This window comes from Symsagittifera roscoffensis, chromosome 2, assembly GCF_963678635.1.
Source record: "Symsagittifera roscoffensis chromosome 2, txSymRosc1.1, whole genome shotgun sequence".
Lineage (NCBI taxonomy): Eukaryota > Metazoa > Xenacoelomorpha > Acoela > Convolutidae > Symsagittifera > Symsagittifera roscoffensis.
In genome coordinates this window covers 35,529,967-35,602,055 of record NC_087063.1, presented here as the reverse complement: position 1 = coordinate 35,602,055, position 72,089 = coordinate 35,529,967, and the positions used below count along the sequence as shown (strand labels likewise).

The 72,089-nt window shown below is 36.3% G+C and overlaps 3 protein-coding genes across 3 annotated transcripts in view; all 3 read left to right on the top strand.

The window, feature by feature from the left end:
- Positions 1-1,181, top strand: part of LOC134839418 (denticleless protein homolog) — a 5,396-nt gene extending 4,215 nt beyond the window's left edge. The window contains exons 2-3 of the mRNA XM_063854958.1: positions 1-479; positions 626-1,181. The exon at positions 1-479 is cut by the window's left edge and continues 237 nt beyond it. Of these exons, the coding sequence (XP_063711028.1) occupies positions 1-479; positions 626-1,169 (1,023 nt within the window). The 3' untranslated portion in view covers positions 1,170-1,181. The remainder of the gene's footprint in view (positions 480-625) is intronic.
- A 6,697-nt stretch (positions 1,182-7,878) lies between these two features.
- LOC134839130 (protein misato homolog 1-like) lies at positions 7,879-14,636 on the top strand. Its single transcript, XM_063854574.1, has 3 exons — positions 7,879-7,977; positions 12,519-13,733; positions 13,934-14,636. The coding sequence occupies exons 2-3, from the start codon at positions 12,536-12,538 to the stop codon at positions 14,437-14,439; spliced, it is 1,704 nt and encodes a 567-aa protein (XP_063710644.1). The 5' UTR covers positions 7,879-7,977; positions 12,519-12,535; the 3' UTR covers positions 14,440-14,636.
- Positions 14,637-33,793: 19,157 nt separating this feature from the next.
- LOC134838872 (uncharacterized) lies at positions 33,794-55,724 on the top strand. Its single transcript, XM_063854166.1, has 3 exons — positions 33,794-34,248; positions 52,044-52,942; positions 53,057-55,724. The coding sequence occupies exons 1-3, from the start codon at positions 34,239-34,241 to the stop codon at positions 54,803-54,805; spliced, it is 2,658 nt and encodes an 885-aa protein (XP_063710236.1). The 5' UTR covers positions 33,794-34,238; the 3' UTR covers positions 54,806-55,724.
- The last annotated feature ends 16,365 nt before the right edge of the window (positions 55,725-72,089 follow it).

Sequence of the window (72,089 nt, the reverse complement as noted above, 5' to 3'; positions counted from 1 at the left end):
GTCTCATGTACCGACTCGAAACTGTACGAGTACAGACTTCTTGGACCTAGGGAGTCAGAGAAGCAATGTAGTATTTACAACAATCCTTCAGGTTGTAGCTATTTCACAAAAACAGACTTGGATCCCTTCGGAAGTTACATAATAGCTGGTTCTTGTGACAAAAAAGCATTTATTTGGCAGCGCGGGCTAAGTGAACCTCTAGCCGAACTGAAGAGCTCCTCGCATCATGAAGAAATGACATGTGTCGCTTGGAATAAGTTCGACAGTCATTGTATATCGACTGCATGTGAGGGAGGTTTGATGTCATTATGGACCAAAGATTTCATGTTGAGCAGTCACTTAACTGAAGGCGAGGTACAGACGGGTGAAATTCAAATATTCAATAATTTTCCAAAGTCTTTGAAAGGCCATCGGACGGATAGTGTTTCAAAATCCCTCTACAGTAGGAAGTTTGGCAAAGTTCAGACTTATAAGAACAGGTTAGTACCTGACTAGTTTTAATATAGCGCCGTTTTTCCAATGGTCTCTAGGTTTATTTTGATGAAATTTTGGTTTATTGAACTAAAGCCATGTTTTGCTCTAGCAGCGTTTATTGTTTACTTTTTGAAGTGAAAAATCTGTTTAGGACAGAAAATTACAAAGTCAATCAGATTTCTGTTTCCCCCTTGAAAAGTTCAAAGACTCTTGATCCTTTCTCGACACCTGCAAAGCCTCAGCCATGCCTTGGTCTTCGGAACTTACCGGACTACGTAAAGTATACGCCGAGAACATCATCGTTATCAATCTTGAAAACTCCATCAACTTGCCCCGTGGTTTCAAGTCGTTCGAACATGGGCTTGACTCCAAGTCCAAGAAAACAGTTCCTGTCCAATTTCAGATCAGCTTTCAAAACTAGTCCTTACTCTTCGCCGATTTCGAGGAGAAGAAAGAAAAATATATCGCCTTCTCCACGAAACATGAAAAGTGCCTTGGCAATTGGATCTAATGGGACAAATTCGGTTTTTGATTTTACGCCGTTGAAGACCAACCTGGCCTTGGCAAATTATCTGTCTCCTATTCCAGAATCTGTTAAGATACAATCAAAAGTTGCTACTGCTAGCATGCAACAAAGTAACTCCACTTCTGCGAAAGAAAATTTGCAAGTTAAAAGAAAACTTGACCAATTTTGATTTAAGTGAGTTTGTGCAATTGTTTGTTAGTGTTATATTGAATTAGAAATCTGAAATTAATTTAATTGAAAATATCGTTCAAAGTATTTCGAAATAACAGAAGCAGATATAGATCATTTTATTGACCTAGCTAGCTACATGGATCATTTTATTACTGTCAATTTAATCGAAAGGTTTCTCACAGTTGCAGCCTTATTTCTAAACGTTTTGTCGAAATATCTGCGCCAGTATACAAAAAAAAGAAAAAAGAGCTGAAAGTTTGGGGTATGATTGATGAGAGTTTAAAAAAATCTAGCCAGCTAAAATCCTGAAAGTTTGATTTAATGTTAGAATAGTTTTTCGTTGTCATTTTCGTATAACATGGTCATGCTCGAATAACTTGGTGTTTAATAGCTCATAGGCAACATAGATTTTGAAATTATCTGACGCAATGTGTCTTGCATATGAGTAACTTTCTGAATTGCAAATCCTATTGTTTTTGTTCCTAATATTTTTTGAAGAAAATGACGGAATGTTTGTGCTCGGGTTGGTTTCTTTCTCCAGTCACCTTTCGACTTTTTAATTAGTACCTTTTGACATTTTTTTGTATATCATTCGAAAGCTATTGTTGTCATGAGCTCAAACTTAAAACGATATTTCACCTGTGATCTTTTTTCGTTATGTAATATGTTTTAAAATTGACAATTTGGGACACTTATCGTGTGGTATATTTCATGCTCGCGTCCAGTCAATTCAGTCGATATGAAATTCAGCCAAAAATACACCGACAAGGCAGCCTCGGACAATTCAGCCGATATGGCAAAAGGTAGAATTTCTTCAATTATTTATTAGTGACCGCTGAAGTCTCGTCAACACTCACCGGCGAGCTTAAACCGATAATTAACTCCAGTTCCGATTTTTTTTTAAATCTAACTGTTTTGATAAACTGGCTTAATTGTCTGCGATTGAATTGTCTTTGTTTTTTTTACTGAATTTCAAATTAATTAAATTGTCTTAAGTCGAGTTTTCTGTGCTCCTTCGTGCTATTAACGCCTAAGCGGAGGATTAATCCGTTTTAAAAATAGTTCCAAATTGAATTGATGCGAGCTATTTAGTCTATTTAAAACATCGCTATAGGCGAAATACATCACTTTGAACTATTTTTTGCCCGTTTGTCAATTACTAATTATAAGCAACTTTAAACGCTGTGCATGTGGCTGGTCTTTACATTGAGCCAATCATATGTGTTGTTGAGTTTAGGTTGAGTTTTATGCAGCTAGTGATTTTTTTTAAAATCGTCGATAACGCTTAGTTAAAATAATCTATCTAAGCACCTATGCATTTTTGAATTGGCGTTTCACATGACACATGTTTAGGAAGTCCCTATGTTGACATAATTAAGCTTTTTCAACGTGTTATTTTTTGCATGTTTAACGAAAGCAATTTTTCACGTTTATGCTATATCGAATATTGTAATGCTTAAAAAAATTCACTTGACTTGTTTACTTAAAACTTATTTAAATAAATTTAAAATTCTCAACCCCATAAGGGGGTGTTGTCAGGATACACTCGAGGGTTGCTTATCTTGCGTCCAAGTATGACTGCTCAAATTTTGTTTGGTTTTTTTTAGAGATATTTCTTTTTTCTATGATTTTTTAAAATTTGTTTTTCAAAAAAACTCAGATATGCAAAAACTAGCCGGAGTTGAAATTCTCAACCGTATAGTTGACTCCTGTCAGGGTACGTTGAGATTTTGCAAATCTGGCGTCCAAGTATGACTTCTCAATTTGCTTGGTTTCCGCGATATGGCGTTTATTATGATTTGTTTCAATTGTTTTTCAGTAGGGTGCTGTCAGAGTATACTCAGATTTTGCAAATATGGCGTCCAAATATGACTGCTCGAATTATTTTGGTTTTCGAGACATGGCGTTTTTATGATTTTTTATTGTTTTTCCGAAAAACTTAGATACAAAAATTAATACAAAAAACTAACCAAACTTGAAATTCTCAGCCCTATGGTGGGTACCTGTCAAGGTTCCCCGCAGTAGTTGCAAATCTGGTGTCCAAGTTTGACCGCTCAAATTTTTTAGGTTTTTGAGATATGGCGTTTTATGTTTTAATTTTTTTCAAAAATATTTAAATATAAAAAAAACTAATGAACTTGAAATTCTCAACTCTATGGTGGGATACTCTGAGGGTTGATTGTCTTCCCTCCAAATATAAATGCTCAAATCTTTCTGGTTTCCGAGTTCTGACGATTTTTATTTTTCAATTTTTTTCTTCAAAAAAGTAGATATAAAAAATAGCCAAGAGAACTTGAAATTCTCAACCCTAAGTCTGGATCTTGCCAGGTATACATCGGCGTTGCAATTCTGGATTTTAAATATGACTGCTCAAATCCTTTTGATTGACGAGATCTGACTATTTTTATGATTTCCCATTTTTTTTTAACTAACCGATCTTGAAAATCTCAATCCTAATGCTGGCGTCCTGTCAGGGTTTATTCAGGTGGCACTGTCAGGGTACAAATATGTTTTCTAAATTTCACTGCTCAGCTTTTTTTCCGCGATGTGGCGTGTTTCTCGTTATTTTTCATAATTTTTACAGAAAAAAACTTAGGTTTAATAACTATTAATAAAAATTGAAATTCTCAACTTTTAGGGTAGCAAATCTGCCCTTTACATTTAAGTGATCAAATCATTGTGGTATTCGAGATATGGCGTTTGTAAGAAATAGAAACCCTTGATGAATGAGTCCAGTTAATCTTCACTTTTGCAATAAATATCGCTGTTTTGGTACATGTCCTGCGCTAGTTGTACTAAAGGAATGAAAAACTTTTATATGGTTAGTTTTTGCTTGTTAACTCAAGCAAATCCTTTTTTTTTATCACCAAAGTTAATTTTTTACCTCGTAATACATATTACTGATCAACAAATTTAGCATAGCACATCAGCTTTTTAGTATAGGCAGTTTAATAGTTTTTTATCAGCTTCATTTGTAAAGACAGCAAGTATGAATGTCGGAAGTGTGAAATCATGAAGCTCTAACCCGAGAGGTCGGTTAATCGAATCCTGAGGAGTGGTTTTTTGAAACTTCGAAGCTCAAACCAATTTTTTTTTCCATTTTAAAGCTCCGTTTTGCCATTCTTTGCTTGTTTGTGAACTGGAGCTTCACTTTTTAGTGTTTTTAAAATCTGCTTCACTTAGCAAAGTTGAATTGTTAGAAAAATGTTGTTCAGCCGGTTGCGGGTGTTCCAAAAGAATGTTAATTTTACTTTTTAATTTGCAAATTTGTTTTTCAACTGAGTTAAACTGGGTAAAAAAAAACATTTACTTTATAATTTGATCGACAAAAAAAGAAATTAATAGATTTTGGCGCTTTTTTTAGGTTTTGGTTTTCGTTTCATAACTATGCCATTATCGAACTTGTCAAAGAGATTCTAATTTTTTGCAGTCAAGTTTCCAATATCAAATTTTCAGTTAAAATTTTTAAGTGTCTCGTATATCATTTAAATAATTTATTTTTCTTTTTTAAGGCAAATTCACTTTATATTCGTTTACGGAATGGATGGCGAACGCTCTCAATTATCATAAGTGCAGGTGGTGCAAAAATAATTCGCAGAGGAACAGAAAAAGACATTGCTCAAGGTGTTGCAAATAGGCATCTATCATCATGTTCTTGAAATTCCAAGCGTCTTAGGTCATATTTAGAATTTAAAATCACCAGCTTTTTTGCTGCGTTGAATCTTTCAACACTTACTGTCTGCTGACTAAGTTAACATTTTTTGATCTAGGACTCCAGGAAGTGTTAGTATAATTTGAAATATTTTCAAATAATCATTGGATTGAAAGTTTCATAGTGTTGCTGATAATGGTTTCAAATTTCATTTGTAATGAAGAATTAGTTGATTATTTTTGCGATTAGCAATGGTAATGTAATCTGGTGCGAGACTTTTTTTCAGAAAAGAAATTTTGCAAACAGAATTCGCTTGTGAGATGTTACGTGCATCATAATATAATCAAATCCAATCGCAGTGTTTGGCGTTTTGCCTAGAGGTAACGCTCATACTTGGGACGACGAAGTTGCTGGGTTCATTTCCGGCTCGTAGCCGATTTTTTAAATTGAAAACTTGCCCGCTTGTCAAAGTTTGATTACCGGTCTATCGTTTATCTGCTCATTTACTGGCTTTCGTTTCAAAGCATAAAGTCGTATATTCATTTAGGCAGTTTTAACACTTTCGAAGCGAGTATATTAGTACGAACCTTCTTTTTTTCGAACATAAGTTCCAAATATTGGTGCCACTTTTGTTGGATACCTTACAGCTTTTTCATAGCATGTCATGTGCTTTGACATTCGAATATTAATTAGCTAACGCAGTTGATCCATTTTTAATTCATCAAATGAACCGAAAAAAGTGATTTGTTTCAAACAATATAACAATAATGAAAACTGGATTTCAGAAATTCTCTAACTCAATATATCTCGCAATTTTTGAAATGCAAAATTTTTGCATAATGTGGCTTTATGCTTTGCGATTGTTTTAATGCCTTCAGTTTGTTATATTCCAAATTATTACTTGCAAAATTGAGTCTTTATATTTCGTGCCACTTTAGCTGAATCGCATTGACAATATATTAGCGTATGTAGCTGCTTTTTTCGTGAATAGTGTTTCTCTTTTGTTAAGCTTGCGTGGCTGAGTGGATAGTGCTGGAGAATCAAAATCTCTTTATTGTAGTAGGTCGCAAATTCGAATTCTACATACACGTAGCTGAGTTTTAGCTAATCCGAGGCTTATTTCTATTTTTTCGTATTTCACTTGTAGAGCTGCTTTTTGGTCGTGTTCTCGCAAGTGTTTCTGAAGCGCAGCTTCGCTTCTGTGTAAATATATACGAAGATCATATTGATTTGTTCCTGTAAACTCTAAATTTACCACCCCTGAGTTAATAATTTTTTTTGTATTTTCCGTTTTTTGTCGCTTTTACGATTTTTTCATCTTTTTTGGTTCGATCACGGGGCGTAATAGATGCGTCAAAACTTTTTATAGCTCGAAGTTTTCGGCTCAAAACGTGTCGCTTAACATACTCCAATCAATTTCAAAAAAGTGTCGCTCGCAATTTTCTTAATTTTTTCAGGTATTGGAAGTGAAAGCTTGTTTAGTGAGATCTTTTATATCGAGTCCACTTACTCACAAGTTATAGGTATTGGCAGCTGATGGTATACTTAATTTTCGCGGTTTGATTTTTGATTTCATTTAGTTCATTTCCTGTGTTAAGCGGAAGGCAAACTCCACTATCGAACAGTGAAAGTGTAAATGTCACGAAAAACGTGATCGATTTCTAATTTCGAAAATGAATTTCATCTATCAGATTTCACAGCCACATAAAAAAATCATCTATTGGTCCAGTTTTGTCGAATGGGCTTAAATTTATCCAAAAAATGTTAATTTTAAATTGTTTTAAAAATTCAATGAGCTTTACGGCTATCTAATTTTGATTTGAATTTCGATGTTAGAGGTTTTTCAAAAAAAAACATCAGTGTTTTTTCGTTCACTTGTTTTTTTTTGTGTCTGCGTTTATTGACTCTTTTCCAACTGCCCGTTTGCTATGTAAGAGGCTGCTGAACAGTGTTTTGCTAATTGGTCTACCCATGCTTCCCATCAGTGTTCTGATCTTAATGTGGCGTGAAATTTTGTGTTCACGTGTTTAGGCTTGCAATTAGCAAGGTATATCAAATTGGAAGATTGACTTTTTCACGTTAACAGCTTGCCTAATAGAATCAACGAAAAATTAGCGCTGATATGCTCATTTTTTGGACAATTTAAATTTAACTATTTGATACTGTTAGTGGTTAAAACTACTAAACGAATGAATGGTTATCGTGATAGCGTACTCTTGATATTGAAGCGCTCTTTGGAACTTAACTTTGAAATTGTTTCTTGAAACGTTCAATTGTCGGTCTGTTGATTGTCTGTTATTGTTTTTCGGCTAGATTTCTACAGCATGGTCATTTCTTCTGGTATATACAAGTTTTACTATAATTGAAAAACGTTTTCATTTGTGCCTCTAGTTGAGCGGTTAATTGAGTTCCAATGATTTTTCTTTTTTGTCAACGTTTCTCTATTTTTTCTTTTAAAAATACAAATTTTTGAAATTTTTTAGGTTTTTTTTTCGAGTCACAAAAAAATCAAAGGAGCCGTACGTCCCAAACTATCTGAACTAATGATCATATCCGATAAAAAATGTTGAGAAAAAGATCGGATTTTCCCACGTTTTCAGAAATGATTTTAAATAAAATAAAGACAGAAATGATTTTGAATAAAATAAAGTTTTGAGCTTTCATGATTTCAAATTGTGATAGAGAAAACATTGATCGTGGTTAGTCTTCAAATGATCGAAGCTTTCGTCAAAAAATATTTATATGTACCTCTTGGCGTAAATTTTTAACCGCAGATGGTTCGAAGCTTCAATTTATTTTTGTCGACTTTAACTTTCACAAGCTATGAATGCAAATCAGAACCTACACGGAATCGTTTGTCTTGGAATTATCCAATGAGCAATTTGCTGATAATCTTTCAAACTAATTGTCTATTTTGCAATGTATTTACAAATTATTTCTCCTTAATTTAGGAACAAATAAGACCAGATATGTCGTTTTGCTGAGAATTTCTGCTAAGTTTATGAAATTTAAAATTAATCGTTTTTTTGGACTTTTTATGACTACTAGGTCATTTTTAGATTGAGGTAATGACACTGAGCAGGAGCGGATCTAGGATTCTCTCGAGGGAGCGGATTTCCAAAGTTTTTCAAAAACTTTGTCGACTGTTTTTCAGGTTGACAAAATCAATTTTCCAAAGCAGTAAAAAAATCCCTGTTGTGGCAAATTTTTCTGAAAAAGTACGGCAAAATTAAAAAAAAACAGGCAAAAAAGGTGTTTTGAAGCTTTTTTTTGGAAAATGTTGACCAAAATAATCGCGTTCTTTCGGCGCGCGCTTCACCCTCAAATTAGTCATTGTTGGCGCCCAAGGGGCCTTTGGAAAAAATTAAGGGTCCGTCAGCCAAAAATGAATATCTCAAAATAGTACAATGACGGGGACCCTGTGGGTCGGCAGGGGTCGAATCCGTGAGGGGGAGGGACGTCCGCCTCCTCTAATCCCGCTTCTGACTGTAAGTAAATTAAAACAAAGATCAATAAATGGGATGTGACTCCTCCCACCTTCTCATCAACTGTAAAATCAGACCAGTTTTGCTCGACCGCCAATTTCGTGAAAATAATTTTTAAAATCTAAATCACGACTGAAAATATTTTAGAATGGAGCATCACAGGATCTCGTACCAGACCATTGCGTGAAAAAATTCCCTGGGCGTAGTTTCTTCCCAGCCCTATGTTTGCCGAATGAATGACGACTAACAGGGCTTTAATATGATACTACGCTAAATCCCATGCGACAACTTTCTTTGAATCACTGAAATTGCGTGTTCTTGGAAAAATTGGTCTGAACAATAGGCTTGACTGTCTGACCGATAATTTAATCAAGTATATTTGACACACCCTTGTGTGCAGCCGTCAGGCACATTTTGACAGAGACTCAACTTGGTCAAAACTAGGTAGTGCTTGCGGCAATAGGATTACCCAAATTTGGTCTCATTTTGTTACTAAACAATTTTTAATACGTATTGTTCCGATTTTTGAAGAAAGTGATAGAATATTTGTGCTCGGGGTGGTTTTTTCCTGACAACCTTTTAACTAGCAGTTTTTTTACAGAATTCGAAATATTGTTGTACTAAGCTCAAATTAAAGATATTTCAGCTGTGATTATTTTTGTAAAGTTATGGGGATTTGAAGATTGCCAATTTAGGACAATTAACTCGTGATATCTTGCTATCTTGATACGAGCAATCTTGTTTTAGATAAGTGCAAAAAAAATGCAAAATTAATTACTTTACATAGCGTGTAGGGGATGGTTTCCGAAAAAAACCAATATCTAAAAAAGTTTTTGAAATTTTATCGTTTTTTTTTTGTAATTTTCATCATTTATTTTATTTTAAATTACTCCATAGAATTTGAAATGCAGTCTGAATATTCAGGGTTTTGCCCTGATAAAAGCAGTCTTTTTAGAATTTTGAAATCAATGGTTATTATTTTGACCACCGAAGGAGGGAATTTTAGATGCGGCTGCTTTGTTTGACGCGAATCAAGTTAACACAAATTAAGCCAAATGGGATTGAGTGATCAATTGTATTGAAATTCTTTCAGTCAAGATTTGGACTGTGAATAATTTGATCAATTTAAGGCAAATAGTCACTAGCAGTTACTTCACGACTTCTTTGCTAAAACAAATTTTGTTTGAAAATCTGATTAACACAAAAAAATGACAATGAGTGCAATGTCAATGAATGCTTACGAATTGTCCAATTTTGAAATTGCTTCATATTTATTGACCTTGCTATAACAAAGGGTATTGCTATCGGGCACTAGGCTTTTTTCCCGTAAATAACTTTGTTCCCAGGACTCATCTCCTGGGCTCATTCATAGACTGGGCATTTTAAATATCCGGCCTTATTGCGCAAGCAATTAGCAAGCATTAGCAATTATAGACTTTTATGTTCCGGAATATAGACTTTTTTCGGGCTAACAACTTGTTTAACAGAATCACTCGAATCACTTTTGTCTTCGTTCATAATGAAACCAATTTTCTATGCGTTCCCAGCCAATTTAGACTGCAGGTAACGAATATGCCTGGACGGCAAAATTCGTGGGTTCGAATCACATTAGGTCATGTTTTTTTTTCAAACAACGGAAATTAATAAATTTATCGGCCAATTATTTGTGTGCTAGTTGTAGGCTCAGTTGTCACTGTCACATCTTGGAAGAGTTTTTTTTGCTGCGGGCATTTTTTTAATGTTGCTTTTATGGCCTAACTTTGGGTCGTTTCAAGGGAAACACAGTTTTTACACTCCTCTCCGCACTTTTCAAGTTGGTTCTGTAATAACCAATCGGTATGTTGAAACTTATGTTTTTTTTTTCATTATGGAAAGATATTTCCAAGTCCAAGGAAATTTTTTTAGTTTCTCTCAAACTTCTGATGGTTTTCAAAAAAGCTGCATCAATTGAAAGACCGCCTTCTCCCCTGTGTGCTTGCTGACTCTCCTAGAGGCTCTTTTTACTTGACCCCTCTGACTACAGCCTTCGAAAAAATCTGTGGGTGAATATTTGACCCATATTTTTGATTTTTTTGTTCTCTCGAAAACCACCTCTCAAATCTGAGTTTTTGGTTTCAATGAATAGAACGGTTATTAAAAGATTCCTGTATAAGCGGCTGCGCATAAAATTTTCAACATCAAGTTATGCCCCTCGGAATAGTCAAATTTTTTTATTTTGACCGTTTTTTGAATCTTTTTGACTTTTCTCGAAAACTTAACTCTCAAATCTGATATTGTCGGTTCAATGGAGTTAACAGGCAGTGGTTAGCTCCTCTGTATTAGCGGCTACTCACGAAGTTTTTTTACAGAAGAAAGGTATCGGTAAAGTTTTTGACTGTTTTTTAAACTTATTGAAAACTCTCGAAAACTACCCTGCGATGTGTGAGATTTTGGGTCCAATTCAAAGAACAAGTTGTGGGAAGCGCGTTTGCTTATGTGACTTTTATAAAAATTTTCTGAAACTAAGCTTTGATTTTTAGACCGTTTTTTAGACCGATTTTTCTCGAGAACTACCATAACAAATCTGAGATTTTGCGTTCAATCGAAATAACGGGTTGCGTGAATGCCTTCTTCATCAGCGGCTACGCCCTGTTTTTTGCCCAAAAAGCTATGATTTTTTTCAATATCAAAAAATTGTTGACCGTTTTTTGTTTTTTTTTCCTCGCTAACTATCCTGCCAACTGATATCTTAGTTTGGTTCGACTCAACAGATTGTTGGAAGCTTATTTTTTCAATTTGCTTACCCCTGATTCTTTAAGAACCAAGTTATGGCCTTCAAAAAAGTGGAAGTTGTGAAACTTTGAACGTTTTTGGATATTTTTCAACTTTACTGGCATTTTTCGTGCCGCATCTGTATAACAAATTTATTCAATACCTAACACGTAGCTTCAGCCGGGCCCCTGGTTGTTTTTATCCAGACTTACGAAATTTTTGGTTCACCTAGTTTTTTTTTAAATTTTAAAAAAAATTGTCGACCTAGATTTTTTTATGTTTGTTTTGTATGGCAAGTGGTGCAAAGGTCCGCTTTGCCTCTGTGTCGAAACTTGCGTTTTATGTTGGTTGTACTTTTACCAACTCGATTTCTTTAAATCTCATTTTTGTTTAGTTTTTTTTACTTCTTTCCTTTTAGTATGTTTTGGTTTATTTTATATCGACTTAGTGGCCTCTGTTTGCGTCATTTGGTGACCGAAAAAGTTTTTTGTGTGCGTTCGTGTGTTCTGAGGGGAAGGGGGTTGGGACTAGCGGAATCCGTAGGAGATAAAGTACTGGATAGCGATGGCAACTAAGAAAGAGAACAAAACGAAGCTACCCCACAAAATCCCGCAGACGATGGCGTGGGGCGTAGCTGCTACAAAAGCAGCTGGGGATGGGGGACATGAAATTTTTAAATAATCTTAGTTTTTTGAAATTTTTTCTACAAGAAGGGTTTTGCTCAGGTACTTTCAGCTTTGTTACCGATTGGTAATTATATATTCAAAAAACCATCTGGCGTAGGGGTAGAACAACTGCTTGTTATGGCAAAGGTTTGTCCTTCGAATCTGGTCGGGACCTTTTTTTCTGCAACTAAACAAGTTTTTGTGCTTTTTCGGACTATCGCCCATATGTTTGTTTTTGCCAGCTTTGTTACCTTGGTTCGGCTGTTTTTGAAGGTTGAGCTTTCTTCCAAGTTGCTGTAATGACAATGTTTGAGTACAAAGCTCGGGATTTCGGTTGCAGTCGAGACCTGATTTTTTGCAATTTGAAATTTTTCGACTAGCTTAAGTTATCGTCTGTCTGCTGATTTTTTTTTTCGGCTTAGTTCCGCAGAATGGACTTGGTAAAATGGCTTCTTTCTGGTTCCTTGTTTTGTTTCTAATGATGCAGGTAACTTTCTTCCAGATATTTTGGTCTTCTGTTGCATTTTTCATAATTTTTTTTCAATTAAAAAAAAATTATTTGATTTTCATCATAATCATTCATTTTTGTGACGCAAGTGGTCTAAAGCTCAGCTTTGCCTTTGTGTCGAAGTTTGGCCTGCGTTTTTGAGTAGTTTTCTGAATGCGTTTTTGCCGCTGTTATTAATTAAACTTACTATTTGTGACCTGTGAAAAGTCAATAATGAACTCGAATTCAGTCTAGATAGTATCTATAAGCATAGCTATTGGAAATTAAATGTTTTTTTTTGTTCTAGATTGAGTTGGCTCAATCATGACGGGAAGAGAAATTATAACTCTGCAAGTTGGCTCCTTTGCGAACCACATCGGAACGCACTGGTGGAATCTACACGAGTCTAACTGCTATAGTGAAGATGCTCCAAGAGGAATTTTCAACTACGACATTCTTTTTCAACGGGGTGAAAACTGGAAACGGGAGGTCACTTTCACCCCTCGTTTGTTGCTCATAGATGGCAAGGGGGCGCTAGGACCGACTGGTGCAGATTATTTTGAAAATCTCTACAACAATGAGACTTCAAGTGGATTATCTGTGGAAAAACTTAGACGCAGTCTGAACTGGGATGGACCCGTTGACGTGGTCTCGCAATATGGCGATGTTCAGGTGAATCAAAGAAATGATTTTCTGAAGGCTTTGAATGAAGAGGAAGACGAATTTGAAACTGAAAATAGCGAAGACATAGACGTTTCTTGTGTTGCGTCATCATCTAAATCTCCTCGGGTCGAAGTATTGGGCAATTCTAAATCGAAAAAAGGAAAAGAAATGCCTTCAAAATCTTTTAGAGAACAATATTTTGATCTTGATGATAAGATAACGAATTGGACTGATTACTTAAAGCCAATTTTGCATCCGAAAAGTCTAACAACAGTTAAAGAACATACAAACCAACAAAGCATTTTGAACTGCAATGATGCTGCGCAGAATAAAACGCCAGGATTTGAGAGTGGGTCGGAAATATTTTCATCATATTGGGAAGACTTAGAGCAGAATTTGTTCTACTTGCTTGAAAAATGTGACAGTGTACAAGGGTTCCAAGTGCTGTCAGATGTCTATGACGGTACTTTCGGTGGGATTTCTTCAAGTTTAATTGAGAGTTTTCGAGATGAAATGCCGAAGAAGTCAATCTTCACCATTGCATGTTGTGAGCAACCGACTGATGATTCTGCAGTAAAAGAGTGTTTCAAGTCGAACAGAGGAACTCATATTGTGAATTGTGTGTCTGCGATTTCTTCTTTCCTCGCGAATTCTGCTTGTGTTCTTCCATTGTCTCTGCAATATGATTGGTTCCCGAAGAACCTCGGAGTAGCGAAACGCGAGTTCAGATGTTTTGACATAAAAGGGAAATGTTTCCACCAGAGCGCAGTGCTATCTGGTAGTTTGCATGCCGCTTTGGCGCCTTCTTATTGTTTTGGTGATCGATTTGTGCCGCTGTCCGATTACTGCAATTTATTAGGCGAGTATTTGATGATATCAATGCAGTTTAGAGAAGTGATTTTTTTCGCGATCACAGCTAAGATATTTGGAATTTTTCTAGTTATTTCGTTTTATTGTATCGATTAGCAAAAAACGGTTCAAGTTAAATATAGTATAGTGAAGTGTTTCGCTTTCGTGTATTTTGTTCAACCTAAACTTAGTAGGATTTTTTCGTTTTAGCCTTTAATGGAAGAAAGACTATAGTCCAGAACATCGACGTCGGATACCCAAATCAACTCAATTCCTTGAAGTTTGACTCACTTTCACCCATCGGAAAAAAATTGGTTCCAGACAATCCGGGTGACCTCGGCCTGGTATCGACCTTCTGTGGACGTTTTCGAAATGGTACCAGCTTGGAATCAATTAAAGAACAATTAAAACTGTGCTTTAAACCCTACTCTTGCCAAGCATTCCACGTTAATTCCCCGATTTTAATTGAGTCTCCCTTTCCATCGAAAATATTCGACTCAGAAGACAATAAAACCACAGGAAGGAGAAATATTGAAATGTTTACTAATTTGGCTAACGGATCGAACGCAAGAGACATGCTAGCAAGTTTAGTGGACGAGAAAGAAGTTTTGAAATCGTTGCAAGTAAGAAGTGCATTGAAGAATTTGCAAATGGACTCTGATCTTTTCAAAGAGAGAGTTGAAGATATCCTTACGGAAGTGGACAGATACAGTTGAAGTATTGCAGAAATTAGGGAAGTACTGGGCGAAGTGAGTCGATCTGTTTCGAATGTATCCACTAGACACATCTCTGGAGCGCGAGTTAGTGTATTGTGGAAACTTCCGATGGAAGCGGTCTCTGAAATTTTGGTGCCAAGTCATTCATTGAGTTGCTCGGATATTTTGACATCAATTAAAACTTTTCAAAATGCTTGTTTCATTTTGATGTTTCCAGCAACAGAATGCATCTAATTCTATTTCAGGCGAATACTGAGAGAGCAATATACCTTAAAGGTTAAAGTTCTGGTCACCTTAAAATGTGTCCATCAATTTAAAACTTAGATTTAGTATTTCAACTATAGATTGGGCGCTGGACAAGTGTTTCAGTTAAATAAAATTGTAAAATAATCAGACAACGCTGAAACACCGATGTTTTCAAATAGTTTCACAACAGTTTTGGAAACACCGATGTTTTTAAATAGTTTTACAACAGTTTTGGAAACACTGATGTTTTTAAATAGTTTCACAACAGTTTTGGAAACACCGATGTTTTTAAATAGTTTCACAACAGATTTGGAAACACCGATGTTTTTAAATAGTTTCACAACAGTTTTGGAAACACCGGTGTTTTTCTGTAAGAGAACAAAGAGATTGAAGGAAATGGCTAGTTAAGAGAGCCAGTTGTGCTCTCAACATGTACCCGCTAGCTGAGGGAATAACAAATAGGATTCCAGACATCAAGACTACGGGACTTCAGGTCGAGTTGTAAAAAAGAGACTTCAGACAGAAAAATATAATTAATAATTGAAAGCGAGACCATAGACTTAAAACTTATTTTATGGGTCTAGGACAAGACAACAGGTTGATGGCACTTCATGTTAAGGGTTCGGTTACTATTTCTTATTACACTTGCGAGATTAAGTGTCTTGTAATTGGTTTCTAAACTTTTCCCCCGTAGACAAATGTTATGTATGAAAATGAAACAAAAACTAACCGGGAAAAATAAATCACCGTACTTTCCTTTGTCGGGTTATCTTTTTTTTCGGCTTACTTGCCAAATTGGGGAATCAGCTTGTGCTGCTGCCATTTTTCATCGTAGATGCAAGTGTTTTTGTTTCATTACTGTAATTTGTAAAATTAATAGCCCTGACATTGTATCTTTTCCTTGGGTTTTTCTCGCTTAAAATATTATTTGTCCCCAATGGTTTCGCCTTACTTTTTATCGGCTTAGTTACTTAGTTTTTGTAGCTTCAAAGGCAAAAGTGATTTCAAAATTTAAAAAAATTTAATTGTTTGCATAATATATGTTTTTTATGACCACAATTTTCTATGGTATTTTTTTGTTTTCAGCTCAACGGGCGTGTGTCCACTTTTTGTGGACTTAGTGGTCGTTCGGTAAATACTAAAAGCTTATTTAATACTTGGTTGTTTTTTTTCGACAGTTTTTCTGAGATTTTTTTCACTTTTCACAAAAAAAAAGAATTCGATTTTGTTGTTACTGTCTCATTTGCTATTCACTAGCTTGCAATGCTGCGCTTGCGTTGTATTGCAAGTGATACGAAGCTCGGCGTTGTCTCTGTTTAGTTTTTTGTGCTGATTACAAAATGTATTGTGTTTAACTATTTGTCGATCACTAAAATTTGACTGAAAGTTTTTCTTAGCTCTCTAAATGAATCAGTTTTTGAATTGAATAAATTATAAACCTACTCCTGCTAAATTTAAAATCCTAATTTCAAACGTACTACAACATTTTTTTTCTCAAATTTGGGCAAATTGATAATTATATTTGCGAGAATAACTGTCTTGTAATCGGGAGCTAGACTTTTTCCCGTAAACAACATTTCTTGCGTATTATTAAAGAAATAGCGCGGAGAGTTGCTTTATTAGTTAGCCTCATTAACTTGGAGACTTTTTCCCGCTTGTGCCGCGGTTGCCTTTGTGTCTTAAGAACGGGTTCGAGTTGCGGTAGAAATGCGTTTTTTTTTTCACTATGATTTAAATTGATTTTTTTCCGGGAAAAATTGAACTATCGGATTTTCGTTTGTCTGCTTATATTTTGTCCTCTTAGTTGTCAGATCGGGGGATTTAATCGTGTTTTCAGTAATTTTCATCGTAGAGGCGAGTGTTCTTGATTTACTTCTACAATTTGCAAAATTAATGGCCCTGACGCTGTATGTTTTCTTTTGTTTTCCTTTTCAGTTTTTTTTTCGCTAAAAATTGCTTTATCGTCTTAACTGGTTCTGGGTTATGTTTTATGGACTTAGTCATCTGAATTTGTGTTGCTTCATGAGCAATAAATGGTTGACTATATGTTTACTGAGAAATAAAGGAAGTTTGTTTTTTAAGATTTCAAAGTTTAAAACCTAATTCTTCAGTTTTTTGTGACAAGTTTCTGATGGCTTTTTTTGTTTTCGGCTCAATGGGCGTCTCATCACTTATTGTCGGGTTAGTGGCTGTTTGATAATTATGGTGCTCGTTTTTTCTGCTGTTTCACTGAAATAATTTCATTTTCCAATTTTTTTGTTTTTCGATTTGGTTATTTCTGTCTCATTCTTCTTTGCCAGCTTGCAATTCTGCGCTTGGTTTTTATCGCTTGCTTCGCCTCTGCGTACGAATGTGATTTATGTTTGAAATCTATCAGTTTTTTGTTTAAATCGGGGACTACAAAATCATTCCAAATTGAATCGATGCAAGCTAATTGTTTTTTTTTAAATTCATAATTTGAACAGCCTAACATTTGTATTTTGTCAATATTTTATATAGCAAAAACAGTTCGAGACCAATTAATTGGCAGTCGGAACATTCAGGGTTTTGCCCTGATACGAGCAGTCTTGTTTTATTTTGATACGGTTGAACTGTTTAGGTATACCTCAGGGAAAACCGATAAAGATAGAAAGGGTAAAAATATTCAATGTGTTTTTCTTGCCCGGGATCTTGAAAGTTTCCAGGTAATATTCCATGCAACGTCGCCAATGATAATCACTAGTCTAAATGCAAATTGTTAGCTAATTTTAAACCAGGTGCAATATGAATTTGAACAAACATTGAAACAGTCTGGTAGCATCCGAACTATTTTCAACATCAGATATCTGATTAATATTTTTCTGATATCTGTAACTATTTCTCCTTCTTTTGCAATGGGGATAATCATTTGTTACTATTCGTATATGTTTTGTAAAAAGTTTGTATATGCTTAACCGTTATGTGCCATATGAGAGGGATGCAAACTCTGATAGCTATACCAAATGAAAAAGACTCACGTATTTAATTAAAACAAGTTCAAGAAACGATTACAATAGATGTTCCAATAAAAATGATTGAATTAAAAAAATAAAAAACGGGATAAATTTGAAAAAAAAATTTTTTTCTTTTTCTCGCTCCCACTTTTCTTCTTGTTCCAATTTTCCGGGTTTTATTCAGACTAATTTTAGAAAAATTGACTAGGTATTGACATCAATCCGGAAATCTTGTGATTGCCAATCAAATATTCTTGCACTTGATTAAAGTGCGGCTTTTACTGCTGGAATAATACTTAAATAGCTTGTTTCGATACTAGATTTATTTATACGTGGCAATTTATTTGTGCTCATAATTGTTGCAAAATGAATTGAACCAAGCTAAGTGGTCTTAATACTTCTATAAACGACTCAAATTTTAAATTGATACTATCAGCCTAAATTTCATCGTGTGTCAATATTTCAGTTACCAAATACTATCCTAGACCATTTGAAGGGCAGTCTAAACATTCAGGGTTTTGCCTTGTTACGAGACGTTTTTGTTCTCAGTTTCACCATTTTTAGGGAAATAAGGGATGTTGAAAAATGTTTTTGGGAATCGGGAATTAGACTTTTTTCTCCCGTAAAAATGTTTTCTCACAAATCTTTTTTGCTTTCTTATTGGAGGTTCGTTCCCAATTGGCCTAAAAGTAACACCATCGCCCTTATACCATAGGGTCAGGGGTTCGAGTCGCGGTCGCATCATGTGTATGAAACTGAAACTCTTCTTCGGTGAAAATTGAATCGTCAGACTTTCGTTCATCTGCTCAAGTTTTGTCAGCTTAGTTGCCATATCACGTGTTTTGCTTGTGCTGTGAACAACTTTTATTTCTGTTGTAAATGTCTGTTTTGTTCTGTAGTTTCAGGGTTTTCCCGGCTCAAATCTGTTTTTTTTTTCCAGCTCAAATGGTGTCTGCTCAATGATTTTCGGCTTTGTTGCCACTTGACTGATTTTGCTTGTGCTGTAAGCAATTTTCATTGTAGTTTAAAGTGCAGGTTTTGTTCATTGTAGTTTCAGGGGGGCATGAAAAAATTTTATACATTTTTTTTGCCCTAACTTGTGTCTGCTCAAATTTTGCCAGCTTAGTTGCCTTATCACGGATTTTTCTTGTAATGTAAGCAAATTTTATTGAAGTTGCAAATGCAAGTCTTTTTCAATGTAGTTTCAGGGCAGAGTAGCAGCTTTTTATTCGTATTATTAAATTATTATTTTTTGTTATTATTTTTATTTGTGTTATTAAATTTTTTATTCGTTTTATTGAATTATTCTTTTATCACTATTTTTTACTTATTAATTTTTTTCTTGAATTTCTTAAATTATTTTTTTTCGGCTCCACTTTTGTCTGCTCAAAGATTGTCAGGTTTGATTCCTCTTCGTAAGTTTGTGTTGTTGCTAATTTACTATTCAAATGTCTGGCATGTTTGCCTAAAATTAACTTCTGTTGAGACTTACCAAAATTTATCTTGGTAGACCTTGTTTTTTTTCAACATTTTTCTAGTTATGTTTTGATGTTTGTGTTATATCGCAAGTGATGCGAAGCTCCGCTTCGCCTGTTTTAAACTTACGATTTTCTATGTAGCAAAGTTCAGTAAATAATTTGTTCATTTCAAAAACCGATTTGTTCGAACAACTAAAAGAATCTTTAGTGAACTTTTAGTGACAGACAAATTTAAGTACACGAAATTTTTCTTAATAACCCAAAAAGATAATATTTTATTGATTTTAACCCTTAAGCTTGAGGTACTATCAGCATTTTCTTAGACCCAACAAATAGACCTGAGTCCACAAAATAGTGGTATCAGCCTTCACTGCATCCGTTATGTTCTCTCTCTAGTAACCGTTTTACAGCTAGTGCTGAGAGCTCAGGAAATAAGGCGGGCGACTCTTTATCTATATAATGTACTTCGAAATTTAATTGATAGTTGTTTGGTTACCCAAAAAATTTAAAGACGATCAAAATGCAAATAGATTGCTGAAGTTTTAAATTGTTGGACTACTTACTTCTAACTGATATATGCGCGCGTTGTCTTTTTTTTATTTACCTCGGCCCCCTGGTGCGCAACTGACGATAGAATCTTACTTCTTTCAGCGAGGTAAAGGTCTTAAACAATCCGACTCGAATTAATTATTTTTTGCGGTTTTTGTGGTTTTTAGCCCCGAAAGCGCGCGTCCGACATGCTCAAACCAAGCCTCAGAAACGTCACAACTTTGGTCGGACGAAGCCTCAAGTCTTTTGGGGTTAAAAGAGTGGTGTTCTGGGAAAAGTTAAAAAGATGAGGAGTGGCAGGGGAAGGACAGTATGAGCAATGAGCAGTTTGGGGAGACGTTGGGGTCAATTCGATTGAGGTACGTATTCAAGAAAGGGCTGTGCCGGGATCCCAACTGAGAAAGGGTTCTCTTAGTGAAACGAGGGAGGGATTCTTCGGCAGTGGACATATCAGGTGGTTTGAGGGGCAGAATGTGTGCATCTGATATGGCCTGGCTAACTCTGTAGGTGTGTATTTGGTTGTGAAGCAATTTGAAATTATTGAAGATGAAAGACTTTCCTTCACAGAATTTTTGAAAGGCGTAAGAGTAATAAGTTTGAATGTGATAGTGTCAATTGCAATTCATTTTAGTCAAGCAACGAAAGTCAGATATTCCGTGCGGTTTTGGGATGATGGAGATGAAAAATAGCGGATGTGATGGAACGAAGATTTTGAGGGCAAACTGCGACGCCAGTAGATAGTGGTAGTGGTTCATGTTCAAAAGCTTGATTTAAGATGTTCAGAAGCTTATTAAGATCTAGCGGAGAGCAGCATTTTGAATTGTTCGCAGTTTGTTAAAAGATGTTTTACTGACAGCGTGGGAGCAGACAGGGCTCGCTTAATCTTTGGTCTTATCAAAGCTATAAAGTAACCAGTAAAGTTTCATTGGACTCGCCAAAAGAAGTTTCGGATAGAGCCTTCAAGATCGATATCCTGCGCGCGGTTTTTTGCGGCTTTTGGCTCGCAGTGTTCTGCGAAATTTAGGGACGGGTCGAAGAAGACAGCAAGCAATTTGGGGTGCTTCTCGAGAGTCAATGTAGCGTTATTCATTTCCGCATTCGGGTCAGTGTTAAAGTATTTGTTAAAAAAGAAAAGGCCGGCCGAAGCTCAAAATGAAAAATTACGGGACCTTTAGTTAAAAAATTTTGTGGACTCAAATAGATAACCGAATAAGATTGATGATGCCGTTAAAATTTTGCTGGACTGGGCCAAATTTTTTGAGCCTTCGAGGCTTAGCTTAAAGGATTTTCTCTTAGTTGCTCGCTGAGCTTTATCACTAGTGTGGGTTTTCAAATTTGTAAACTGAAAGCGTTTGCAATGTCAACCGGCCGAGAAAATTTTTTATCATTCAAATTGATTGGGTGGGTTCCTATCAGCCTTGCTGCCATTTAATGACTGGACCACTTTCCAGATCTTACTGGACGACATATGGCATATGAAAGTCTAGAGAAATTCTGGCCATTTATTTTCTTGTTTTTTTTAGAAGTTTTGGCGATGATCTTTTTGCTTAAAACATGGAAAAAGTGTCAGATGGAGGGTCGGATGGATAAAAAATCTTATCTAATTTGATCTCTTTGTTGAGCAAGTTTCTTTGTTTCTTTTTCAAGGTTTGGAATAAAGAAACGATGCCAGCCAGCGGGATTATAGCGATATGCTGCAGCAAGTATCTTGACACGAAATGTCCGTTTCGCGGCGTTTACATTGTGCTGCAATGATGTCTTTGCAAGGACCTGAATTTCATTGGTAAAACTTTCCCGGTCTGCCTTTTGAAATTAATCTAAGGTTTATGGCGAGTGAATGGTATATATCATGCACTTGGAAAGATAATAAAATTGGGAGATTGTCTGAGCCTAGCTTTAAAAGAGCTTGCCATGAAAGATCTGATAAGGAGATATATCCCAGGGAAATATCTGGGGATGATGCTGAGGTGTTACTGTCGTATGGGATTCTAGTCTGATGATGCTCGTTTAGTGGAGTAAAGATAGATTCACATATTTGGCTCCTAGTCTGGTCCTTTCACGTTTGTCTTTCGGGATATTGGAGTACCAAAGAGAGGAGTTGGCTTTTGCGTCACCAATAACGATACTGTTTTCATCAGATAAGAAAGCTATAAAGTATGTGAGGCAGCTAGAGCGGGCAGGGATGTAGAAATTTGTGATTCGAAGATTTAGTTTCTGGTCTACTTGTACGCATTGCGCCTCCAACATTCGTTCTTCCACCATTTCTGCTTCCTCGTATTAGGGGAATTTTGAATGGTAGCAAGGAGTTCTCTTTAAGACTATTTGATTTCCTTAAAGTTCAATTCAATTTGTTATGCTATATGGAAGTAAAAAATGTTCTCCAATCGCGAAAATTTAAATGGCTTAAGAAACGCAAATTACTTCTAGTTTCAAAATTGGACTTAAATTTTTAGATTTCACTGATTTCGCAGGGGATTAAAAAATCATGCCATTTTTTTATTATTTGTTATTTTAATGAAAAATGTATCAATCTTAAACGGTGTGTAAAAAGATAAGGGTTGTAGTCTGATATATTATTTCTGCGAAATTCGAAAATTGAACAATCTATAAAATGGTCAATCCTTTTTTTTCGGTAGTACTTGAGTTAATTGGCATTTTTCCACCAACTCTTATTCAGAGGAGCTGATATCTTCTCTTTTTAAACACTGCGACCATGACATGTAAACTTTGTTCAACGAAAATTTGATTGTAGATCATGCGTTTTCTCCCGCTTTTTTCGAAATTATAATATTTCGGATTTGGAGTTCAGAGGGAGCGACGCCTTGAACCGCCTATTGGAGCCAATGGCAGTTCAAACACACTTCGTTGGCCCTTTGATGTGTCGGCGGATGGAGCAAGCAAAGAGTATGATCTATAAAAGGGACCAAAAAGAGGAAGTAGATGTCTTTTTTGGGAAGGCAACAACTGCACAGGAGACGCGGAATGACGAATTTTTTTACTGGCGTCCCGTTTGTACTTGTACTTCTATCTCTGGTCTTCAAACATTAACTTATTATCGCCAAAATATTCAATACCACAACCGCCGCTTTGAATTTTTTTCCTGCTCTGTTCAATTCTGTTTGTTCATTGGCTCAGTTCAATGTTAGTCCTCCTGTAGTAGTGATATCCTGAAAACATATTCTTTTCTCGGATTTCGCTTTTGTTCAAATAAGATCAGAAGGAAAGAACAGACGATTTGATATCAAAAGCGGCGGAGAAGAAAGCGCTTTAGAAGTATGAGAGTAGACTTGAGAGAGCGAGAGAGAGCAAAGGGGGTAGAGAACAGAGCAAAATGAGAGAGAGAAGAGAAGAGAGGGAAGGCAGGCAGACAAGGACGGCGACTGATGCTATTACTGCTTTTAAAGCACCGTGACCACATTAGATCTATTCCGGCTATCCAGATTAGATCTATCTATATCCCCATCAGTGGAAACACAGAGAGGGGAGGGGGTACATGTGGGGGATGAAGTGTATGGGAACAAAGCGGAAGGGAATAAAGAACAAACACCACTAATAATTCATGCGCTGCTGCTTGTCTCTCTTTCTTGCCAGAAGAGACTGCCTCCTCTCTCATTCCCTTTGTTGTTCATACCTGCCCTCCCCACTTCCCCTCACCTAGCAACTTAGCCGATGAACGGAACAGCATAAAACCATTTCAGTGTAAAATATTCAAATAATAGGAATAAATCAAATAGTAACTTGAAATGTGTGGATTTTTGTTTTTGACAAATAGTCATATAGCCACACCTCGCATTATGGTTTTAGCTCCAACCACGCCGTGGGGAAGAGGTTTTGATTCGTACTTGTTTTTATACGCAAATCTAGGCACTAAAAATAAGCGAAAAGGCGTCCAACAGCGTAGTGAATGGAGGGCATTGGATGTCGCCCCCCGTTCTGGTTGCCATGTCATTTTACCCAACCCCCGCCTCCCTGAAAAATTCCTCCGTACCCTACTGAAGGTTTCGAAAATATATCATAATGCAGCAGCTTCAGTCGTTATGTGATTCAATCTGCAAACCGTGCGATTTTTTTGTTCGCCAGTTAAGTCCGAATCACCAGTTCAGCCGGCTTAAGTAAGTAAGGAGACTTAGTTTTTATTGTAAAGCTATAAGGAAGAAGATGTTAGAACTTCACGCCATCTTGCCCAAAATGATGGCTAAATGAGAAGAAAAAAGCTCGGTTTAATTTTTTGATATAAATTTTCGACCAAATAGCTGCTATTAGAACATTGTGCTGCTTGCGCAGCATCTCTTTTCTTCAGCTAAGCTGAGCGGCTTTTTTTAGTTTCTGAGGGGTGGTAGTGGTTCAACACCTTGTTTTGACGTAGAACGAAACAAGACTGCTCGTATATCAGGGCAAAGCCCTGATTGTTCCGACTGTCCCTTAATTCATATCGAATAGTTTTTGGGAAAAGAAAATATTGAAAACAAAAAATTTTGGAAAATATCTAAGTATAAAAATTTGAGTCGTACGAAATTAATAAGACAGATTAGCTAGCCTCAATTCAATTTGGAACGATTGTGTTGAGTGGGATTACTTGTCGCGCATAATTTAGTTCAGAGCATGGCTAATTTGGCATTTTTCAAACTCTCAGAACTTTACAAAAAATAATTGGAGGTAAAATATATATTTTTTAAAATATGAACTCAAGAAGTCGATCTTCAATGGGGTATAAAAATTTTTGTTGAAAACCATTATTTTGATTGGCGAAAATTGACCCACATATTTTGAATTTCGTATAAGTAGCGTATAATTGGATAACTTATCAAAAAGTTATCTAAAATACAGCAACCGGTCAAGGCTTATCTTTTAGGATTGATTTTACTGCTCGATTATATTTTTGCCGGGTATAAACACAGATTGCTGTTAGAAGAACACTTTGTCAGACATCAAAAAAAGCGAGGTTTACCTCCAGATTATGATAAGTTTTGGCTATTAAGATATTAAGAGTCGATGAACGTCATTAGAGTCGATGGTTCATACTGTTATATACGTCGTGATGATTTTGTTTATTTTTTCAGTAAATGTCTTAAAATTAGCTCAGGCTGAAATTTACTTTTCGCGGTATGACTTTTGATTTCTTTTTAGGTTCAGTTTATTTCTTTTGTTAAAATGAAGGCAAACTCCAGTATCGAGCAGCGAAAGTTTAAAGATTACGTTTAAAGTACAAAATATTATACTTCGCATCTATTAATACACTATTTGGATAAATTAGCGTGCTTGAATTTAAGTGGGAATGATTTCTTAGGCGGACTTAATACCCTTAAAGGGCATTTGCTACGCGTTAATTGCACCACCGAGCGTAGTGTATTAGTATGACTCTACTTTTTTTCCAACCCAACTCGCAAATACAAAAGCTCATTTAGTAGCACTGTTGCTATAGTCAAGATTTGCAGCATTTAAAATAACATAGCTTCTGTTTCTCGCATTTTTTACTTATTTCAATCGTTCTTTCGAGACTAAAAGAGCAGGAAATTCAGACAAAAAATGCAAAATTATTTCTTTTCTATAATTTCTTTTTCGATCTTCTTTCCTTATTTGGTCAGAAAATTCATTACCTGTTCAGAACCCGGCTAGCTTTGTTAAGTTTGAGCTCAGAGGATCAATAGTCTCAAAATAGTGTTTAAAAAAAGACGAAAATGGTCTGAAAAATCACCCCAAGCATGAATTTTTCGTCGCTTGCAAAAAAAAACGTGCAATAAGGCGTGAAATGTATTACTTTGTATTATACGCTGTTTATATGGTGGAGATAAAGGTTAAGTTTAAGCGATGTTTTTGGCCTGGATTTTGTTGAGACCCCTCGGAACATTCAGGGCTTCAATAGAAAAAAAACATTTGGAGAACTTACTGGGGTTTGCTCTGATCAGACCAGACCTATCATGTTTCTTAGTCATACAGTTAACTCGCTGCATTGCTTGATCACATACTTTTCGTGACATTTGGAATCGGTTCCGTGATACTGACAGGCTGTACTACCAGTTAAGCGAATAGCATAAAACTGGAATGCCTAAGACGACTAAAAATGTATTTTTTTGCGTTGCTTTTGAGTTAAGCTCAATTTCTGTGCGTCTGATTTCTTAATTTATGAGATCGGATCGGAGCATGGTACCTAGTTAAAAAAGTGGCGCACCGATCTCAGTGATCAAAACAACGATACCAAAACAAAGAAACTTCATCAATCAACTTTGTAAACTTCTTTTAAAAAAGTGAGAATAATTTAAGTAGATTCAAAAATTAAGCTATTCGACACCAAAAAAAAAGAACTTCGGCAATCAACTTTGTAAACTTCTTTTAAAAAAGTGAGAATAGCTTAAGTAGATTCAAAAGTTAAGCTATTCGACACCAAAAAAAGAACTTCGGCAATCAACTTTGTAAACTTCTTTTAAAAAAGTGAGAATAGCTTAAGTAGATTCAAAAGTTAAGCTGTTCGACACCAAAAAAAAGAAACTTCGGCAATCAACTTTGTAAACTTCTTTTTAAAAAGTGCGAATAGCTTAACTAGATTCAAGATCAAGTTTTGGACCGAGTAACCTAGCACAATATCTTAAAACAGTAATTAAAGCCACAAATATTCAAACCGGTTTTCTCGACGCTGAGAGAAAACGTTTTTGATTATTTTTTGTCGGAACAATAATCAATATTGCAGTCAGAGATCATGAGAGGAGTATCTTATATCGAATAAATTCTATTTCAGCTGCATTGAAATGTAGAGATGCATTGATTTCAGATCGGTCATGGTTTCCAACCCATATTTTGCTCATGAAATCGAAGTTCCCCTAATGTCAAGCAGAAGGAGAAACTGCAAGTTCAAAACGGATCTCATCAAGATTCCGGATGTTCCATAGTCAGTTTCGGAAGTTTTTTCGGACGGACTTGGTCTTTTTAATCTTTCGCTTTGATGAACAAAGTTCAAAGATGACACAGGCTGAAAAGATTCGAAATGAATCGGCAACTAATGAAGGCAGACTGAAATCTTGTTCATTCAGCTGCTCTATAGTTCGCAACCGTCAGTCAAAACTAGTTATGAAGGCGAGTTAACAGGTAAGCTCATTCAAATTCCTGTGATTGCGAATAGCGAATTTAGTTTCATAAATCAAGTTTGTTGTTGTATTAATGGGGAATGGATCTACGAAAGCATGCGAGGGTAAAGGAGCTTTTTTTATTTAGTTTTTTCTCTAGGTCAATGGAACTGATTTTCAGAGCTCTCCTGAAACATCAAAAGATTCTAATTTTTAAATTGTTCCAAACATGTAGGTAAGATTGAGAAGTGCTTTTTTGATACTGTTAACAAAATTTTGATAAAATGTGTAGTTTTTTGACGATTGCAGCTTTTCAAATTTAGCATGATTTTCGATAATTTTTTACGGCTGGACAAGCAAAGGGCGATGAATTTTTTACGGTCGGACAAGCAAATGGCGCGATGTGAGGGATGGAATGCTTTTGCTCGACAATTTGCAAATTCCAAACACTCCTCTCGCCACTGCTCCCAACCATTTAGGCCGCGCCTGATTTAATTTTTTGGCCTCGAATTGTTAAGTTGAAATTAAACCAGGGCCACTTGTGATTTTCTTCTGGGTCTTTCAGTTTTTTCCATATCTCTCGCTATTTTAGTTCTAAAATAGAATGTCTCATTTGTGTCATATCTTGGCTTCCGCAAACAAAATTTCAAATTTTTACCTGCTGTCATATTGATTTAGGAAAATCTAGATTTTAACATCCGTCTCGAATTGATCGCGAGCGAGATGTAACTAATTGATATGAAAAGTGCATCCTTGTTTTGCTATGATTAGCCCAGTGATGAAAAGTGAGAGTATTGATGTTATTTTGCAATCATTATCTTTGTTGCCGGCTTACCTCTAATGCTAATTAATATATGCCTATCAATTATGATTGCATATTTCCGCATCACAATCAACAGTATCTTTTTTCTATTTTGAATAAATTGTTCATTTTAGTCAACTTAGCAGCTGAAACTAGTCACTCTTCTTAGCGTTTATTTTTGTATAGGAAGGTGAAGTTCCGATTGTTGCCTAGCAGCAGCTTGAATTGGTAGTCACCCGAAAACCGACAGCAACTCAAAGGCCGCAGAAATTTTCTCCAATTGCAACAGTTCAGTTGCCGACCAAAAAGACATAACTGAATCGTTGAGTCATTGGTAAGTACATTTTTTCTCACAAAAAAAATCCGTTGTTTTGAATACTTTGAAATTCCTGCCAGCCATTGGTCCTTATCAATATATACTTTGAATGTTAATGAAATTTTGAATTTACTCTCATTTAGCGGGCTTTTTGTCTGAAAGGCGTTTAACTAGAATTTTTGTTTCGAATACCGAAATCTGCATAACTTGTTTTTTATTCAATTTTTTCTTTTGTTAATATAGTCGACTATGATTAGTATCTCAGCGTTCTAATTTTTTTATTCCTCTCATCGCACGACAAATAAAAAAGCGCAAATTGGAAAAAAAAATTTAAAAAGTTTCATGAATGTGGTCGGAACTTTTTATGCTACTTGTGCACAGCAACCGGTTACTCTCTTTTGTTGTGTCATTTTTTGCTACCCAACTGACTTGTCGCTCTTTCGGTTTTTTGCTCACATATGAGTAACACTGATCCTAAATTTTGTAAATATGAAAGTTTTTAGACGGTTAGATGTTCATGATAACTGTTTGATGCTAGCTGTTCTGTTACTACTTTATTTCTTAACTATCTGTCAGATTTAGATACCTAATTATTTGTTTTTAATAGTATCTTTTGTTTTTATATATCAAGTTTCGTCATTAAATGTTTCTGAATGTGTTGAATTCAAGATACTGATTTAAGTCGTGTGGTTTTTCTCAATCTCAAATGCTCTTGCTTTATTTTTGTTTCAAAAGTAACAGAATAACTATGCTCCCGATGAATTTTATTCAGACCATTTTCAGCGATCGAAATAATGATCTTCAAGGCATTTTGTTTTTGCCCAATGAATAATTCAAAAGTTTTTGTACATGGTCACTTAAATTCGATTGCTCGTTTTGTGCATAGTTTCTTCATGCGGTTTGATAGATTTTTTTATTTAAATGTCTATGTAGGAAATGAAGAGAAAAATTCTTTGAGAGGAAAATCTTTGTCAGGAAATTTCCTTATATTTGTCTAGGCTCAAGTTCGACTCTTCGCGGTTTAACTTTTGGTTTTGTTTTAAGTACTAATTAATCTCATTTGCTTAAAGGAAAGCAAATTAAGCACTGCGAAATCTTAAGTGCAAGTGGCTTTTAAATTCAATAAGACTACTCGTTTATCAGGGCAAAGGCTTGAATGTTCCGACTGCCCCTTAATCCATATCGAGTAGTTTTTGGGAAAAATAATGAAAAACTGAAAAGTCTGAACAAAATCAAAGTTCAAGTGTAAATTAGGTGTCCTAAATTTTAATACCAGTCAATTTCACACCTTACATTTTAACATCTAGTCATTTCGCAACTTAAATTAATGCTGTACGATATTTTATTTCTTATCACACCAAAGTTAATCCTGGTTAACGCACGCATCATATTAAAAAACTTGGTTTGTTTTAGTTATACATGCTTGAATGAGGCTTCCTAAATTACTTACCTCTTATCGAATTTATTTTCACTAAACCATTATGACTAGTAAAAAAACCTGCTTGTGCTATTTCATAACAATTCGACGTAAAATTTCTGACAAATATAAATTTCTGACAGTCACTTTATACTGTACTCCTGTGATAAGCAAACGCAAACCCAATAAACAAACTATGATTGAGTCTCCTTTCAATTATGATTGAGTCTCACAGTTTCATCTAAAAGTAATGAGCAGCCTGTAAAAAGACGCCGTCGTACAAAAATTTAACTTTTTCGATGCATCGAGTGTCCATAAGTTCTTGAAAAAGAAAAAGTTTCGTGTGTTAATTGAAAGAGTACAAAACATAGTGTCCATTTACGAAGACAAAACGTATTTGTATTTTTCAAAGCGTTATCTAGTTTTTATTAATCCCGAGTAAATTTTATTTCATTTTTGTTTGTTCTTTCGTATTATTTAAATTCAAAATTTAATCCTACTCAAACTTGTGTCAGCTTTTTTTGAAAAGACGTTTCTTTGCAGACTCCTGGAAATGTAACTAAACGCAAGAGTTTGACTCCTGCGCTATCAATTTATTCCCAGCACAATCTCTCTTATTTTCGGGTTGCTAGCTTAAGGCTAGGGGCTGGCAAACCCTTTAGTTTTTCGTTAATGTGTCAACAATTCAAAAAAGCTGACAAAGCGATCAGGTTATAGGCTTAAGTTCGAGAATGATTCTAAAAAGGAATGCTTTTTAGGTATTGGTTAAAACCCTTTTTTAAGTTTCTAAACCGGCTGAAAGTGTCTGGAAAATTAGACCATTTTAGTTAAAGGCCGTCTAATTATTTGAACTATTGCTTGCTAAGGTTCATTTTGAAATAATTCATTGAAATTATTGGGAAGGCCATTTCATTTCGTTTTGGAACGATTTATTGAAATTATTGGCAAGGTCATTTCTGCTCAAAATGTAGTCGGATTAAGTAGAAATTATCTGGCTTTAAATGGCAAAAAAAATTTCTCTTGTTTAATTCTTTGATGTTTACCGAAGTCCCCTTTGAAATAAGTTTTCTTTTCAGTTTGGATTAAAACACGGTGTTAAGTCAAAGAAATGGTTTTGAAATGCAGCGATGTTATATTGCTAAGGCAACAAAAAGTAGGGATCGAAATGAGTTTTTGATTGTATAATAAGTTAAGGATTGTATGGAAATAAGTTGCTTAGAGTTAAAAAGGGGAACCGTAAAATATTGATTCATACGAAGTTAATATGACCGATTAGCTAGCGTCAATTGAATTTGAAACGATTTTGTTGTACGGGATAATTCCCCTCGCATAAATATTTTGCGCCAACTTCCCTGCAAAAATTGATTGAAGGTAAAATATCTGCTTAGATGTAATTTCAGGGAGGCAATATCTTGAATGGAATGTCGAAGTTTTTGTTAAAAATTTGTAATTCGATTGCCGAAAATTGACTGAATAATAAATAATACCACCCCAACCATAAATATTCCGTTTTCTTTGGAAGTCGGAACAAAAAAAAAGATATTAGTTTTTGAATTCCCACTGTCTTATGGCTATATTATCAAAATTTCGGTATTACTTCTACTACTCCAATGCCAAAACTGTACCTAGTTGTTAGAATTCACAGAAGAATAAAAAGCGCCTAAGGATCATGTTAACTCAGATAGGGTTATTTTAATGAAAACAAAATCAATTAAAGAACCTCTTTCTGATCATCTTAAGTCGATGCAAGCTTAGAAAACTTTGATAGAATTGTTAATGGTTTTTAACTGGAGTTTAGAAACACAACAAAATCTGTCTCTTCGCTCTGTTTCAAAGTTTAAGAGTTTCAATTAATTAAGTTCTAAGAGTCGTTTTGATTCGGTTTTTGCTATCTTAATTAGATTTTACTAATTTTTTTATCTGAAAACGTGATTTTTTAAAAGATTTAGTTGTGTTATTTACTTCATCGGCCAGAATGGCTTTGCGAAATAAGAATTTCACTGACTTATCATAGCCCACGTTTTCTAGAACGTGTCGCTTAGCATCATAATCTTTCACAAAAATATATTAAGACTTGGGAGAATGGCCGAGGGCTAGTAAACGATCAAAAAAGGATTTGGGCAACGTACTAGCTATCAATTGTTTCACAGGGTTTACTTATTTTCCTGAAAAATCTGAAATTATAGAATTTGATAAGCAATTTTTAGTTTAATTAATTTCTGTCAAAAAATGATAAAACTTACATTTACGCAATAGAAGGGACAGGTTTTCCAATAAACTTCACGTTTACACATGCGCAGGGCAAATTTTTTCAACTGGGCAAATTTGTCTAAACAATTCGCTTATTTCATTGCATAGTTTCGTCGCAATATTTCTATTCCGGGTTTTTCTCACATGATCTGAACATTAGCGTATAGCTCACTAAGACTCATATTATTTCCGAGGTATCTTGGCCCAGATTTTAAAGCTTATGGGTGTTGAGCGGATAGTGGTGAATCTATTCGGGAGTCTGTTAACATATTGTAGTTCAAAGAACCTTGTCTTTTGCCCAATCGTTTTTATTTACAACAAATTGTTTGTTTTTTTTTCGCTTGTGTGTCAACTTGGAATTTGAAAGAAAAAAATGTAAAGATTTAAAAAAAAAAATAATGGCACTTTTTTCTGTACTTTCATTTTGAATAAGTGGTTTTGTCCGTTATTTTCTGCGATATTTGCACAGCATGGTTATCCTCTAGGATTTTCTCGAGGGTTGGCGGATTTTCAAAAAAAAATCCAAAATTTTGTTAACCCTTTTTAGGTCGACCAAAATGATTTTCCAAGCTCTCCCAAAGCACTAGCGTTGCAGGCAAAATTTTGAAAAAACAGGCGCACGTCTCCATCCCCTTTTCGGCGCGCGTCCCCACCCCCTAATTTTAGCGTCCGTCAGCCAAAAATAGATATCTCTAAATAGTACAAAGGGGGGATAATTTGGGTCGAAAGGGGGTCGAATCCTTGAAGGGGCAAGGCGATCCCCCCCCCCCCTAAATCCGCCCCTAGTTATACTTGTCTGGTCTTGGTGTTTGTTGGTCTGTTTTTATGCCTCCTTATAAAATGCTGTCAATCAAAAGTGCACAAATTTTGTAAATCATTTTGAGCATATTTGTTAGCATACAAAATGTTAGATTATTTTTCAAGTTATTTGTTATGTACGAGTTTTAATGTGAGTTTACTTTATCTTGAGTTGTCTTTTGTTGCGAGTTGTCTCATTGCGTAAAATATAAAAGTTTACGGCACAATTTAGAAATATTCACCAAACGCCGTGGGTTTTGTCGCGGGCTAGTGGGAATAAAAGCGCCTATCTATTTTGGATTGGTTTGCCAAAACGGATGTTATAAAGTGCCGCTGGGTATGTTTCGGTTGATCGGACGTTTCGGGGGAGGGGGCGTTTCGTTAGATTTCTCCTTTTAGCCGCATTTTGTGTCCAGGTGTCTCTTCTGGAATTGAAAAAATGCTTTTGAGCAATTTCGCGGACCATTTTTTCGCAGTCTTTTATCTCTTAAGAAGGTGTTTACGTCTTTGTTCTCAGTTGGTACTACAATCAATTGTAGACAGACGTAACACGAGCCACCCTTGTGCTTTGTTTTTTCCCATTTTCTACTTTTCACTGCCGACAACAAAGCATGGTCCCTTGTTTGTACCTGCTCTCTAATTGAGCTGCTCGCATTCTGCGGGACGCACTTGAGCGCAACTCCCTACAAACACTCGCAGTTGGTGTTTCTTTTTATCACTGAATACTTGAATGCCTCCTTGTGTTCTAAACCTGGATGTGCCGCCCGCTCGCCGCTAAACGTCGCCTTCTTTCTCCCTCTTCTCAACATCTCACGCCACACTTGTGACTTCTCAGGATCTTAAACCATCAATACCCCCAACCCTCATAAAACCTAATAAATAAAAAATGCCCCTCCGCAAATATGTCCCCACCTGATAGGCTGTGGTGTTTTTCGGTACAAAAGTGTGCGTAGTATTCCTTGGATTTTGTGTCGCCGCCGTTATTTCTTTTCTCTTTTCTCTTTTTTACTTGAGTTCTCTTTATTCTTCTGCTTGCCAACCCTGTGAAATATTCTACCGGTCTCCTCAGATCTCCGCCGTCCTTCTAAGTTGTGTACTTGTCTTTCATTTCCACCTCTTCTCAATTTCTCATCTCTCTCTACTCCGTTTGAATTTGCAGCATCCTTTTGAAGAAGAAGAAGAATTATCAACCAAGCACAGCACTTCTGTTCCAGTTGCCTTAACTTCCTCCCTCTGTATGACCGGACACTGAAGTAACTTTGAATCCAGACCAGATCTGGAGAAACAGCCGCTGGATACTTCCACCTCTGTTCATCACATCAAACATCAGTCAGTGGAGTTGCAGATAGAAACGGAACGGATAGATTGGATGATGAATCCACTTGCTAATACTTGGAACAAATGAACGATGGGGATTTGAAAGAGTAGTTCCGACCAGAAAAAAATCAAGTAACTTTGTTGTCAGCTTCTTTGATTGTCCTTTTTTGCGTGTTTAGTTTGACATTTGTATCCTCTTTTTGAAGTAACTCATCTTACAAATGTCCAAGTGTGTCAACGAGACACTATTTCTTCTGATAAATCAATCGCGCATCATCAATTAATCTACTCGCCTAGTACCTTTTTGGCAAGCACCACTTTAATTATTCAATTCTCGTTTCAACTCATCACTGCTCTCTTTCTTCTGCCTTTTTCAAAATCTGCTACTCTTACAAAAGGACACTCTTAAGTGCCGCCAATTGATCCTCAGTTGCAACTCTTTCACAACATATTTGCTGTGATTTCACAACTGAAGTGATCCACTATGACCTGACATATTTGGATCCTCTTGATCGCCTCTGAACAGTTTCATTTTAGCCATTTCATTTTTCACCAAATACTCGTTACTCCTCTGCCATTTTCTTCACTTCGTGTTGATGAAATCATGTAAGTTGATATTTCTGTGTTTAACCAAACTGTTTGCGAATATTTTGCTTCTTAATTTAATTTTTTGATCTGAATTAATCAAAAAGAATTAATCGAAAGACGGCGGGCTTTTTTCCACGTTGTGTGAGCAGTCAAAAATTTACCTTGATCTGAGAGGCAGCGGATTGTTTTTTTTGTGTCAATGAACGCAGTGAATATACTTATATAGGTCGTGATGATTTTTTTGTCATTTTTAGTATAAAGTTTGTTCACGCTCAAATTTGATTTTTCGCGGTTTGACTTGTGATTTTTTTTCAGTTCACTTCCTTTGTTACAGTCAGTCAAACTGCACAATTGAGCAGCAAAACTGTAAAGGTCACAAAACACGTGATTGACTTCTCGTTTCAAAATAGATAAGATTTTAGTTTTTTGATTTCCCAGCGGAATAAAAAGTTACCTAATGATCCAATTTTTCGAAATTTTATAACTTTATAATTTTATTTTAAAAAAGTGATAATTTTAAATTTTTCTTGATATTAGAAGAGCTTTAGGGGCCACTACTTTTTCTCAAATTGATTTAAAAAACAAAACAAGTTAGTTTTTTATGTTTCTTTCATTGGCACTTTTTCAACTCTGGTGGCTGTGTAGGTAAGTTATCGGGGCAAAGGCAAAAATTCAACTGAAACATTTTGAAAGTCAATAAAACTTTTAGAAATTTCGCACGTTTTTTCTTCTTGGTTTTATCCCTTCTCACGCTATGTAAAGAATAAAGTGATGACAGTATCTGTGTTTTCATTTCGCGTAACGCTTTAATAGGAAGACATAAATCGCTTGTTAATTATCCCAATTTGAAATGTGGTCTAAGCAGTCTCAAGTTCAATCCCCTATAAGTTTCAGAACAAGTGGTCGCTTGTTTATTTTTTTTTTATCTTTGAGCTTCGACATCAATATTTTTCAGATAGTGTAAAAATTGCTCGAAAAGTGGCCGGTAATTGCGTCACTTTCTTCGAACAATTTACTTTGAACAATATTTTTATGATGTTTTAAGACTTGACTTGGAGCAAAAAATGTTTTAGAAGATTAAAATCACGGATGAATTTTGTTTTTTTTTCAACGCAAAATCAGGTAGCTCAAATAATCATTGTCATGGGTCGAGTGATATATCGTATTCAGTCTTGATTCGAAAGAGGTTTGACAATTTCCCAATAGTTTTTATGTCAAGAAAATCCGTTTGAAGTTTTTTGATTTTGTAACCTAATTTGCAGTGACTAAAGCGATCGATCAGGCTTTTAATTTGAGGATAAGCTTTTACTTCAGCCGTGAAAAGTTAGTTTGATTCCAGTTAAAATGATATTGAAGTATTTTAGCGCTATCTTGGGAATAAAAGTTTTGCGCTTTCGTTCAAATCATTCTATATAACTACCGACAAAAAACGGCACATTTTTATTTTTTTTTAAAATGTTTTTTTTTTATTTTTGTTGTCGGAAATTTCTGTGCTACTTGTTCAGCAACCGGCCATTCCGGTTTGAGGAATCGGATTGTTTTTTTATTGCCTCAAGGATTCTATTAGTTCCATGATAAATGTTTTAACATAAAGGTTTTACTTATCGGCTATTTGTTCCCGCCACAATTTGGAAAAGAACTTTGTATTGATTACTTTTACCATGCAAATCCACGTACCTCAAATACACCTTACATAATAATGAGTCTACGTGGTATAAATATTTTGCGCTTTTTTGGTTGCGGCTTATGCTGCAATTAAAAATTCAAAAACAACTGTTGGGGGTTTGGAGAAAACGGTCTGCAGTTTTTGTTTTTCCGACCATATTGGAGTGAAAAGCGAGTTGAATTACACTCAAGTTATCATTTTTAAAGATTCTAAGAGTTAGCTGATTTATTGTTCAATTAGTTTATTAACTAATAGTTAAAGCTTAACTTAGTCGCACCACCACTAAAATTTAAACGCATGATACTGGTCGGAACATTCTGTTGGTTATTTTTTATTGTAGAGCGTTCAATGACATCGAAAACGAAAGTGTCAAATATCGACAAAAGTTGATGTTAACGTAAGTTTTTCCGTAAAGTTTGGAAAACTTTTTGCGCATTTGAGTGAAGTGGTATCGCTCGGCCAAAATTGTGACGCAAGTTTGGTAATTGCCAAAAATCTTGGGGGCTCTAATTGTTTTGGAAATCTTGTTTTCATACTTCTTTTGAAAATTCTGAAAAGCATACAAAGAGCGGCGTTCAAACGCCCAAAGTTTAAGTTTTTGCATTTATTCGCAGATTTTTCAGTTTAAATTGAGTTTTCTGTGAGTTGGCTTAATTTTTAGTGCAGAAATTCCGAAGGTTATGTGTTGAATGTTTTTGAGCGCCAAAATTATTAAGTTTTAGTTTTTTGGGTGGGTTTGTAACGTCACGTACTTGCCACAATCATTCTATTAATTTTATGATGAATGATTTAACATAAAGGGGCTACGTAAGATAAAGTTTCTGAGCTTTTTTGGTCGTAGTTCATGCTGCAATTAAAAATTCATAAAAAATTTTGTGTGTTGGAAAAAACTGTCTGCATTTTTTGTTTTTGCGACCAATTTGGAGTGACAAGTGAATTGAATTACGCTCTGACACAAGTTAGAATTGTTAAAAATACTAAGAAATAGCTGACTTTTTGTTCAATTACTTTATTAACTAGTTGTTTACACAAGCAAGGCTTGTGTTATAGTATGAACTATCTTTTTTTTCGAAACTAAGTAGCAAATATTGTTGCGACGCAAATATTGTTGCGATGAAGTGTGTTCATTTCGAAAGCGTCATTTTGATCAATAACCAGCTATTAAGTACAGCCAATGCTCAGGATTTTAACACAGACTATTCTTGTTCCGACTTTCGTAACGAAAAAAAAACGGAATATTTGTTCTTGGGTTGGTTTTTTTTTTCAGTTAAATTTCGATTTTTTAGCTAGCCATTTGTGACGGGTTTTTTTATCAATCAAAGAGTATTGTTGTCTTGAGCTTAAATTTGGAAAGATATTTTACTTGTGATCATTTTTTGTAAATCATGCGGCTTGAAAATGGTCATTTTGGTCAATTTGGGACAATTAACTCGCGATATTAACGTGTAAGCGGAGATATAATCCGTCATAGAAATCGTTCTAAATTGGTTGAGAGAAGCTCATTTGCCATAATTGATTTGTTAATAGGAGCGAAATTTATCACTTTATACTTGGTATGGCGTGTGGGGGGATGATTTTCACAAAAAAAAAGTTTCAAATTGAACAATAAATTCATTTTATTTTTTCTTACATTTAATTTTGTCTTGCTGTTACTGCTCAACAGACTGCTCTATAAACTGAGGCATGTTAGTTGGGAAATTTCTTTTTTTTTCAAATTGACTGGTACTGCTAATGCGTCATAATTGGCGTGCGTCATTTAAGAAATTTTGTAGACTTAAATTTTACTCATGTAGTTTTTCCCAGTAGCGTTATCGGTCAAATTTTTGCTTGTGTATGCGAATTGCAACTTCGCCTCTGTGTAAAGCTCAATTTAGTCGCACCACCACTAAAATTTAAATCAGGGATACTGGTCGGAACATTCTGTTGATTATTTTTTTTTGTAGAGCGTTTAATGCTACCGAAAACGAAAGTTGCCAATTTCGACAAAATCTTCGACAGCCGATGTATCATATTAAAGTCCTCTCAGCCGTGCACTGAAAATGATCTCCATTTATTCTGATTGACAATTAAACACATGGTATTATGGTATTATTAGAGATTAACTTTTACCTGGAAGCCTTCGAGGAAACACTAAATTGGGTGATATATTACAATAGGTTGTAGGTTCAATTTAAATAGCTAGATCTCTTTTGTTATACTTCGATCATTATTCACATTTCATTTTAAAAGCCATTTTTTGCCAAAAGAAGAGTAAAATTTGAATTTTTGAAAAGCATATCATCTGGCAGAGTAATGTATTTACCGAAACTATCATTTCAATTGATTGCAAATGAAATGACTATATTATGCATTCTAGTTCTCAAATTCAATACATGCACTGTGCTCAATCTTACCTCCTATTGTAACAGTGGTAGGTGAGTTAACCGATCTATCAGCAACCCGAAAACGGGCAGACCAGATCAGTAAACCGAAAATGAAATTTCCTGATCAGTACATCGAAAGTTGTGACGGTGTTCAGTTAACCGAAAATGTATTTTATTAAGTAAGAACGTTTTCAGAGTAGCAACGTTTATTTTTGATTGACCATTAAACTTGATAGAAAGTTTGCGGAATATAGTTATAAATTAAATTCTGCAGCTAAAGAATTGAAATATTGCAGTTAATATGGGTAAAAAGTCTTTCTATTTAGGATCATTTTATCCACGAGGGATAGGACCAACATACGAGCTGTACAGCTCATTACGGCGAACCGCTGTTGTACCCCTGCTTAAGAACTACATGCAATTTTTTGGTTATTTTTCTGGGCTGAGTAATGTTGCCTCACCCTCAAGCAACGAGCACGGATCATGGTGGGCCGCGAACATCCGACCTTTCGATTGAGAGGCGGAGACGTAACCACTTCACCACTGCTCCCTATTCTATTGTATTCGGTAATGCGTTCATTTTAAGCTTAGTTAGTACTTAATATGACGCAACCTGGTTACTTAATTGTTTCATAATTCGATTTACTGATATGATTATCGATTTATTGCACGCACACCTACAGCTATGGTAACATATCACCCTAAATTGATCTCCGACTTCAGTTCCAATGTACATTTAATTATAAAAATTTGAACGGTAATTGATTTAGGTAGAAACAAGACCAGCTAGTTATGTGCAAGTAGCACAGAACTTTCCGTCTACTTCAATTAAAAAGTTGTACAAAAGCAAAAAAAACGTTTGTTTTTTCTTTTGATTGATTTTTAATGATTTTACCATAAACTGTGCTCTTAATTTCATTCACTCTGAGTTTTTAATTAATCTGACTAACAGTTTCTTGATTCCCACTTTATTATATTCGGATCATTGAATCATAATCCGGACACATGACTTCGACCTCTATTCAGTTCTATCGTCGGAACAGAAGATTGTTCTGCATAGAGCTGAACGATTTTAATTGTTCCGATCTCTTTAGAAGAGTGGAAGACACTATAACGTAGGGTGCGTTAAATATTTCAAAGAAATCTCGGTGAGAATTGAGTGAGATATCATATTAAAGTCCTGTCAGCCGTGCTTCTGATGCTAAAACGATATTTCAAAAACGTTGAATCATTGTTGAAACTCATCTTGTCAGAATGTGGCGTCTCATATCAGATGTTAACTAAATTTTACTATCCCATTCCTAACCTGACTTTGGAACAATTTTTCTTATATTTTAGTTCTTCGAATTTATTTGACTCTTAATTTCAACCCACTTCTGTACTCCTGAAAAAAAACTGGTTGTCGTTATTTTCTATACTAAGGGGGGTTGCCATTAATGGGCGATCCTTCATTTTATTTTAATCTTGACTATTCGTCTGATTTTTTAATATACTAAATTGGCGTGTAACCTGTATTTTAGCTTGTGTATCGATTAGCACGCTCGCTACCATAATGCAGTTGTCTCGCTGGCTATTTAAAATTTTGTACTCAAGTTGGCTATGACCTTCGCCGCCGAATATTTTCTTAAGTGATTCTTCGAACTAATCGAACTATTTGCTAATTCGTTTTTTGTTCATCTGATGCAAAAAAAACGGACAAATATGGAGCAGTTTATATCTCGATAAGATCGTTTATGGAGAATCAAGCTGTAGGCGACCCAATTTTGGCTGAAGCTTCCGACCCATTTAGATAAATTTACATAAAATTTGGAGTCTTCTTTAGAACTGTAAAAAACGAAGTGGTATTCATTCATATAGGCTGCAATAATTTGTGTTTTTTAAGAAAAAATCTAAGTTTTAGACAAGCTCAATTTGATTTTTCTAGGTTTGACCCCATGTTTTTGTTTCAAATTCAGTTTATTTTCTTTGTTAAATGGACAGCAGATTCCACTATCGAACTGCTGAAGTGTTAAGGTCACGAAAAACGTGACTGAATTCTAGTTCCGAAGTGGACTTCAATTTTCAGATATCCCAGTGGAATAACATTTTCAATCTATTGAATCAGTTTTCTGAAATTGAAATGGTTTTATCAAAAAAGTTTCAATCATAAATTGGCTTCGACTTTCAAAGAGTTTTAAAGCCATACATTTTTGACTTTGAAATTCGAAAGTTGAATTTTTTTCAAAAAAACTAATTCAATTTTTTTTTGTGTCTTTGCTTTCATTGACTTTTTTTCCCACTGTCTCTTGGCTATCTTTTATTTTTTGGGCCTCGTGCTGATTTTTTTGCGGCACCCTGGAACAGCTGTTTCTCGGCACTCTTGTACTTGTTCACTCTTGTAGGGAACCGCTGCGAGGGCAATTTGTTTGCGCTATAAATTTCTCAGTGATGATTAAAATTATCCGAATAAAATGAATAAAAATTGATTTTTCAAGCGCGTTTTTCTCAAATTTGGTTGGTTTTAGACAAAAAATGATGAAGACCAATCTTGCTCAAAACTTTATTTCAACAGAACTAATATGGTGCAATTTGTTTTGCAAAGTTATGGTCCAAAAATTGTACCCTATCAATTTTGGCTTTGTGAAGTCAATCAAAAATTACTCCAAACCTGTTTGTTCATTTACCGACAAAACTATATCATTCTCCTATGTAGCCCAACAAAAATTGAGAAGGTTATCATTTTCTCAGCTTTGTATAAAGATATTTATTTTCGTTTGATAGCCAAAAAATGGAATGATGTTTGATTGACTGAACAACGCGAAAAATGATCGTTTTTGGGGTAAATTTTTGTGCGAGAATTATGCGAAACAATCTGCACCATATTATTTCTGTTTACGCAAGCAAAGCTTGTGCGATAGTATGAACTCTGTTTTTTCTTACCTACGTCGCAAATATTAGTGTTCATTCTAATAAGTACAGCCAATGCTAAGGATACTATATAAAATGCGTCCTCTATAAATTGATGCATGTTAGTTGGTTATTTTTCAAATTGACTCGTACTACTAATGCGTCATAATTGGCTTGCGTCACTTAGCAATTATGTAGACTCATTATTGGCGTGCGTCACTTAAGAAATTTTGTAGACTCAAAGTTTTACTCATTCAGTTTTTTCAGTAGCGTTATCGGTCATATTTTTGCTTGTGCATGCAAAGTGCAACTTCGCCTCTGTGTAAAATTTTACACTAGGTTTGTCTTCATCTTTCTTTGTCTTAAATGAACCCAATTTGAGAAAAACGCATATTAAATTTCAAGTTTTATTAGTTTTATCCAGATAATTCAAATCAGCACTGCATTACTGTTGAGCGCTGCATTTTGGGTACCTTTGAAGTTACAGATATCTTGCTTGAGTCGGAAACTAAAGCTAAGTTTTTGTTAGTTATCGATTTTCCACTTGCCGCATTCGAAATTTTTGAGTTTAGTAAACCTGGGTTTTGGACTTTTGATTGAATTTGCAACTAGTTCATAAGGCTGAGTTTTATATAAAAAAAGTGTTTTCAAAATTTAGAGTCTGTTAGTTATGTTTATAATTTTTCTTCGAAAATTGGGGGAAAAAATTTCATTTTGTCCGTTTTTTAAAAGATTCTTGAAGCTCAAAGGCTAATGTGATATATTTTTCTTCGAATTTCGAAAGTGAAAAATGCTTTAAAGTTTTTAAAATTTTGTCGGTTTCCCAATTGAGACCAGCTAATCGATCCACTAAGCTTGAAATGTACACTTTTACTTGTCTTTGAGTGTGTAGGGGTTCTATAGTTTTTCTATAGGCATGTTAAAGGGCAGTCGGAACATTCGGCGTTTTGCCCTGGTGCTTTGATTTGTTTTTGCGAATGATTGTCTTGAATATGAATCTGAAAGTTATTGTGCCCTTTAATTGAGAACGATTCAAAACCAGGTTGACAGCTGTGAACACACTTCGAATCTGACAGATTTTTTTGGCTTTCATCCTTGTAGATATGAATCCATGCAATTTCATGCTCGAGATGCAGCGGTTGCTCACCGAGAACCGATTACTTCTCAAGTACCTTGCATCCAGGGTGACCACTTCGGGCGTGAAAAAATACAGACTAGCCTGAATACGCAGCGAAAACTAGTATTCCACAAAAAATTTATTTCGAATGATAGTTTAAATTACAACAAAAAAGAACAAAATGATTATTTCAAGATCACGTTTACAATCTTCGCTGAAATGTCATCTGATCGGGAATTAATTCCCCTTTGTTCGTTTTGGAGTCGCTCTTTCTTCTCCTTGATATTTTGAAGGACTTTTTCGGCTTCTGCCAATTCTTTTTCTGTTTCTGACAGTTCGCGCTTGAGGACTTTTGACGATCTCCGTTGGTAAATACCAATTTGCCGACGCAACTCGTTGCTTTTCACTTTCAATTTGTCTTCTTCTTTCATGCGCTGCTTCTCAGATTCCTTATAAAGATGGCTTGCTGCAGACATCTGATTCAGAAGAATTTGGGACAGAATGTATTTCTCAAAGGACTCTCTGTCGAAGGTAGGAACCCTGATTAAAGCAGAATGTCAATGAAAACTTTGCCCAGCAATAAAATACAGACCAATGTAAAAAAAACAGACTTTTTACAGACTTTACAGACCGGTCTGTAATTACAGACCAAGTGGTAACCCTGCTTGCATCTATGATGTGTTCGGAAAAAGCGATATTTTCCTTCCACTTCGATTTGACAAAAAAATTTTAGGTGAGAAAAATATCCAACCTTTGTTCTTTTTAGACGCCTGTTATTACGAAAGTTAAGTTGTTTCGTGTTAGTCTAAATAAGGCTGAATGCCTTGCATCGCTAATTTCTAGTTTAGATGGCATGTTTTTAATGTTTCTCTTTGATTTTTGGTCCGCTCTTGTAATATTGGTGCGATCTCACATGCGTAATCGTAGCTGTGAGACGTGCTGGTTGTATTGTATTTATCGAGATGATATTAACTTTTTATTGTTTTAATAAATCTATTTGTAGTTTGATTATCTGTTTGATGGTAGGGGAGGATAAAATAGGCACAATGTTTCCAATTGATTGAGCAGAAAAGATGCGGCGGCCTTTGAAGTAAAATTGAGCAGATGAAAGCACAACAGACAAACATTGCTGCGCTTTTAGAAGTGGAGTGGAATTTAAATACAGGCTCAATTAAAAGGGAGCGGACAGGGTGTGTCTGTTTGCTACAGGGTGGGGTTGTTAATGGGCAAGGGCGGGCAATCACTCTTTTCCTGGATCAACTGCTGCTGCTACTGTTGCATACCTGGATCAAATTCATCCTAAACTTAGCGGCGAATAGGGCAAGCAAGAGTAAAAAAATATATTGATTGGAAAATAAAGGCAGTGTAAATCAATCTCTTCCCTTGTTTTGGTTAGCGTGAGAAGCTTTAAAAACAGCCGGGTGAGAAAAATGGGTGAGCGGATTTTTACTCGAGCGTGAAGTATGTGGTTATTAGAGAATTCGAACAGGGCGTTGCCAATAAACAGTGTGAGGCCGAGGCGAGGGAGGTGAGGTTGAGGGAGGGGAGGGGAGGGGATTAAAAATAAAATGAAGACCTCGGGTTCAGAGTTTAGTGCGAAATGGGAAATGAGCGGCGGTGCTTAGGATGAAAGAGCGATGGCGGTGGCTGTGGCGGTTGCGGCGGTGTCTGGGAAAGGACGGGACGATTAAGATGAAAGATGAATTGGGGAGAAATAAAGTTGGGCCGGGCAGGGCAGGGCTAGAGGTGATACTTTTAACACGCTTATTTGGCCTTGTTATTGTTCTTTTTCATGTCTCCCGCTTCAAAGAGGCTCCCTCTCTTTTATAGTTCCAGAACAGAACAGAACTGCAAATAGGGGGCGGTGGCAGTGGCACAACTCACCACACCACACCACAGTCCCATCACCAGATCACTCTGTTCTGCTAGTTTCTCTCTCTCTCTCTCTCTCTCTCTCTCTCTCTTCGAATCAAATAGGAAAAAGAAAGAAAGGGAAATGAACAAATAGATGAAGGGACACACCTCCCTTTACTTTCATTCCTCCACTTTGAATTTCTCCTTTTCATCTTTCTCCAATCTCCCTCCCTCATTTCTTTTCATCCCTATTTCCAGCGCCCTAGATGCCATTGCCGTCCTGCCGATTTAAACGCCCTCACTTATTTTCAGCCTATTCTAGCGCTCAATTTCCAACTCCAACCCCAAAGTAGGTATCGACATTACATACTAGCGCTCTTTCTTAAGCTACTCTAATTGGATGCATTTTCAACCAACCAACTAGTAACCAATCCCATTCCATTCGTATCTTGAGCCAAATCTAGAGTAGCTAACTGTACGTCCTGCTTTGAAGTGTTCATATGCCTTCAACTGGGAAAAGATTATTGGTGTTGATCAATTGTGTTGTTTCTTTATACTTCTACCTGTGCTTCATATATCTTTTCAAGTTGAAAACAATGGAAAAAATAACTGAAAACAATCAATCCAAAAGTGAACACTGTACCCTCGATTTTTTTTTTTAAAAGTATGGTTTACTGCTACCCATCCTTTTCTGAAGCATGCTTGGAATGTATATAAGGAAAGGCATTACATAATTCCCTTTTAGTACACCCATCATCGAGGTGCTTCTATGGAGGAGCTAACTGGCTGTTAATTGGTTTTTAAGTGGTTGTTTATTGGCTTTTGTTTTGCTATAAAAGAACCGAGGAAACTTTCTTCGGTGAAGTGATCGAATTTGGGGGTTTGGAATCTTTAGCGTCCCGCTGTGCTCAATCTGAACCTAGAAAGAGACAAAGATCCCTCTTCCATGTATCAATTATGTCGTTATGGTTTCGGATGCGTAGAACCTGTCAATTTTAGAATTGATACCGCAACGGAATACTTTTGATTATATGTATTCAAGTGTCAGTTTGACTCTTTGAGGCCACTCGTTTTCTATTCGATGATGATGGATACAATTTTGGAGTGAATGTTAACTTGTATTATAGCACTTTGTAAATGTTGAAAGGTAAAAACTGGAGGGAAATATCAAGTAAAAAATGAAGTGGGTAATTCGTTTCTGTGTGTATTTAAGTGTATTTTCATTCACTGCCTCTGAAAAGTCTCAATGCATTGGATACATATCTGTCTTGTCTCGCATAGATAGTAGGTACCTAATAAAGTGTTTATCTATGTACACAACACGACAGCTTAATGCAATTGCAAGTAGTTTGATATCAAAGTGTTTAGTAAGTTGGTGCTAATTGGGTCTGTTTATATGACCCTCTTTGAAGGAGGGACGTAGGGGCTGTTTAGATTGTGTGTGAAAGAGAGAGAGAGAGAGAGAGAGGGAGAGGGGGAGAGGGGGAGGGGGAGGCCTGTCTTATGAAGGAGGTATGTGCAATTCTAGCTTAGATTAGACTGCCACCTCCGAAAGTGGGACACCTCCACCTTACACCACTCCTTTGATAACTCGGCCGCCACTCCAGAGGCAAGAGCAAACCAAGCCAACCCAAGCCATGCTTCACTTCAATGGCTCTCTGTCTCTCAGACACTAACCAGACGCTGTTTTCATTGCACACTCTCACACTATTCTGTTTATGACAGCAACTTCGCTTATGAAGTCACCTGGTGCGAAACCGTGAAACCGACGACGACCATAACGCCTCGTCCCGTCCCGTCCGTCTGAATGACTAAATGACCACTTCATAGTCCATATACTTATTACGACACATGTCTGATGATGTATGATTCTTTCATAGAGTAGTTGGTTTATTTGTTGGTAAGAAGGTTTATAAAAAGTTATTTGCTTTATTGCATGTATCACATGTCGTATCTTTCGGATCATTTAATCAAAGTATTTTCACAGAGTCGTTCAATCCCGTTTCGGCTCAATCGCTCAATATTTAACTTATCTTTTATGGGACTTGATCTGAAAAGTCTTTATTGTCTCATAAATGTTTGGTCGGGCCGACCACTTTGTTTTTCATTTGCTCAAAGGTAACAAGTCTGTTTGAGAGTAGAATCCAAAAATACCAGATCTATTACTCAGCCAATAAAAGATGTGAGATTTGTTTGCTGTTTTGTCTCCTACATTAAATCGCAAACATCTGCATCAAAAGTTCTCTAAATGCGAAACAACGTGATGAGGATTCTGAACAGTTTCGCTTCCTGTTCCAGTTCATCAGTTCAAAGAGATTAGTTGAAACCGTTACTTTTGGGCGGATAAAATTGTGTCGTCATCTTTGAAAAGTCATGTCAAATCTACATTGTTGTTGACAAACTTGAAAGATCTAATAAATGAGAAGCGACAGTTGTTCATCATCGGTAGCATGAGTGAGGTCAGATCCGAATACATGAGAAATACCAAACCAATCTAACCTTTTTTTATCGTAAAAAAACTTAAAAATCTTGGCGAAAATTTAATTCACAACTATTTGGTCGTATGAGCCAATCGAAGTTTCAGTTCAATTCTTTAAGGAGGAAAATACAAATCGATTTCTCGAGTTAGAGGCGCCTCTCGAAATGGGATGGGTAGGGCGACAATTCGTAACAGGCGTCAATTTGGAACAAGGCATTGGCAAGTAGAATACGCTTGCTCCGCTGCGCTTACATCCGGCACGAGAGGAATCTTGCGCGTGAATCAGTGTTCCCCGCTTAACCTACTGTTACGATTGTCGCCTGTTCCGATTGTCGCCTGTTACGATTGTCGCCTGTTCCGATTGTCGCCTGTTACGAATAGCGCCTCACGGTTGGGATGCCGGTTGATTTGTAAAAACACTAATCATTGTCCCTTTCTCTTATGAGCTGACCCATAATCGACCACAAGTACAAGACTACGGGTCTGGCAAGTACTACAGTGCGGCATTGCATTGTTCGCTTTCGATTGCCTTTTGAGTTATTATTAGTTTCAACTGTGACTTTTTGGGCCTTGTGACCTCAAAAAAGAACCTTTGAAGCCTTAGTTGGCCCATTTTTGAATTGTTTGCTCTCCACATTTGTTTACTTATTTGTTTTTGTCGCCACCTCCCCGTGTTTTCTAAAAGCTTTTCAAATCTGAAGTAAACAATGATTTCGGCTGATAGCGGGAGCTTACAAACACTGAAACAACAGAACCTGTTGCATTGCGGCACTCGGCGGAACAAAAGTACAAAGAAAATAGGATAAAAGGGAGGCATTTAATTGTATTTCTAACTGGAGATTGTTTGTAATTGTATTAGTGTGAGAAAAATTAACATTCGGTGCGAGAGAAAAAAATAGCTAAGCCGTTTTACCCCTCCCCGGCTGGCCCCGGAAAAAATTAAAGAAAAGCAGACAAAAGACTGTTTGCTCAAATCAAATTCATGTGCGGTGCTTGCTTCCCAATTTAAACTGATGAATGAGTGGTGTGGTGTTAGTTGAAAGTGAGAGAATAAAATACAAGAAGAAAGGAACGAAAACCTCCCCATTAGATCTGAAAGTCATTCATTGTCATCTGAAAATGTCTGATCTTGCCTCAATAATATTGTATTCTAGTATAGCTGCCCGCTGAGAAATTTCTCTTTGGGATTTTTCCCTGTTAGATCTTTTTGCCCTCTTTCTTTTTTCTTTTATTGATACTATTATTTCTGGGATGGCTTTTCTTTTATGATCGTGGTCGCAGTCTCTTCTCTTTTGCTGCTGCTGCTGCTTTATTCGCACAGGAGTTCAAAGAGTAGTTCTCGCCAATTTCGACTGGAGAAGAAAGGTGTGCTTACGAGTTGATTAAGCTAGAATAAAAGTGCGATTGTTATTGGGCGGTGAGATTTGGCGAATGATCTGTCTTTGATTCTCTAGCTGTTTAGGTGCTGCTGCTGCTGCTGCTGGTGGTGGCAGTGGTGCTGGCAATGTAAAAGTATTGGTGCTGTTTTTCTTCTCTACTCTATTCTCTCTTTCGTTCTTTTGGTCTTTGTCTTTGTGCTACTTTGGTCTCAGAAGTAGATCTAAAGCGAATAGCAAATTGAAGGGACTGCTTTTATTGGCCCCAATTACATCAAAGCATCCGCCGCCGTTCTTTGATACAGTTCCGCCTTATTCACACATAACGGAACACACAGATACGCTGCCGCCGCCCGCCGACCACCACGGCAACATTCACAGCTAACTCCGGCACAGCCGCAAAAAAAAACGTAAAATTATATCAAGCAGACCAGTTTTAATTGTTGTTGCTCAAGTTGTACCAAAAAGTACAAATTGAGATACAAGACTCAGTCGACTCTGTGAACACTATTTGAATCTGGAATTATTGTTTATTTTTTATCGCTTCTTTTCATTCCAGTTGGAATCAAGTCCAGTCGCTGGAAAACAACCCTTGTCTGACTCCGCTCCACCAATCGGTCTGCTCTGCTGGAATTAGATAAATAGGACTTCTTACTTTGTTCAAACGTAAGCTTCTATTCGATTTCCCTCTTAGTCCAATTTCACTGGCTGAGAGTTACCTCAAATTTCATAGGTCCTCCTCAAAACTCCCTCCGCTTCGCTATTCCCCGGCTCTTCTGGCTGTTCTGGACAGTAAAATTTGAGTTAGACAGACTTGTACTTGCAGTAGAACCGAGCTCTCACCCATTTTTACAATTCATACATTCTTTCTTTCCTTCCTTCGTAATTGGTCTTACTGCAAATTGGCCAGTTCTTGTTGGAAATTTAACTTTAAACCTGATCAAATTACACTTTGTTTATTTATCTCGCGTCTTTTATTTTTAACGAGCTGTTTGAAAAAAGTGGAGTTGTTGATTAAGTTTCATCACTTTAAATCATCTTGGGCGCTGCTTGTTGCTTGCTTGCATTTTTCAACACTTATCCTAGACTAGAGCAGAATGGATGGCCTGAAAAACCAGAGATGTTACTGATATGAATCCTGGTCGACCTTTATATTTCAGGTACGTCCCGATTTTTCCAGACCTTCCTTTGAGTTTGGGTTTGTTTCTAGGTTTTTGGGAAATTGGGCCGGGGCTGATATGAAAGCAATACCGCTTCATCCCACAGCTGCAAAAATTGAACTTGACTCGATTTATTCTATGTGAACAAAGTTTCCCTATTTTGACTTCCTCGTTCTTTGAAATTTTAGAGTACATTTCAAAAGGCCCATTTATCCACCTGCAAAAAGCTTCGAAAGTGATTTTTAACGAGCCTTAGCCAAAAGAGCAGGAAGATAAAAGGAGCCGCCAATTAAGTAATTAGCAGAATTAAACTAATTGTAGGCTGAAGCTAGCTTGGCTGTTAATTTTGCCGAGTGCTAGTAATTGTCTCTGAGTGAACTTTTAATTATTGTGCGCTGATCAAGAGCCAGTTCCCGTTTGAAGTCGAGAGTCCCCGTCATTTGGGCAAGTTTAGCCGAGGTTTCGTTTGATCACGCACTTAGAATTCAGCCAATCAGGTCCCATCTCTCCGGAGGTCGAAATCGGTCATCACTTTTTAAAAACAGCTTGTTTGTAATCTAACTCGCATCTAGTTTTGTGATCCCGCCCCAATTTGAGTTTTTTTTCTTGTATAAAATTATCAACCGCCACAGGTAAGTTAATAATACATACTAAATTTGCAATCGAATTAAATTTATTCGGCTATCCTTTTATTTTAATTTCAGTTAGATAAACGCCCTCTTTTTAAGAACTTGTTAACCTGATGTTTCACAAAATGCGTTTTTTCTCAACACAACAGCAGTCTCTTTCTTTTGTCGGTATTCCCTTTTCGGCTTTTTCTTTCAATCTGGTCTTTTTCAGGCAGTTTGCTTGCTTTTTTCTATAAACAAAAGCAGTTCATCTCTTTGGTTTGTAGTGCTAAACTTGAATCTGTTTATTGCGCGGCGTTTTGTTCCGGTCGAATTTTGTCCCCTCCCTTTTTAGTGTTGTGCCGAGGGGAGGAAGGCGGCTTCTGGCTGTACAAATCTGTTCTCTGCTTTCAAGTTGTACCACTCCCATTTCTGGCGCCAACCAGCACAATATAAATTATTGACTGAAACTGAACTCCAATTTTATTCTCGTCACGGTTAAATTCAAGTGGCTGGTTAGAGAAAAATTATTGAAGATTTTTTATTATTCGATGACTGAAATCTCCTTCAGTAGATCAGGAAAAGTTGGAAGTTTCTAGATTTATTTTAAGATTTGGTTAAAAATTTTAGTTTACTGATATTTTTGGATGCCCAATAATCTTATGGATCGAATATTTTCTGAGCATGCCTCCTTGAATTGAATTTCGCTTTAATCTCAGTCTCAAATCACCAGTAGTTTTTGTTGCGTGCCTTCCCGCCCCTTTTTCTTTTATCTTTCGCTCTCGTAATTTGAATCTGATCCCAAATGTACATATATCTCAACTGAAAATATCATCTGAGATCTGACATGACGTGACTTGACGTGACCGGTTCTTGCGGCGCGGGCTTTGATTGCAAACCGATCTTGTCGTCGTCTTCATCAATCAAACAACATCAATAAATCTATTATGTATATATTAATTGTAGTGGTAAATGGTAATATTAATAACAGTATCTGATGTTTGAAGTGTGCATAACTAGCAGCTTTCATCTTGCTAAATAGTCGGCCCCCTCCTTCATATCTCGGCTAGAATAAACTGTAGGCCGCCGCCAATAAGCCGACTCTTCAGATTGCTGTCTACGCTGCTACAGTACTTTTCTCTTTATTCTCTCCTTTGTAGATATAAAAGAAACGAAAGCACAGACGATCCCCGCTTTTCATAATTCCAGTTTTTTATTTAACAAATCTTTTTTTCTCTCCATCTGCACACTTCAGTTTGTTATACTTCTTCAAGCTGCTCAATTGAATAAATTGTCTTCCCAGCTGATGTGCCTAAGCTATTCTTATTCTCAATGACCTCGTAGAAGCTGCATCTTTGTCGCCGGATACCTCTTCCAGTGGAGTCTCTTGGAACCTGAGTAGCTACATATATCAAATTGATGTGCTTAGTCGGGCGCCACATTCATGTTTAAGTTCTCTTCAGTGGAGTGGGCATTCAGTGTTTTTGTTGTGTCCTAAGAAGAGACCAATGTTTCAGTAGTTCGCAGAATCATCATTCACATTTAGACAGACATTTTATGTACCTTCAAAAACTTCGCCGCTCAAGTCTCACAAATTACCTTCGGTTCCGATAGTAAGTATTTTGTTAATTATGATTTAAACTTGAGTGAAATGTTATTTTCTCTAACTTTTTAGTATTACTATTTTTAAATAGACAGAGCTGGGGAAAATGTGTTTCAAGATTTTAGACGTTTTTTTTCTGCTGGCGCGGATCGCATTTAAGCGTCGCAAGAAACTCCCAAAAAGTAAATGTATCCACTTGAGTACAATATTGTAGTTCAACTGGATCTGCAATATTGAGAAATTGTAGACCCGACGACTGAAGCATTTCTCACTTCAAACAGTTCATGACCAAATATTTGTTGCCGTTCCTTTCCCTCCTTCCACTTTTTGGCTCTTTCGCTTGTTTGGTTTGGTTTCATTTACTCGCCTGCCGCTCGCTCGAATGATTGTGCTTTCATTTAAGACACCTGTGTCTCGATGCAGTTTGGATGTTGGCTTTGATGTGATCTAAAGATTTTACCCTTGAGTTCCTGAAACACACATGGCCATTAAAAGGTTTTTTAAGTCGCCGACCAAACTTTGCCATGCATACTTGCGCTGCTACGTTGACCATCCATTGAGCTATCCAACTCTCCAATTTAATTCAGCCAATTAAATTGCTTTCCTTTTAATTTTTCAACAAATCCCTTTTAGTCATTCTAACTGAATAATAAATATTTGCTCGCTTTGTTGCGGTTGTTTATTAACTCGCTTTGTTTCAGCAACTGCAAAACAACAACAAAAGTCGCAATCAAACAGGCCATCGAGCGAACCTTGTGAAAAAGATTCATCGAGCTTAAATCGCCTTCAGTCTCAGAGTGCGAGTCAGGTTCATACCACCATATCTTCAGTAAGCGACCACTACCCAAATTGGGCAACCTTACTATTGTATTACTCAGCATTCAATTATTGTAGAGCGAGTGGAGAAAGCCAATCGTCAATCAGTTGGCGAAATAATAGCAACCTCTTAGATCCTCGCAAGCAACCCAATTGCGATCTCGAATCGCAATCGGTAGCAGTGGTCGAGACCACGTTATCTTCTTCAAAGTCCCAATCCCTCAAACCGTGTCAAAGACACATCAAACTAGCAAACACACACAAACAGCACCCTCAAACACCAATCGGCAGCAGCCAAGCCTCATCAAGTTCCACATCACAAAACTCAACTGTGACTACGGAAGCTTCCTACAAGGGTAAAGAGTTGTACAGCAGTTCGAAAATGACCATTAGTGGTATGGCCGTGAACGAACCCCTAGGAGTGCTGAATAAAACATCGCCAAACCCCAATTTCGGAATGCACAACATTTCTGCACAGCAGCTAATGGCTCAACAGTTGATGTCCGCCAAAACATCTCCAGGGGCTCATCATAATAATCCACAACAGTCGATGCCCCTGAACCTATCGCAAACACACCTCACAGCAGCACATATGGGCCAACACAGTCCAACGAAGAATACTCTCCTGACTGGCAGTCATGTCTCCGATCCAGCGACTGCGGCTGCCGCGAACTCTCTTGCTGCATACCAGCAACTTAGCTTCCTAAATTACCTCGAAGAAAATCTACTCGCTGCTATGCTGGCTTCTGCATCGAATCAACAAGATACACTAAAAATTGAACAGGTCAGTGGCAGTTATCAGCATTTTCTATCATATTCATTTTTGGGTCAGTGGCAGTTATCAGTTTCTCAAATCTTAAAAAATTTTTGTTTGAAATTAAATTAGCCTGCGTTTTAGCTGTTAAAACAGAATCCCAACGAGCCATCATCAACGTCTGGGACTACTGTCAACAGTTTTGCTGCTGGCCGAAACCCACTTGCGTCTTTGGCAAACATGACCCACATGCAAACACACAATCTCACTTCTCATTTAGCTGCCGCGAATGCATCTGGGATGCATTTTAGCCAAAATGCTAACAAATTCTGGTCACCAACATCTTCGGCAACAGTTAGCAAAGCGGCCACATCTCCATTGGCGCCTCAGAAGTCTCCAGCGTCAACTGAAGCAGTGAACTCGAATGATAACGAAACTCCATTGAAATCCGAGTCAGCAACTGACGTTCCTCAAGATCTCTCACTTCGAGGCTCTAAGTCTGAGCTGGAAAACAAAATAGCTGAATCCGGTTTGCCTCCATTGCCTAAGTTGGAAATTCCATCGGAAATCTCTCAAAAGTCGTCCGATGGTAAAGAAGCTTTTAACCCTCAATCCCACATCTTGTCTGCTGTGAAGCGACCTGGCGCCCCTTTGATGCCTCCAGCAAGCATACATGCTAAAATGGCCAGTCAAGTGTCTCCATTTCATTTTACTCCTCAGAGCAGAGCATCAGGTCTTGCACCGCCAATGGGAGCGCACCATATGCCAATAATGTCAAACAGATCGCCTCTTGATCCCGCAACATCGGCAATACTCGCTGCTCAGAAGCTGCAACAAAACGCTTTCGGAAACTTGGCATCTTTCTCCAATCACGCTCATCCAGGATCTTTCATCCCGCCACCGAAACCAGTTCAGCCAAGTCCAAATGGTTTCCTTCATTCTCCCAATATGATGGGAACCCCGATTCTGAATATGAACCCTTTTCATCAAAGTCAGGTGAACCCAGCGTTTGGAAAAACTTCGTTACCATCACCTGCTCAGATGCACTCTATGTTTCATCAGAATCAACTGGAAGCTCAGGCGAAGAACGGCTTTAGATCTGAAAAAGCTGCTGGCCCAAATGGATCTACAACCGGAAGTGGCACTACGGAAGACCAGTCCTGGTGGAGTATCCGACCTCCTGTTAAGCAGCCAATCATGCCAGATGGAAAGCCTCTGGACCCTCTAACTGCATCCATCATTTTATCACACCGGCACCCTTTCGATCAGAGCCTAAACAAGGATCCACACCTTATGCAGATGTTGTACAGCGGTGGACCTCAAGGGGTCAACTCAGCGCCAACCTCAACCGTGTCCACAAGACGCTGCCGACGATGCAGGTGTCCCAATTGTGTCAATGCTATCAATTCTAATAATCCTAACAAGAGAAAGGAACATATCTGTCATTACGAAGGATGCGGCAAAGTATACGGGAAGACTTCACATCTAAAGGCTCACTTGCGATGGCATGCCGGAGAACGACCCTTTGTGTGCAACTGGGTGTTCTGTGCCAAGGCATTCACTCGATCTGACGAGCTGCAGCGACATCTCAGAACGCACACGGGTGAGAAGAAGTTTGTTTGCAACCATTGTGGCAAGCGATTCATGCGATCCGACCATCTTTCGAAGCACATAAAGACTCACTCCAAGCAAAAGATGATGAATGACGGAGATGAGTCTAATTTTGGCTCTCAGCGTCTAAGCGTATCTGAAGATGGCTCCAATGGAACAAGAGGTGATGACTCAGAAAGTATGGACGCAATGAGTGGACATCCAATGGTGGATATGGACGACGATGATGATGACTCGTTTGACTCATCGGACGACGAAGGCGCTGTCGTCAATGTCGATTGATTTCATGACTGCCGTGGAACGATTGTAGCTTCTCGAAAATGCTAGCTCTTGAATATTTTTGCGGACGTTGCCTTTATCCCTATCGATTGATGTGTCACAAAGAAGATGATCAGGATCACTTGAATCCATTTCCAACAAAACTCCTCAAAATCTTTATTTTATACCAGAGCAATGCAACGTATCGCTATATTTAGAAGCATTTCTCAGATTACGCATAAAACTCAAATATAACTGTTCGTTACGATTTTGATTTCCGCTGTGCGGTAAGATTCATCGTCTTGTGACAATCTTGGAGATCTGATTCCAGAAGTTAATCTTTATGTCGGCTGGGGGCTTCTATAGGTACTTGGATCTGGGAAAACGCTGACTCAACCCCTTTTCTAATATCGATGCTTACTTGTTCTTCTTTTCTCTGCTGACATTTTGCTGATGAAATGGATGAAATTAATCATACAGTGACGCTTTAAATACTCATTCTCAATTTTAATGGCTTTATCTTGTTGGTGCTATTTTCAACTCTTTCTATCTCTCTCGCGGACATGCAAATAAAATTGAATATTTAATTAGCGGCTCTAATTTGACGTTTTCCAGCTTTACCCAAGTGCAATAATATTGAAAGCTCGTTTCTTTTCGTTTCAGATCTTGTAGCGTAACAAAATAAGAAACAATAATCTCAGAATCAGGAGCTTTACCATTTTTGAAGGGCTAGAAAGATTATAGCGTTTGCTGAGAAGTTGATCCATAACGGTGGTCTGACTTCAACCTAATTATCTGTTAATAATGTTGCTAATACTAATCCTCCTCTCGTTGGGCTAAATTAGAAAAGATCCTATCTCGCTTTCGTGTCTATCCGTTATATGTATATAGTAATAGTACTACCTACCTTTCTTTTCCCAATTAAGTTTCATCATTCCTTAAATATGTTTTCAATCTACTACCCTCTAGCTGAGAAAGACTTTTTCCTTGAGCTTGCGCTTGAAAGTAGCAAAGAATCAGGAAACAAATCCGCTTATTTTTTCGGACAGTATACGTAGATTTAGTTTCTTGTTGTTCAAATCATTCTTGTATTTTGCTTCAAATTCTGAAGTCATTTCATGATTGGTGGCATTGATGTGGCGACTGGCAGTCGATTTGCTGTTCAAAGTATCTGTTGTGTCATTCACTTGTATTGTATCAACATTTTGTGCAAGGTTTTGAAGCTGGGAGCAAGGGGAGGGGGAGGGGGAGGGGGAAGGGTGGTGTGGTATTGCTTTTATGAGACGCCTCGGGTGACTGTTAGTGGGAGTTATGTTGGATTGGGCTGGTTCGGTTGGGGAAGAATAAAGTAGAAGTGGTTGAAACGGAGAAGCGGAGTGAGATAAAGAGTCAGGGTGGGGTGGGGTTGGTGGGATGAAAGGTAGTTGTAATTTGGGGACTGTAGGGACTAAGGAGGGCTACTTAGCATTAACTAGGGTGAGTTTAGTGGGGCTGAAAGAGAGAATAAAGGGAGACTTCAAACACCGTTTATGATTGTGCTAAGACTGAATTTTGATTAAGTACCTGATTGAAGTTAATCAGAGATGAAAGCAATCTTGTTTGTCTTTGTCTGCAAACATAAACAGCCGTTAGGTCGCTACTCGCTACTCCTCGCTATCTCGAAGCTCCTCCGCATCGAATCCGACCAGTCAGACTCGACGATATGAAATATACAAAACAAAACAACAAACGCCGCCTTACCATATTAGCCAATACTATTCCAAAGCATACATTTCCAAACACGCCAACATGACTGAATAATACTATTATTATGTCCTTACCAACTAGGTAACTAACTAACATGAAAGAGTCACGGGGTACTCTTTGAGTTTTGGCTAATTTTGTTTTGGCTTTGAGGTGGCAATTTGGACTTGAAATAGGTCGGCCGTTATATTGTCGTATCTGCCTAAATAGTTCACTTCAGAAGTGGCGGAGTATAGATACTAGTTCAAAGCAAAGTTAGGAAAGAGGGGGGAATTAAAGTGGAGCAACTGTTAAGTCGCCCTAATGCCCAGTACTTTGAAGGTGAAGCGAGGGACTGAGATCTAAGCAAGAGAGAGACAACACAACACTACAATCAAAAACAACATAACAGACACTATCAGTACGGCACAATAAGGGAGGGGAGGGGGGAGGGGGAGTTGCAATAGAACTAACTCTTTTTGAAGTTCAAACGACAAGTATCAAAGTGCCTCCTAATACTGCTAGAGCAGCACTAAAGTATTAGTAGTTGTAATATCAGTTAAATATAAATTTATTTATACTGCCTTTTGTACTCACATCACACGGAACAGATCAGATCAACCAGTCGGCCGGCATATCCAGCCGATAGAAAAGCCAGAAGTGCTTTGCTATTACTAGTAGTCCCAGCCCCCCCCCCCCCTCGGCCCGGCGTCATATTACATATGATAACTGGGCCGGAACTGGGACTAAAGACAGCTCCGCTTGAAGTTGTATGTAGTTGCAATCCAATCCAATTCGATCGATGAGCACTGTTATATTAATACTATTCAAAGGGACGCCGCCGCGGGAGACATGAAAGGAAAGTGTCTTTCAAGTTCAAAAAGAAGAGACCAGTTGTTGCATTCGCCATTAATTTTTCATACTATTCCTTTCAAGTTCTTCACATCCCATCCCCCATCAACACATCAAACAACGCCCAATATACACTTGGCTTAATATGTAAAAAAAACAATGTAAGCTTTCTGAATCTAAACAAATAGAATTCATCTTTTTAGCCAGAAAATTTATACCCAAGATATGTTAACATTCAGAAGCGGGTGCCACCTTCCCAGGAATTCCACTCAATCCCATCACTGCTCAAACTTCGGGTCAGTTTAGGGCACTTTTTGGAAGGTTCGGAATGAAATCAGAGTATATTTGCGCTTTTTTAAAAAACAAAAGGCCTGTTCGGCTCAAAGTTATTGTCATAAAATACTAATAAATGGGGACAATCTAAATTAGAGCGAGTGCCTGCGCCTAAAAAAACGTTTTTTGATCAGAACCTACCAAAAAGTGACCCAATCTGTCATTTCCTCAAAATTTGCCTGCGGCTCAGACATTTTTTGAGTGCATGTTTGCCGCTCAGTAAAAAAAGAATCTTTTTAGGAGAGCTCGGAATTCCATTTGGTTGGCCTGAAAAATTACTTGAAATTTTCAGACAACTGCAAGTTTTTCTAATGTAGTTTGACCTATGGCTTTTCATATCAGTATGGCTTTTGGCGAATGAGTATAATTATTGATCCGACAGTTTCACGAAGAAGGAGGGAACTATGGCGTATCTTTTTTTTCCTCAAGATTTTGATCTGAAAGAGAGCTCTATGGGACCAAGTGTAGCATCTTAAAAAAACCTTTTCAGTCATGATTCAATTTGAAAAATGCTAAAAGTTGTTTCAGTTCTGAGTTGTTGTGTTTTTGAGACTAAAGGTCACATTTACGAATGACTCGATAGTAGATTGAACTATCTATTTAACTATTCTCCTATTGTTTGTTTTTAGGCTATTATTGTTCCGACTTGATCTTTATTTCAAGGGTCAATCTCAACTTAGGGATGAGTTGGAGATATTTTGGTTGAGGTTTTAAGAGAAAACTTAAGAACAGTTTTCAGCTTCTATTTATATATTTTTTGGAAAATCTCTCAATTTGTCATAGCTGATAAGAAGTTAGTTATTGGCTTCGTTATCTCTCCTGATAGTCATTCGACATTCGTATTTTACGAGCATAATCGTTCATAACTTCGTAGTTCACGAGTAGAGTCGTTTTTTTTCTCAATACTTAACACGTTATACTAGTTATTCCAAATACTTTAAGCGTTGGTTTTCATTCATTTTTCAAATGGATATAAACATTTTGTTTTTAGTGCTAATGTCACGCATTTTGAGCTCAATAAATATCATGTTTCTGTTTCAATATAAAATCAGAACAAGCGATAAGGCATTAGAAAGAATAAAATTTCTAGCTTCATCATTTTTTAACCAAAAGACATCCGAGACAAATTGAAGGACAGTCGAAACGTTGTTTTCTGATCTGTGCCAGCCTCGGTTTTTGCGTCACGCAAAATTTTCAATGATCGAAATAAGCAAAATTCGATTATGGAAATGAAGTTTACAGCAAAGTTTCTTCATTTGAGGATAACGATGACAAGATCGTTAAAATGTTTCGCTTTATCTGCGACATTATTTGGGCCATGAACTTTTTCTACTTTCATTCGAAACAAAGTATTTGATTAGACAATGCGCTACCATGCGCAAGTTGTATCGCTAAGTTCTGGCTAGACTCATGGCCTTACTTCGAAAATTTATCAATTATGTAGCCTAAAAAGACTTCAGGCTTTTTTCCGTTAAACCTTAGACTCTGAAGCTACAAATGATTTCATTGCGCCTGCGGTTAGCAAGCGCATTGTACTAGGGAACTAGATTTCCCCCGTGAACAATTTCAAACAGAATTGGTTCGCGAGATGTTACGTGCCTCTTACAAATTTTTAATGCAATGACGGTTGACGCAGACTATACTAGAGGCAACGACGATGCCTCGCACACTTAAGTCTTAGGCTTGATTCAGGGTGGGAGTCGGTTTTTTTTTCCAATTGAATTGTTTGTCTACTGATTTTTATCGGCTCAAATTCTTAATTTCAATTCATGGAGTTTCTCATTGAAGCTATTTTTGCCTGATCTTCTTGTTCCGACTTTCGATACGAAAATAACGGAATATTTGTGCTCGGGGTGGGTTTTTTTCTTCAGACAAATTTCGACTTTTTAACTAGCCATTTTTGACGGAATATTTTTATATCATTCAAAAGCTATTGTTGTCCTGAGCTTAAATTTGAAAAAATATTTCACCTGTGATCATTTTTCGTAAAGTTATGGGGGTTTAATGATTGCCATTTCGGCCAATTTGGGACAATTAACGCGTGATATATTTCTCGCCATTAACTCTTAAGCGGAGATTTAATCCGTCTTAGAAATAGTTCAAAATTGGTTCAAGGAAGCTTATATGCCATAATTGATTTGTTAATAGTAGCAAACTCTATCACTTTGTACTTAATATGACGTGTGGGGATGTTTTCACAAAAAAAAATTCAATCTATATTTTTTTAATTTTAAATTTTATTTTATTACATTTGAATTTTTCATGTTATTACTGCTCTATAGACCCTAAAAGGCAGTCGGAACATTCAGGGCTTCGCGGGCAGTCTTGTTACTTTTCGTTTAGCTATTTTTCACGTAATTTAATCGCCGATTGTTAAAAGAAACCAGAAAAGTGGGAGCAGGAAAATGAAAAAAAAAATCTTGTTTCGAATTTTTCCCATGTTTTATATTTCTTAATTTTAATCGTTCTTATTGGAACATTCATTGTAGTCCAAATATTCATTGTAGTCGATTCTTGCACTGCTACGGGCTATCATTGTTGATCCGACTTTCGAGGAAAGAGGAATATATATGCTTGGGGTGTTTTTTTTTTCTATTTAGACCAATTTCGTTAACAAAATTTGCTGATTATGGAGATCAATCCTCGAATTGTTGTGATTTCAGTGAGGGAGAGCTCACCACTATATCAACTTGACTATACTGTCGCCTTGAAACGAGTGTAAACGACGACTTGCTTTATAGATTCATGCTGAAAATTCATAGTTAGTAATATTTTTATCGAAAATTTTTCGAGATCAATTAATAGAAAGTTGGAACGCTTAAGGTTTTCCCCTGATATACGAGCAGTTTTGTTTCTGTTTAGAAAAAAATTGTGAATTTTTAGACATAAAAGTTGTCTGTCAGTATATGTTCGGAAAAAGTGACGCAAACTTTAAGCTTGACGTGTGTTTTTAGAGCAATTGCCTTATTTAAATTAATCGTTTTTGTGGGTCAATTTTTTTTACCAGCTGAAAGATAGTAATGCCCTGAGCTCAAAATCAAAATTTGATTTACGTGTGCCCATTTTTAGTAAAGTTTTTGGGATGTAAAAGTTGACAATTAATACGCTCCATTGGATCTACTTAACAACTACCCCCCTTTCTTTTTAAAGGGTAATTTCTAAGTAGATTAAGTTAGTCGGAATATACAATGCTTGAAGTGGTTTTTTATTCAGAAAACTCTTGTTCCTTGGGAGTTCGATGTCTTGCTCTGCATGGGGCCAGCCGGGTGTGCACGTCACTATACTAACCTGCCACGAGTCGTTTAAACTGTTTCTTTTTCCTAAACGTGGCCAATTATCCCGCACCACAGATTCGTTCCAAATTGAAATGAGTAATCTAATTGGTCTTAATAATTCCATACACGACAATTTAATAATTTTAGCCTAAAAATCATAGTTTTGCCATTATTTAATTTACCAAAAACTATTCGAGACTAATTAAAGGGCAGTCGGAACATTCAGGGCCTTTTAATTATAGATACGGCAATTCTATAGTAGATACTATAGGGGGATTGTCAAGTAAATCCGCGCCATTTACCAGTTTTCTTTTAACGCATAGCGTGTTAGTTGTTTAAAATTTTTCAAATTGAGCAAGCTTTTTAAGTGATTTTTTTGCAAATTTTGGTCGACCTTACGTTACCATATTTTGGTCGGACTTATGTTACCACGGCGGAAAGTTTTGACCAAAGGAAATTTCGATTTTTCGGCGCTCACACCCGCCTCAAAATTAGTGAATATTGGCAAAAAACATTGTCAGAAAAATAATTGCGTCGGTCAGCCAAAAATGGCTGTCATAAAAACACCATAAGAGAAACTTTGGAAACATTTGGCAACCAGATTTTAGCATCCTCTCGGTTTTAGATGACGTCAAGGTCCGAAAATTTTTCAATTTTAAAATTTGAAGGCTTCGTGGTTGCATCAATTGAAATTTTGATGATTCATTCTTCTTGTCGGTCAGGCTATCAAATTAATTGTGCAGTTCTCAGTTCTATGCAGTAATTAAAATAGCGTGTTACAGTTGAATAGTACTACATGATCAATAAAAGTTGATTGGAAAATTATTGAGGAAAAGAAAAGATTTTTTATCCAAGCTGAGCTCTCTCACAAGTGAAGTTAGGCTTCCTTCTTAAGAAAAGATCCCTTCGCAAGCGCAACTACAATATCTTTTACAACTTCCTTAGACCCCCAGTTCAAACCAGGTCCGTTTGTTTGTTCACGAGATGAAAGATCGGTTCACCCGCCCTTGGGAGTTTTCACATACGACAACACTTCCCATTCAAGTGCAATCTGCGCTCAACAGGAGAGACAATGCAAGAGCAATATTAGTGGAGGCTGTTCCCATGACAGAAGGTCCAAGAGGCAGAAAATTAATTACTAATCATAATCAGTTTAATGACAAATACTCATTAAACTGTTACGCTTTTCTCACAGATTTTTCTAAACTGAATTATGATTGGAAAATATAACTCTATTTCGTTTGGTCCGTCTGTCTTGAGGGATTTCTCATGCTAGTTTTCTGTTCTATTGTAGCATATATCTGTTTCCTTTTGCCGATTGGTTCCGCTCTTATGAAGTTGATATGATGTGTTTAACTAGAAAGAGGCAAAGCAGTTTGATAATTCACTTCAAAGTATACATCAAAAAGTGCAGCCTATCTTGCGGCCGCTTTGATTCCGTTTGTATTCGCTTTTATGCCAGCTTTTAACTCTTCCCATACGCCATTGTTCTTATGTTTGTGTTGATAAAAAAACAGATGACAAATAAACTTAATATATGAAAAATATAACTGAAGAAGGAAATTAACAATCACATGATGATATAATTTGACGTGGTAATCTATCAATCATCAGAAACCTTCTGAAATAGCCCAAATTTCTGCAACAATGCGCAAGCATTTTAAGCTTGATGAAGTCAGTTTTTTTTGCAATATAATAATTGATTTGTTAACGGATTTCAAGTCATTTTATTAAGAGTCGATGAACGTAGTTCAGTCTCTTATATAGGTCGCCATTTTTTTCTCGTTTTTTTTCGGAAAAATTTATCAGGCCCAAATTTATTTTTTCGCGGTTTGAGTTTTGATTTCTTTTTAAATTCAGTTCATTTCCTTTGTTAAATAAAGCAAACTCCACCATCGAGCAGCAAAAAGTGTAAAGTTCGCTTCTAGTTTCGGAAGAGGAAATTTAATTTAATTTTCAGGTTTCCTAGCGAAAAACAAAAAAAAACTTTTCTTAATGATTTAGTTTTCTCAAATGATTTTGATCAAAATAAGTGCCGATTAAAAATTGTGCTAGAAACTCTGTAGACTTATTTTTGTTCCGACTTTCGTAACGAAAGTATCGGAATATTTGTGCTCGGGGTGGGTTTTTTTCTTGAGACAAGTTTCGACTTTTTAAATAGCCATTTTTGACGGAATTTTTTATATCATTCGAAAGATATTGTTGCCTTGAGCTTAAGTTTGAAAATTTTTTTTACCTGTGGTGTTTTTTCGTAAAGTTATGGGGATTTAAAGATTGCCATTTTGGCCTATTTGGGACAATTAACGCGCGATATATTTTGCGCTATTAACGCGTAAGCGAGATTTAATCCGTCCTAAAAATTGTTCCAAATTGGTTCAAGGAAGCTTATATGCCATAATTGATTTGTTAATAGGAGCAAAATCTATCACTTTGTATTAAATATGACGTGTGGGGTGATGTTTTCACAAAAAACCTAAAATTAAAAAAAAAATTGGAATTTTTTTTACATTTAATTTTTTTTTATGTTATTACTGCTCCATAGACCTTAAAAGGCAGTCGGAACATTCAAGGCTTCGCCCGGATACGAGCAATTTTGTTTTATTTGAAATTGGAAATTTGCGATTTTTTCAAAAATCAAGTCATTATTTTTCTCTGTTTACTTGCGTATTAAAGTCCATTCAGCCATGATGTACATTACAAAATGTAGTTGTCTGTGTCGAGAAAATGTGCTCTTTTTTTCTGATTTTCACAACAAAATCCGCGATACATGATGACCCGAATAAATTTAAATGAATAAAACAAAATGAATATAAATGAAGTAAAAATGAAATAAATTAAACGAAGTGCAATTCTACGTCATTTTAGCTTACATTTTCTTTCATTTTTTGCCTATCTCAATTTCTTAAAAATTCAACAGCTTAAGATAAGTGAATTCCTAATTCAATTAGTTTTTCTTTTTTCCTTCGTATTGATTTTTTCTCTCTTAAGCATGGTTGTTAGAACTTTTAATACTACTTCCACAGCAGCTGGCCATACTTGTTAATTTCATTTTTACATCTGTTTTTCTATTCGTATACAAAGTTTTCTTTGTATTTGAAATATAATTGTTTTTGCGACTTTCTAAGAAAGTAACGAATTTTCTTGCTCGAGTGCTTTTTTGTTATGATCAATTTTGGTCGTCGGAATAACAGCTGTCAGTGTTAACTTTTTACATACAAATAAAGACATCGAATTCCTGGTTTCAAGTTATATATTTCGATATCTTTATTTGTTTTTATAAACCTATGATTGTTTTAGGTAAAGCTTTGAGGGTTGCCAAATTTATCCGAACGTACAAGAATTTATCTATGATGCCTAGAACTTAAGCGAAGAATATTCCTAAAATTGTCGAGATCAAAAAATTTCCAAAATAAATTGGCCCCATTATTTCTCTTGGAAAAACATGCTTGAAGTTACTTCTGGTATTAGCTGTGGGGAGCTTAATACATTAGCAATACTTTTTTACGTCGGACAAAACGCTTGCTAGTAATATTGGGTCCTTTCTACTTTCCAACTTAGAAAGTAAATCTCAAATTCGCTGAGAAACATTTTATTAGAAAAGAACAATAAATATTAGAAGAAAAGAATTTAGCACTAAGTTGTCTCAGACTTGATCTTTATTTCAAGGGTCAATCTCAACTTAGGGATGAGTTGGAGATATTTTGGTTGAGGTTTTAAGAGAAAACTTAAGAACAGTTTTCAGCTTCTATTTATATATTTTTTGGAAAATCTCTCAATTTGTCATAGCTGATAAGAAGTTAGTTATTGGCTTCGTTATCTCTCCTGATAGTCATTCGACATTCGTATTTTACGAGCATAATCGTTCATAACTTCGTAGTTCACGAGTAGAGTCGTTTTTTTTCTCAATACTTAACACGTTATACTAGTTATTCCAAATACTTTAAGCGTTGGTTTTCATTCATTTTTCAAATGGATATAAACATTTTGTTTTTAGTGCTAATGTCACGCATTTTGAGCTCAATAAATATCATGTTTCTGTTTCAATATAAAATCAGAACAAGCGATAAGGCATTAGAAAGAATAAAATTTCAAAATTTCTAGCTTCATCATTTTTTAACCAAAAGACATCCGAGACAAATTGAAGGACAGTCGAAACGTTGTTTTCTGATCTGTGCCAGCCTCGGTTTTTGCGTCACGCAAAATTTTCAATGATCGAAATAAGCAAAATTCGATTATGGAAATGAAGTTTACAGCAAAGTTTCTTCATTTGAGGATAACGATGACAAGATCGTTAAAATGTTTCGCTTTATCTGCGACATTATTTGGGCCATGAACTTTTTCTACTTTCATTCGAAACAAAGTATTTGATTAGACAATGCGCTACCATGCGCAAGTTGTATCGCTAAGTTCTGGCTAGACTCATGGCCTTACTTCGAAAATTTATCAATTATGTAGCCTAAAAAGACTTCAGGCTTTTTTCCGTTAAACCTTAGACTCTGAAGCTACAAATGATTTCATTGCGCCTGCGGTTAGCAAGCGCATTGTACTAGGGAACTAGATTTCCCCCGTGAACAATTTCAAACAGAATTGGTTCGCGAGATGTTACGTGCCTCTTACAAATTTTTAATGCAATGACGGTTGACGCAGACTATACTAGAGGCAACGACGATGCCTCGCACACTTAAGTCTTAGGCTTGATTCAGGGTGGGAGTCGGTTTTTTTTTCCAATTGAATTGTTTGTCTACTGATTTTTATCGGCTCAAATTCTTAATTTCAATTCATGGAGTTTCTCATTGAAGCGATTTTTGCCTGATCTTCTTGTTCCGACTTTCGATACGAAAGTAACGGAATATTTGTGCTCGGGGTGGGTTTTTTTTTCTTCAGACAAATTTCGACTTTTTAACTAGCCATTTTTGATGGAATTTTTTTTCTATATCATTCAAAAGGTATTGTTGTGCTGAGCTTAAATTTGAAAAGATATTTCACCTGTGATCATTTTTTGTAAAGTTATGGGGGTTTAAAGATTGGCATTTTGGCCAATTTGGGACAATTAACGCGCGATATATTTCGCGCTATTAACGCGTAAGCGGAGAGTTAATCCGTCTTAGAAATCGTTCCAAATTGGTTGAAAGAAGCTTATTTGCCATAATTAATTTGTTAAAAGGAGCGAAATCTATCCTTTGTACACTTTATATGGCGTGTGGGGGGATGATTTTCATTAAAAAATTCAAATTCAAAAAAAAAATTCATTTTATTTTTTCACATTTAACTTTTTAATGTTATTACTGCCCCATAAACCTTAAAAGGCAGTCGGAACTTTCAGGGCTTCGCCCTGATACGAGCAGTCTTGTTTAATTTTAATTTACTCTTGCAATTTGTAAGTTTACTAATTGTTCTGTATAATTTTCTTTTTATTTCAAATAAACCCACTCTATGAAAACGTTTGAACAGATTTTTGATCAAATCCTAAAATCTTCACCAATTTCCGAATTTATATTTTTAAAAATGTAAAATTCAGAACTGAAAAATTGCAAACAATGGTCTATAGTATAGTTATAGGATAGAACATTAGAACATTAATCAACTCATTTTTTGTCAGTTCGAATCACCATGCAGAAAAATTAAAAAATGTTAGCTACCGTTTTGAGAACGATAACTGGTTTCCGGGAAATGATTAGTTGTAATTAGTATACGACAATTCATAGAAACCTTGCTTCGAAGGTTTCTATGGCTTGGATGGTTTCAATTTCTTATTTTGATGTATTTGCATATTGACGTAGCTTGAAGAACAAAATATGTACTTATGCGTTTTTGCGTAGGCGGGAGGCGTAGAACTTGGAGTTTATACACTTTTGTTAGCTCAGAAGTTTTATGACAGTTTTTTTTCGAATTTGAACAATATTTGGGATGATAATTTTTGCACGACTGAAATAATAGATTAGAAATGGAAGTTTTTTGTGAATACAGTTTTCTAGCTATTTAATACCAGGACAGTGGCCTTTATTTCGAGAAACTATGTTGGGACTAAAGGCTGACTAGCCTTTCAAGTAGTTCTGCCAACTTTTCAAAACCAGACAAACAAAGCTATTCAATGTTTGGTTTAGGCATGCATGGGGCCTTGTACTTCATTCAAAAGTTTGTTTATTGTTTCGAAGCGAAGATACTAGAGGCAACGACGATGCCTCGCACACTTAAGTCTTAGGCTTGATTCAGGGTGGGAGTCGGTTTTTTTTTCCAATTGAATTGTTTGTCTACTGATTTTTATCGGCTCAAATTCTTAATTTCAATTCATGGAGTTTCTCATTGAAGCGATTTTTGCCTGATCTTCTTGTTCCGACTTTCGATACGAAAGTAACGGAATATTTGTGCTCGGGGTGGGTTTTGTTTTCTTCAGACAAATTTCGACTTTTTAACTAGCCATTTTTGATGGAATTTTTTTCTATATCATTCAAAAGGTATTGTTGTGCTGAGCTTAAATTTGAAAAGATATTTCACCTGTGATCATTTTTTGTAAAGTTATGGGGGTTTAAAGATTGGCATTTTGGCCAATTAGGGACAATTAACGCGCGATATATTTCGCGCTATTAACGCGTAAGCGGAGAGTTAATCCGTCTTAGAAATCGTTCCAAATTGTTTGAAAGAAGCTTATTTGCCATAATTAATTTGTTAAAAGGAGCGAAATCTATCCTTTGTACACTTTATATGGCGTGTGGGGGGATGATTTTCATTAAAAAATTCAAATTCCAAAAAAAATTCATTTTATTTTTTCACATTTAACTTTTTAATGTTATTACTGCCCCATAAACCTTAAAAGGCAGTCGGAACTTTCAGGGCTTCGCCCTGATACGAGCAGTCTTGTTTAATTTTAATTTACTCTTGCAATTTGTAAGTTTAGTAATTGTTCTGTATAATTTTCTTTTTATTTCAAATAAACCCACTCTATGAAAACGTTTGAACAGATTTTTGATCAAATCCTAAAATCTTCACCAATTTCCGAATTTATATTTTTAAAAATGTAAAATTCAGAACTGAAAAATTGCAAACAATGGTCTATAGTATAGTTATAGGATAGAACATTAGAACATTAATCAACTCATTTTTTGTCAGTTCGAATCACCATGCAGAAAAATTAAAAAATATTAGCTACCGTTTTGAGAACGATAACTGGTTTCCGGGAAATGATTAGTTGTAATTAGTATACGACAATTCATAGAAACCTTGCTTCGAAGGTTTCTATGGCTTGGATGGTTTCAATTTCTTATTTTGATGTATTTGCATATTGACGTAGCTTGAAGAGCAAAATATGTACTTATGCGTTTTTGCGTAGGCGGGAGGCGTAGAACTTGGAGTTTATACACTTTTGTTAGCTCAGAAGTTTTATGACAGTTTTTTTTCGAATTTGAACAATATTTGGGATGATAATTTTTGCACGACTGAAATAATAGATTAGAAATGGAAGTTTTTTGTGAATACAGTTTTCTAGCTATTTAATACCAGGACAGTGGCCTTTATTTCGAGAAACTATGTTGGGACTAAAGGCTGACTAGCCTTTCAAGTAGTTCTGCCAACTTTTCAAAACCAGACAAACAAAGCTATTCAATGTTTGGTTTAGGCATGCATGGGGCCTTGTACTTCATTCAAAAGTTTGTTTATTGTTTCGAAGCGAAGCATATAAAAAATCTGCCATACTTTTAAATGCGGGCTTCAATATCCCGCCACCTTAAGTAAGTTTTTCAACGTGTTTTTCTGCATGTTTAACTAAACAATTTTTAATATTCCTAGCCCTGTAATATGGGGCTTTCAGAGTACTCTCAGGAATTGCGAATCTTGGTTTCAAATATGACTCCTCAAATTCTTGTAGTTTTTCAGATATGACATTTTTTTTGTCCGTTCACAATAGTTGTTTCAAAATTTTAAATTCTTAGACTTATAGTTGGGGGCTGTCAGATTACTCTCAGGTGCTGCTAATCTTGCCTCTAAATATGACTGCCCAAATGCTAGCTGCCCAAAGTCATAGCTCGTTTGCGAGATATGACTTGTTTTTAGGGTTTTTCAAATTGTTTTTTTTAGAAAAGTCAAATTTCAAATTAAATTTTGAAAACTGAAATTTTTTCAAAATTTGAAAACCCAATCCTGTTGTTGGGTACTGTGACAGGATTACCAGAAGTTGCAATCTTTGCGTCCAAAAACTACTGCGAAATTGCTTTTTGTTTCGGAGAGGTTAAAGTTGTTAGTCATTTGTAAATTTTTCAAGAAACTTATTTTGGTTTCATTACGAGACCAAACTGTGCATTCTGTGTTTTGTAAACGGATTCCGCAACAGGCCAAAATCAAATTTGTCGCGAAATCTGCAACATTTCTACTTTTCTTTGATCTTTTTGCTGTTTTGATTCCACAAAAATACTTAAAACATTGTACCGCTCAAAATCGCTCCAAAAATAGGCAAATTTGCGGAATCCGCAACTGTTTTTGCAGAATCGAGAACAGTTTGTGAAATCCTCAAACAAATAATAAGAAATGTGCATAGTTGCATTGAGCTGTTGTGGAATCCGCTACTATAAGCGGAATCCGCAAATTGTAAGTGGAATCCGCAAATCTTAAGTGGAATCCGCATTTTGTTTGCGGATTCCATATATTTTTTTGCGGATTTCATTTACATTTTGCGGAATCGACTTACAGTTGCGGAATCCAGAACAACTAGCTATATTTGCTTGTTGCGGAATCCGCAACAAAACAATTGTGCCGACAAAACTTACGTTACAGCTATTTGTACGCGGAATCCACGAAATTTTTGTAAGTGGAATCTACTTACTTTTTGGAACATGTTTAAAGATTTGTCCCTGGAATCCAGGAACATACAGACACAAAATTTTGCGCCTATCCAGTGCACAGATTGGCCTCGTAATGTTTGAAATTAATAACCCTGTTATTGGGTGCTGTCACAGTACACTCGAAGAATGCAGATTTTGTTTCCAATATATGAGGTTTTCATTATTTGTCAAAGGTTCGAAGCACCGGAGGTGCGTTACACGCTTGTCGAATTGATTGGCAAGATTTTTTCTGTTAATATTTTTTTGTCTCGATTCAAATGGCAAAACATCTTTTCGCTTTATTTTTTGACGTTACCGACATACGCTTTGCTGTAAATTTTCTCCTTATTGTTCCGACTTCTGAAGAAACGGAATATTTATGCTTGGTGTGGCTTTTTTATACAGTCAATTTTCGGCGATCGCGGCAATCGAAATAAAATTTTTTAACAAAAAGTTTTGATGCCTAATTGAAGATATTGACTCTTGGAAATCAAATTCAAAAAGATATTCTGCCTCCGATCAGTTTTGCAATGTTTTGGGTGTTTGAAAATTGCCTATTTTGCCATGCTCTGGACTAATTTATGCGCGCTTTGAAGATTTTATAATGCTGAAAGCGTGACGCGAATTATTCATGCGTGGCACAACAAAATCGTTCCAAATTGAATTCAGGCTAGCTAGTCGGTCGTTTTAATTTCGTACGACTCAAATTTTCACTCGTGATCTTTGATATTGTCCAAAATTTTTGTTTTTCAATATTTTCTTTTCCCAAAAAAACTTCGATAAGGATTAAGGGACAGTCGGAACATTCAGGTCTTTGCCCTGATATACGAGCAGTTTTATTTTTGCCTTAAAATGATTTGAAATATAATTTGCTTGTGCCACGGCTCTCCTGAGGGGCCAAAAAATCGCACTGACGAAAAGCTCAAAAAAATTTTGATTTTGAAAAATTGTTTTTCGCATTTTGGAATTTTGAATTAGAAACAATTCTATGCCGTCTTTTTATTCGTAGAAAATATCAATGTCCGTTTTTCGAAGGTGTAAGAGACTATTTTTGGTTCCTTTGACGTCTTTTTGAGTAGTGTCATATTTTTTTTGAAGCAACAGCTTAAATCCAGCCATTAGACTTCAAGTCTATCTTACCTCCCATTGAGTCTCCTCACCTCCCAAAGACTAACAATACAGTGCCTGCCTGTCCCCGCCCACTTGGTTTGATCCTAAACTGATTCCTTCCGTGGGATGGTTTCCTATATTTATTTGAACACCACCACCCTCTAATGTTTTAATGTTATATTGTCGGCGCTGAGTGAGTTAGTTAGTTGTTCTGTTCTGGCTCTTGATGATTAACGACCTGAGACGGCACCGCCTTGTTCTAGACCGCCCCTCGAGTGAATTATGTTTGTTTTTATCCCGCTTTGATTTTTACGACTTTACGCGCTCGCCCATAAAATGGTAGCAAGAGCATAACAAGACACCAACCAATTCAATAGCTACAAAACTGTACGCTTTTTAAACGAAGTCCATTCTGGCCGAAGATTTTTCAAAAAGCTTCGTTATGCTAGATTTTTTTGCTTATTTGATGATTAATTTCAGGTCCAAACAAACTGACTAGATTTTATTTTAAAATTTTTTGCTAAATGGTCAGTAAATATCCGGATAATTTTTTCATCTTTTTTCAAAGCGTGTTCATAATGTTTTCTGGTTTCAGTGTTTTATAAGTGACCGGTTTGGCAGCGGATGCCACGAGGAATGCAGTTCCAAATTGTTTGAAAGAAGCTTATTTGCCATAATTAATTTGTTAAAAGGAGCGAAATCTATCCTTTGTACACTTTATATGGCGTGTGGGGGGATGATTTTCATTAAAAAATTCAAATTCCAAAAAAAATTCATTTCATTTTTTCACATTTAACTTTTTAATGTTATTACTGCCCCATAAACCTTAAAAGGCAGTCGGAACTTTCAGGGCTTCGCCCTGATACGAGCAGTCTTGTTTAATTTTAATTTACTCTTGCAATTTGTAAGTTTACTAATTGTTCTATAATTTTCTTTTTATTTCAAATAAACCCACTCTATGAAAACGTTTGAACAGATTTTTGATCAAATCCTAAAATCTTCACCAATTTCCGAATTTATATTTTTAAAAATGTAAAATTCAGAACTGAAAAATTGCAAACAATGGTCTATAGTATAGTTATAGGATAGAACATTAGAACATTAATCAACTCATTTTTTGTCAGTTCGAATCACCATGCAGAAAAATTAAAAAATGTTAGCTACCGTTTTGAGAACGATAACTGGTTTCCGGGAAATGATTAGTTG

Bases quoted from the DNA above. Each gene is read 5' to 3' on its own strand.
- LOC134839130 (XM_063854574.1), top strand. From the start codon at position 12,536: ATGACGGGAAGAGAAATTATAACTCTGCAAGTTGGCTCCTTTGCGAAC. The intron at 13,734-13,933 runs GCGAGTATTTGA...TTTTCGTTTTAG, and splicing joins CGATTACTGCAATTTATTAG to CCTTTAATGGAAGAAAGACT.
- LOC134838872 (XM_063854166.1), top strand. The intron at 52,943-53,056 runs GTCAGTGGCAGT...CCTGCGTTTTAG, and splicing joins ATACACTAAAAATTGAACAG to CTGTTAAAACAGAATCCCAA.